The following is a 72,089-nucleotide window of genomic DNA, read 5'->3' as shown; positions in this document are numbered from 1 at the left end:
CATGTTATTAAGTACACTGCGTTTTTAGTTTGACAATTCATGTTGTGACGTAAATTGAATGTCTCCTTTGTAACGTGACTCGTAAATGATGTCCCAGTATTAATACGCGGGCAATGTGAACAACGGTTTCTTTTACAACTTTCAGATGCGCAAATGTTCGTACTTTTAGTCGTAAACGCTGAGGTTTTCAAAAAGTCTTGCAAATTCTTAAGCCGATTATACGCTACAGTAGGTTTGTACGTATTATGCACAAAATTAACACCTTTTTTATTTGTTAACTTTAAAAGATCCCAGTATTTATTAATTGAACGGCCAATATTTGGTAACGACGCATTATATACCACTGTGAATGGGAGTACATTTTTCTTGTCTCTGGTTGAGGAATTTAGTGCGTCACTTTGTGTCATATGTGATACTTTTTCAAAAGCTGGATCTATCACAGATATTTTATTTTTTAAGTTTTTATAGAAATAGAAGGTTCACAATTGCGTATCTTAAATGTATATCCGTATGTTTTATGGGTTTGTCTGCATGAACAGTTTCTTGATAATTATAACTACTGAGTAAGTAGTCGAGCATTATGGGAACATTAAAGGCAGACATACATTTAACATTTGGCTTTGCTGAATTTAACATAAGAATATTTGGATTCTTCATGCCAGATTCTATCTACATTTAGAAAAGTAACGTTCACAAGAAAGCATTTAATTTTGCATCCATATATTTTATGCTGTTTTTCTCATACAGTGTTAATATTTCGTTATCAAATGGAAATTGTCGTTATCCTTTTTTTATGAGCTACTGTAGTTTTCATTATACTTTTAATTTTATGCTGTTACTGATGAATGCGTTGAGCCGAAGCATGTTAACTTTAACAAATAGATATAAATAGGAATATTAGTGTTAGTTTTTTTTTGGATATTTAAATTTTTATATTTTGATTCTAACTCTAAAGAATGTTCGGTTTTACACGCTATACAGTTTTTGTGTTTTGATTTTGTGGTTGTTAAAAGAAGCTGAGAGAGACATGAGTGGCCACCTTATATGCTGTTTAACTATTCCAGATTAGATGAATTCAAGGTATTACATTTTTTTCTTTTTCATTCGGGACATAATGGAAAACCTATTTTTACTGTTTAGATTTTCATGAACATCTGATTGTAATTTTGCCTTAAATTTTAATAGTATGTTTTCATGCTGAGTAGTGTACAAAGATAAAGGTAACCGCATTTATCCCACTTCTACAGGTCGATCATTACCACATCGCACAACATCGTACCAAATGGCATTGTCAAGACAAATATATTCGTATTTTTTGTACACTGGAATGCTGTCAAATACTAAGACCTGTATCCTATATTTCTTGTTCGTTGTTTTTGTAGTTAGGAACATTTTGGCCTCTCATACTGCACGCAAGATTTTGGCTCATTTGATTTACTGATGAGAGAGTTGCATCTGTTTGCAGATAACAATAGACTTTTACATATTTTGTTATCTTAGAATAATCATGATGCATAAAAATGTTATTAAAATAGTACCATGGAATAGTTCAATCTTTCGCCTTTATTTTGGTATGCTACACATCATGTTTTTCCTCAGAAATGTGGAGAAAAATTATGTTTAAGCAGGTTACCCGCCATCTTTTAGAGTGTCCTTAGAATAGGATATTCAGCATAAAATAACTATTAAAACCTGATAGTGTAAATAAAATTGTCGTTAACATACAATGTCTTCGCGTTATACCCAAAAACAACATTTCCCACCTGTTGAATTGCCCCCAAATAATTTTGAAAATATATGTTTATCGACATATGTTTTGTAACGTTCAAGAGTAAATAAGATGGAAGAGCCAAAAGGCACCTTCTGCACAAACAGAACAATCTCGACGACAAATTCCGTACATCGAGCCATTTTACTGAACGGAATATATCGTGTTACGTATATGTTACTTATTATATATAATAATAAGGATTATTACATGTATCTACATGCTTGACGACACCGGCCAAAATATTTGCTTGTTTGGTTTTAAATTAGTATTCTTTTCTAGTGCGCTGCTATGACATTTGATGCTTTGACATAATAATTATGACATACAGATAGTAATTTGGTTGCAATAACACACAGTTTCAATATTCTTGGTTTAGTAGCAACATAAATCGGGCTTTGTTAGAAATAGGGATAATCAAGTTTTATACATTTGAAATTAACCTGGATATACCATGAACGAGTAAACTCCATAATATCATTACCTACTTCAAAGACAGAATTGATAATGATCAAGGTAGTGTTGGCAATGAATACTGACTCGTATAAAAGATAATCTACCAATAAAAGCGTTTTGTATTGCTAGGACACAGGGAAAAGTCAGTCGTCACGGAGAACATACGCCTTGCCACGACCTCGCCGTCTGTAAATCAGCGCTCTCCCTATTCAGTTAAACGTTCAGACATTTGTACTCCACCCTTGATTCACATGGGAAAGTTGGTAGTTACTTACGGAGAACAGATGAGTACTGGAGCTGAATCCAGGAATTACGGTTAGGTTAACTGCCTGCCGTTACATAACTGAAATACTGTTTAAAATGGTGCTTAACCACAAACAAACAAACAAACGTAATAGTGAAGTTTGTAATTCAAACGTATTGGATTTGTGAGGAATAAGTTAACGTAGAATTCATTACATTTTGTACAAATTCTATTTCAAAAGAGATCTTAGACTATCTTCTAACTCCCGTTTTTAGTGAATTCAACATATATTACAGATAAAGAAATGTGAAAAGGCTTCTCGTTCAATAAGACTCATTTAGAACTCTTAAGCAAGTTTTGTTTTTAATTTAAATGTAGAGAGATCATAATACAGGCTTAATATTTCTTCCCATATGATATCGAAACTACCTCATATTTATCTGTTTAACATCGGAATAAGCCATTATAATGACATTTGGTTGGATTTGCCTTTACGTTCGCTATATTAATTATTAACATATATATTCCTTAATATTCTATGCCTATTCTGCCTATTATCATTATCCCGGATACAGTCAGTCTAAATATGAAACATTATATAATGACAGCTATACTCAAAACTCTGGTTGAAATTGCGTATTTGTTATCCAACGGTATTATACTGGGTAGATACAAATGCTTGATATTTCAACTGTTGTTGCCAGAGTTACTAGATAAAAGAATACCGGGGCTAAATATTAACTGCAACACGAGAATTACTCAGATTACAGTTTTAAGCACATTCTGGATGGAAGTTAGAGTTTGATGAAATGATACTTTCAGCAGGAACAAAGAACCTTGTATAAAGGTTTGGTGCAATTAGTACAACTGCATCTGAAGCATAATGAAAATTCAGGACGATGCATGCCTGATACAATGGTATAAATACTACATGAAGGAGCAACTGACAGAGCTGTAGGAGCAGAGAAACATGAGCTCATGTTTCAAGTCCTATACCTGTAATGGGACGAACACAAGCGTCATGTTTTTGTTTTTGTTGTTTTTGTATGACCCTATCCCGTATATCATCAGTACTTTGATAATGTCACAGCGATAAGCTAGACTATAAGGTGTACTTGGATCAACTTGTTCAAAGGAAGTAAGTGTTGCATGTAACACCTCTGTATGAATTACAATGCAATTAGACAACGGATACCATGAACCCTTCCGGAGGTCAAATTTACGGCTTCTTATTGGTGCGCTGCCCCTAACAAATAACGCTCACATTTCATCTGTTCTTTATTGTAAAGCCTTCGAAAACAATTGTGCTTTTTGGTTGGTTTCTACGGCTAATTATTCTATAAATTCAAATAAATTAAATGAGAACTAACAATATTTGTTTTCAAACATATATGACTCTCATGATATCCTGTCGAGGGGTATCTGTATGCGTAATTTTCTGTATTAAGTATACTGTGACCTAACTGACATTGAACCTATGGACACTAGCCACAGGCAATTATCTTTGGAGGTTTGAATGTTTACAAGTTATTGGTCAGAAGCGTTTTCCTTTCTTTTTTCAGTTTATATGTCTATATGACATTTATCTTTCGTCTACTGACCCATGACACAATACCACGAACATCTTGCAATAAGCAATGATCCTATGACATTTGACAACTGTAGACCAAATCATTATTCAATTATTGATTGGAAACATTTTCAGGCTCGTTAAAGCTTTTTAGCCAGAAACACTCATCAGCTGAACATAAAGCATTTATCGCAAATATTTGCAAAACATAGTCCAAATGTTATCCAGTTATTTAAACGGAAACGATTTTTTGTCTAGAGTTCATAGAAACCTTAACCTGTGTGCTAATCCTTTTGTTTTGTCCTCCAAATCTATGACTTCTATTTATTGACTACAATAAACCGTCGTATAAAGTTTGACAGCTGTTCTCCAGTCTCAAGCATAATGCGACCTTGACATTTGACCTGCTGCCCTTAAAATAGTGCGTTATAGCATTCTCTTATCACGCCTGACTGGTATAGACATTGATTGATCTAAAACTGGTTTCAATCTCACGTACCCTATGACATTGGTTACTTATCTACGGAACCAATACACAAAACGGACTGTTTACTGACCAGAAAAAAGGTCCTTAATTCTTAATAGTTATTTGTTTTGGTTTGAATGCTCATGTAACCTTTACTTTTGACCAAATCGACCACAAATGTAATCGTTCTGAAATGTTTAACAGCCATAATTTTAACCGCTCTCCAATTACTTATCTGGAACCGAATTGTCTACAGAAGTACAGACGGAGCGACCGACATTTTTGTGTATGACAATTAAACGTGTATCTCCATTTTCAATGTAGTTGTGGGTTGGGGTATGGGCAAAAGTAAGTTGTTCGTACGATTCTGAGACAATAAAACTGAATTATAATCTTACCATGTAAATAATATGTTTGTTTTACCACTTAATAACTTATTCAGTTTTCAATGGGACACTAACAAAAGTATTTTCAGTTGTGTTCGCATTTCATCATTGAATTTCTAAAATAACTGAAAACCATAAATTTTCACATAACTGTCATAGATTTAAAATCAGCCCAGTCTAGCTTTGTACGGGCTGTATGTTGTCTAAACACGATTTCTTGTACTTGATGTATTGTATTGTTGACAAAATCTTAAATAATTTATGATATAAGTTGGTCTCAAAAATAGAGAGGTTGTCAAATTCATTTTGAAATATAACGTTACGGTGCTTATTAACAAAGATCAGAATTAGGATAATGAAAAAGTAAAAAATAAATTCTTGTTAATTCGAAACAGCAGAAAGACGTCATTTAATTTAGCAGAAGCAGCGAAACTGTTGTTTGTTAATCAACTCGATCTCCTTGTTTGCGATCATTTCCTGCAGAGATGTCTCTTTAATTATGCCTCACCTTCTCATCTACTCACGGAGTCTGTGGCGACAGACAACTTATTAGTAGAAAGTGTTTTTGTTCACCCTGATCGTCAGTTTCAATTTTCTCGAGTAATTATGTGAGTACTTTATCTAAGGGATTGTGTCCTCCAAAATTTATATGTGCATTATGCGTTACGTTTGAAAACGTGACATCAAACATAATATACATTATCTGATTACCCATATGTTCACAAATGTAGTAAATCTCTATTTCAATTGGGATATAATTGATCAAATATAGCTTCTCTCCAATATATATGTATACATGGCGATTACACTGGCATCTCTACAAACACATAAACTGCAACATTTTAATCACATATATTTAAAGCCGGTCTTGAAATGTATGTCATTGTCGAGAGAGGAAGACAACTCTAGCGACCTTGTTTAGTAAAGCTATCAGCAGCGATTATCCCCTGCTGACGTAATGCCTGAAATACGTCACAGCGTTCTCTTTCGAAGATTCCAGCAAGGAATACAGGTCAGAAAAATTTTTGTCGCGCTTATTATTTTTAATTTTGTTAAAGTGGAATTATGCGCATTTTTCAAGTAAAAATTCATCTGAAATAGATGTGTGTGTAAAAAGGGTGGAGGAAATTATAGCTTTTAGCCCAGTTTACCAAACTCTTCCAGTTACCAGTAAGAAATAGTTTCCAAATATGACTTTTCTTATATTGACTAGAACAGTCTTTTTAAGAAAAGTCGAACTGCACGCAGGAGTTGCTTCCCTTCAACTTCAGAAATCTCTACCTATATGTAAGGGAGATCACTGCCTAGAAGATTGAAGAAAAGAATTATTATTTTACTAGTCCAATATCTTCATTTCTAAAGAATCAACTTCAAATACTTATGCGGCATTATCGTTGATTTAACACATTTAAATGCACAGCAACTGAAAATTGCTTTTATAAAATATTCACCAAAACACACTATATGTGCAGTAAGATGCGCATAATGCCACTTTAAACTATAAAGTTTTAAATGAGCTGCGATGTTATACTCTTGATTTATTTAGAAACTCTATATATTTTAGATGTACAGTACAGAGGATCTAGATTCTCTATTTAAATTTTTTATACTGAGTAGGCTAGCAGATTTAGCTCTAGATCGACCGTTAAAGACCCGAGCCCGTGGCAAACACCTACATATTTTCACACCTTTGCTTTATGCTTTTAACATTGCATTCAATTTATTTACATATCTGGAAATGCCGAAGAGACAATCCAGGGGCGGACGCCGTAGGGCGGAGACTTCCACTGTGGCCTCACAAGTTCAAACCAGGAGGACACGTAGGCGCACACCCAGAGCCATTAACAGCCAATTAACAGCACAGAGTCATCCGGTTACGACGGAGTATAACCAAATCATGAACTCTCATTTAAGCAGCTCTAATCTGGGACAATTTCACGCTTCAGACACAATAAATGCTCAAGACTTTGAACAGTGCTGGATCTGCTAATTACCCCACCACTGGTTCCTTTATAACAGGACTGTCTGGACAATACCAGAACACCGACACTCGGGTTTCTCCCGGTATAAGTAGTTCTACATGCACGGCTTTTGGTGTTTTTCCAGCTAATCCGGGACAACGCTATGGTTCAGGACAACTTCAGAACACTAACATTTCTAGTGGTAATATTGGTTCATTTATTCCACAAGGACAATATACATTTCCTCCATTTTCTGGACATGCTCAAGGACAATTACAGACCAGCAGCATTACAAACCCTCTTTCTTCTCCCAGTATAAGTAGTTCTACATGTACGGCTTTTGGTGTTTTTCCAGCTAATCCGGGACAACACTATGGTTCAGGACAACTTCAGAACATTTCTAGTGCTAATATTGGTTCATGTATTCCACAAGGACAATATACATTTCCTCCATTTTCTCGATATGATCAAGGACAATTACAGACCAGCAGCATTACAAACCCTCTTTCTCCTAGTGTTCAGTATAATCCGATTAATCTGCAGGGAAATGAACAATTATGTTGGACACCCTGCTCTGATAAACACGGAGAGCATTCAGGCCAGTACTAGTAACATCCAACAAGATTCTCAACAATACGGTACAGCCTTTCAAGAAGTCGGTGCTTCAAATGCACATGCGCCACAACCGAATGGGCCATTACACATGGATTCGACCCACCTTGTAGTGAACCAAGATGTCTGTCTGCCACAATCGTCAGCTGTCCTACCTCCTGACCCTGTTACAGAAGGTAATGTTTTTTGTTTACAATCTGTGTGTTCTAATATGGTCATGCACGTGCCGCAAAAAATTAAAGAACAAATATGGAATAACGAATTCATTCAATTAGAAAGTTTACTTGATAGAGATAGCAAGAAATCTCAATCTTTAAAAATTATAGAGGGTAAGCTTTCTGTAGCAGATGACCAGAATGTAAAAGAAATTACAACCATTAATTTGTGGACAGATGCTTTCTTGATATTTGTTCAAATAATGATTATGAAAAAACCACATCTTGCCGCTGATCTTATTCAGTATTTACATACAATCAGGTTAGCTGCTAAACGTAATATAACTGGTTGGCTTTCTTATGACAAATTGTTCAGGCTGAAACTGTCTCAGTACCAGCCTTGCAAATGGTCCATGCTAGATGGTGAACTTTGGCTGTTGACTATGACTACTCAGCAATCTCAACCGGTTTTTAAGCCTTGTTTTCATTTTAATGATAAAGGTTTTTGCAGCAAAGTTAATTGCTCATATCAGCATTTGTGTAAAACATGCAAGGGGCCACATTCATTTATTTCGTGTCGGCAAATTATGTCTCAAAATTCAGTAAACAATTTCAGACCCAGAGCCGCTGTTCGTCAAGTCACAAGATTCCCAATTCCACGACCGTTTATTAGACATAGGCCGAACGCCAATTAAGCCAGATCGTCTGGAATACTGGTTAAGAGGTTATGAAAATGATAAGAAAAACAATTTTTACTCTCCGGATTCAAAAATGGCTTTTCGCTCCAGTACTCTGGCCCGCGTGAATTTATTTGTTCAAATAATCTGAAATCGGTCATTCTTCATCCCGATATATTAAGAGCAAAATAGACAAAGAAGTAAGATTAAATCGTATGCTGGGTCCATTTAATGTTTTACCATTTTCAAACTTAAGAATAAACCCAGTCGGTCTTGTTCCTAAAAAATCCGGAGGTTTGCGTCTTATTACAAATTTGTCCCATCCGATTGGGGCAAGTGTAAATGACTTTATTGATCCGAGTTATTGTTCGGTTCAATATTCAAAATTTGATCATATCATTGATATGATTCAAGAGGTAGGAACAGGAACCTTACTAGGAAAATTAGATATTGAATCAGCTTTTAATTCATGTCCCGTTCAACCAGCTGATTTCAATTTATTGGGAATTAAAATTGACGACAATTACTGGATACAAAAAATGTTGCCGCAGGGTGCATCAATAAGTTCTTCTATTTTTGAAAAATTTTCAACATCGTTACAATGGATAGTGTCAAATTATTCAAAGTCGAAATTTCTTGATCATTATTTAGATGATTTTATTTTTCTTGGGAAAAGGGAAACCTCAGAATGTCAAAATCTAATGGATAATTTTAGACACATTTGTGACTATATAGGTATTCCGCTTAGTGAGGATAAAACCGAAGGGCCTACCACGATACTTACATATTTAGGTATTGAACTAGATTCATTGAGGATGGAATTTAGAATTCCCGAGGATAAAATCTCTAAAGCAAAAATAAGTTTACAAGAAATTCTTTCTTCGAAAAAGGTACGATGAAAGACATTTCAGTCGTTGGTAGGTCTCTTAAATTTCTTCACTAAGGCAATACCATCAGGCAGAGCATTCAACTGTGAATTATAAATCGCAATGTCACAAGCTAAAAAACCTCATCATTTTATCCGAATTACAAATTCAATTCGAGAAAATTTAAAAATATGGTTAGAATTTTTACATAACTACAATGGCGTGTCAGTATTTAGTAATTTAGACTGGGTTTTAGACTGCGATATGAATTTATTCACCGATGCAGCCGGGAATAAAAACTTAGGATGCGGAACTTATCTGGATGGAGAATGGACTTGTTTTAGATGGCCATTGTCCTGGTGTGATGACATTTTCAGAGATATAACATTTCTGGAGCTCGTTCCAATACTACTAGCATTCTATTTATGGGCTGAAAAATTGAAAGGCAAAAAAAATATTATTCACACGGATAATCAAAGCCTTGTTCACATTTTAAATAAGAAGTCATCTCGTAATAAACGAGTATTGATTTTGTTAAGGAAATTAGTTTTACGGATTTTGCAACAAAATATGCAAATAAGAGCAGTACATATTCCATCGAAATAAAATGCGATATGTGACGCATTAAGCCGTTTACAGGTCTCTCGTTTGTTAACTTTGTTACCACATTACGCTTCACATGATCCTTTATCAATTCCACAGGATTTCATCAATCTCTGCAGCACAATGTTTTCCAGCTGTTAGAAGGATCTTTGTCAACAAGTACTCGCCGAAGCTATCAGGCGGGATTAAATTCATTTGATAAATTTAGGCGATTAAATTACAACACAGCTAGGTGGCCACCTACATTGCAACACATTATGGAATATATATCATTTATGTCAATGCAGTCGAATGCATACAGAACTGTAAGAAGTCACATATCGGCGATAAGTTTTATTAACAAAATTAACAATTTTTATGACGAAACACAGTTTTTCATAGTTCGAAAAATGCTTGTAGGTCTGAAAAGAATTCAAAGTTGTAAAGATGTTCGCAAACCTATTGACCTTACACTGCTTCATAGAATTATAAGTTGCCTGGGCTGCGTTTGTTCATCTGAATACGAACAATGCCTATTTTCAGCAGGCTTTCTAATAGCTTTTCATGGACTTTTAAGAGTCAGCGAGATTTCATTTCCCTTTAAAGGAGCTCGATTAACAGACACTTCCTTTATATTCTTTCTACCAGTTTCAAAAAGGACCAGTTGGTCTAGGTTCTTTAATTAAAATTCCATTAGATACAGCAATTTCTGCATCTTTAAAGGTAGTTCTACAAAAGTACATTTCCATGAATCCAGGCTGTGACGGTCAATTCCTGTGTCACATTGATGGGTTACCTCTTACTCAATATCAATTTAAATCAATCTTGAAAAAGTCACTGAAATTTCTAGAGGTCCCAATAAAAAGATTTCAGAGTCATTCCTTTAGAATAGGTGGTGCTACATATCTTCACAACAAGGGTTTTTCAGAGGAATATATCAAACAGCTCGGGCGCTGGAAATCGTCGGCATACAAAACCTATATTAGGCCTTATTAATGCGATTTGTAACTGGCACCAAATTGCTGGTATTATGAGTATATGTTCCATAATTTAACTTTTTGAATTTCTTAGATACGTTCCATGTGTGGATAGTTGGTTCTTCCATGGTGAGAGATGCATTTTACCATGCAACAGACAAAAATCTTGGTCTCTCGCAAATTGGAGGGGTAGTAGAGTGGAAATTTAAGCCTGGTTTGCGCGAACATCAACTCTTTCCGCTTATCCAGGAAATGTCAACTAATAAACCACTTCCTTACTTAATTGTTATTCAATGCGGCGGAAATGGTTTAGGACAAGCTCCGTTGGGTCATATTCAGCTTCAATTAAAACAGTCAGTTGAATCCATTCTAAGTATTTTACCATCAACAAGAATTGATTGGTCCTCAATTATACCGAGGCTATATTACCGAAACGAAGTTAATCACGATAAACTGGAAAAAGACAGAAAAAGATTAAATACGGATCTTTCAAAATTCTGTATGCAGTCGGGAGGTGGTTACATCAGATATCTCGAAATCACGCATAACCAAGAATTCTTTTCAGATGGTGTGCACTTGTCACATAAAGGCATAGAAATTATTGTGACGAATATTCAAAATGCACTGTTTACTTTTTGTCAGACTGATATTTTGTGTTACCCTCAGTAGATTCAGTGATACATTTGTATGACTCATTTTTGTCCCGCGCTACTCCGCCTTTCTAATTTTACAAATACGTGAAAGATCTAATATGTTTTTGGCGGAGCTTTGACAGTCTGCATGCTAGATTGGACTGTCACGCTTTGGCATACTAGCGCGGTTTTGTAATGCAACCACAATATACATGGCTGTCAATTTCAAAATTATTCATGAGTATTTCTTAACAGATAAATTACCATTGCAAAATTTAAAACACGATTTCAATTAATTACTTCAGATTTTCCCGAGTAAATTCACAACAAGTTCTATATTCTGATATCATCCGATTGTCCGGTGTGTGAGAAGCTGATATCATCCGATTTTCCGGTGTACATTTAAATTACGTCCGATTGTCCGGCGTATGAGAATCTTATATCGTCCGATATCCGGCGATAAAAAATCATAGTGTCCGATTATCCGGCATGTTATTATTCATTCTATCTTCCGATTATCCGGAGTTATCGGTCTCTGCCATATTGCCCCGGCTTATGCCATCTTAGGGGATCAGCGCAGTACCGGATGCAAATTATTCAGATTGTGAGAAAGTTTTCTCAGTGTTTTAACGCCATGCTCGTTGTGGTTGTAAAGTCAGCCATGACAGAACTATGCCAAACCTTTTTTATCTTTAAACTTAATTGTATCACAAAAGAAATTGCAACATAATAAATGTAGTGTAAGTAGATTGTCTTTGTTTATAGCCTCTCTTGACAATCACATATAGATCTATTTAAAGCCGGTCTTGAAATGTTTGTCATTGTCGAGAGGGGAAGACAACTCTAGCGACCTTGTTTAGTAAAGCTATCAGCAGCGATTATCCCCTGCTGACGTAATGCAAGAAATACGTCACAGCGTTCTCTTTCGAAGATTCCAGCAAGGAATACAGGTCAGAAAATTTTTTGTCTCGGTTATTATTTTTAATTTTGTTACCCTGCCTCCCTTCCTCATATATTTCTTGTGTCTGCTATTTTTTCTGTATATTTTCAGAATTTGACGTCATGTTTCCATTGGTAAACACGTGTTAGATCGATCGTCATGGCTGACGGGTGGAAGATACATGTGCGCAAAAACGTTGCTTTATGTATAGACTCACATATAAACTGTACAAATTAGTGTATTCTGGACAAAGTGTAAAATACTTTATTTGCCAGTTCATGAACGCTTACTTTTCCGATAGATCTAATGTGAATTCTAATCTATGTAACTGTCGTAACTGTATACAAGCAGACATTCTGTGCATGTAACATAAGAACAACTTTTCCTTACAAGTTATAATGATTTCATATATAATTAGTATGTTGTATGCTTTCTTTCACTACTCATAGTACCAGTTTACCACTGTTATATAAGTACACAAGCTTGTTTTACTTCATCTTAAGTTGTATTAACTACACTGTTTTATACTAATAAGTCACATGTTTTTCTTCCACAGATAATGATCAATACTTGATATTTTGTATTATGCATACTAGCGCGGTTTTGTAATGCAACCACAATGTACATGGCTGTCAATTTCAAAATTATTCATGAGTATTTCTTAACAGATAAATTACCATTGCAAAATTTAAAACACGATTTCAATTAATTACTTCAGATTTTCCCGAGTAAATTCACAACAAGTTCTATATTCTGATATCATCCGATTGTCCGGTGTGTGAGAAGCTGATATCATCCGATTTTCCGGTGTACATTTAAATTACGTCCGATTGTCCGGCGTATGAGAATCTTATATCGTCCGATATCCGGCGATAAAAAATCATAGTGTCCGATTATCCGGCATGTTATTATTCATTCTATCTTCCGATTATCCGGAGTTATCGGTCTCTGCCATATTGCCCCGGCTTATGCCATCTTAGGGGATCAGCGCAGTACCGGATGCAAATTATTCAGATTGTGAGAAAGTTTTCTCAGTGTTTTAACGCCATCCTCGTTGTGGTTGTAAAGTCAGCCATGGCAGAACTATGCCAAACCTTTTTTATCTTTAAACTTAATTGTATCACAAAAGAAATAGCAACATAATAAATGTAGTCTAAGTAAATTGTCTTTGTTTATAGCCTCTCTTGACAATTGCAATACCATAATTTTTAGGACATCCAGATGACGCAATTATTAGTTAATTATGCCATATATGATTAATAGTAGTGTTTTTATTCAGCATTGTGTAATTAAAGAACATTCATTTCCTATTTATTTTGCAAATCACCTACATTTGATTTTGCTAACACATAAAATGCTGGTAGTATTCTTTATAGTCTTAATATCTTGACATTTCTATAAACTTCGCTTGGCAATTTATGTGTTATACTACGTATATATTGTATATAAAGGACAGATGGAGTTGATATTTATTTTCTCGCAACGTAATATATATATGACCCTGTAAAACTTCAGATTTGCCGTAATAGGCTTGTAAATATATATATAGTATAGAAAAAGTGGACACTGCACAAGTCGCAGGTAGAACATAGTATTCATAGTTGGCGTAAAAAATGTGGTTTTGTTAAAAAATGAAAATGCTCATAAAATTTTTATTAAACTTGCATCGTCTTCTCGTAATATCCGAAGACAAGTCTCCCACATGTTGAATTGTCCTTAATTCACGTACATTTTGAAAATACAAGTTGGCAGACATAATATTATGTAAGTTACAAGAAAAAATAAGATGGAATAGACAAAAGGCAGCTTCTGTACGAACATAACAATCTCTACCGTGAATTGTATGCATCGAGCCATTTTACGGGACGTAATGTATCGTATGCTGTAGATGTTACTTAAGAAATTATATATCCCAAACAGTAATTTGTCGATGAATAAAATCATTGTTTTGAGTTCAGATGCGGACAAATAATATCATGAGGACGCAGCTCTATTGACATAATAGTATCTGTCTGAATGACAATGACTATATTCATTTGACAAGAGAAAATTACTCTTTCTTTTCTAACACCACATCAAGTGTTTTTATTTACATCGTTGACGACACTTCCAAATATTTGCCTGTTTGGTGCGGTTTTCTTTTCCAGCGCACAGCTATGACGTTCGGCACTGGAGAAACCAATCGTCATAGAGAACAAACGCCTCGCCCAATGATCGAACTCACAACCACACAGACCGTAGTCTGCACTCTCCTATTTAGCTAATTGGGCGGACCTTCGTACTCTACCTCTAATTCATGTGGGGAATTTAGAAAGTTACTTACGGAGAACAGGTTTGTACTGACCCAGAATCCAAGAACACTGGTTAGGTTGACTGCCTGTCATTACAAAACAGAAATACTGTTGAAAAATGGTGCAAAACCACAAACACACAAATACAATGAAATTCTTATTTAATAAACTTTTAAAGAATACGATAACATAGTAATACGCGAACAATAATCGAAATTTTATTTCAAAGAAACCAATCTTCTCGCAGGTGTGTTAGTGAATTCGGTGTATATTTTCCAACAGACTCGTCCAGTGTTAAAAAGTAAGGAGATTATTGTATTATTGGCATAATATTTGATGCCCGATAACTTGAATGCTTTCCACTCCTTGAACACTTAAGCATATTGTGACCCTGGCATTTGGCCTTCTTTCCTTAAAACAATGTATTGTTGGAAGCCGCCAGGAGGCGGTTTCCAGTACGTACGCTTGAACATTTCTCATATGGAGATGACGTTATTAATTTAGGATCAGCTGTTGTATTGCTGTTGTGTTTAGATTACAAAAATTGTATATAAGACGAACTGATTTAATAAAATTTCAAAGTAAAAATTTAAATTGATTTCTTTTTAAATCATTCAATTTCTTTTTAATGCAGGTATATAATCATAATTATAACACTGAATTGTCAGCAACAATCGTAAAAGAACTTTTCCCAATTTTCGTAGACTGATCAAGGGTCCTCTACTTAAACACCTTATTCGGGTTTTTTTGATATTCAGTTCTATGACTTTCGCATATTTTTATATCATAAATTGACTTAAGTGAAAAATGTAAATATATTTTTAAGGTAATAGAATATTCGATCTGATCTTCTTCGCGCAAAATTAGCGACTGAATTTTTTTCTCTCAAAAAAAAATACATGTAGGAATGCAAGTCTATACAGACTGGTTTTTGAATTTATCTGCTCCACTGCTCTACGAACAATTATTACCGGGAACCATGACACTGCAATAAATTTCTCCCGTGGATAGAGATCTTAATCTGCATTTAGTTTACAGGTGGTCAGCACATTTTCATGAGCTGAGATTCAGGTTTGTGTTACAATTTAATCTGTTTACAATTGAATTATAATTATGTAAAAACTATAATACCTAAATGAAAATATATTAAATAGTCTTCTTATTGGTTAGATTAATAAATATGTATAAACTATTTAGAAGTGCATTATGTTACTTTGATACCAGTAAGTCTTATCTAATAGCACAGTGCATAATAAGATAAGAAGTCAATTACCGTTCCTCAGCAGCAAATAGTGGAAAAAATATTTTGTTTTAATAAAAGAATGATATTTAAGGATGATATTCAACAGATATTGAATGATGTTGAACAGATATTCAGTTAAAGTTGGACATAGGCAGAATCAATATTTTAACAATGGATTCAGGTATAGAAAAGGGATTAGATGTTTTACAATATGAAGTATTTATTTATTTATTTATTTATACCAACACAGTATAGGTTATATGGCGCCAAATTTTGGTTTCACATCTCATTTACATCGAAATAAGAACATGAGGTATGGAATCAAAATATGCATACCTGCTGGAATCACAGAGTTACAGCAAAACGAAGTGTGAAGACCCTATTAGTCGCCTCTTACGATCATGCAAGGGTAAGGCAGTGGTTCCAATTCTTTTCATATATAGATCGTCCCAGAACCAAATGGGTTAAGACGTAGTTAAGGCATAATTGGAAGGAAATGATGTTCTTTCTTTTTTTCTTGATTTTTTAAGATAGTTTAGAAACAAAAACTCATTTTCTAATGTTCATAATAAGACCAAACAACAATTTTAAAGATAGATCATTTTTAGCCAAAATCTGGAGATCAATACCTTTACTTTGAAAAACTTGGATTCAAAGTCTTGCACATTTGTTACTGTGATAACTTTGATTTAAATGAAGAATAATTTTCTTTGTGTGGGAATGAAAGGAGTATGTGTGTGTCTTTTGCAAAATAGGCACCAATTTATCAGATTTTAACGGCAATTTTTAACTCCGCACATACAACAAATTATAGAGATGTAAAGCCCTAATATTCCATCGAAGATAATCCCTGAATGACCAGCATATAGCTTTTGGCTGAAACTAGCAGAAGATGGTATTAATGATTTTGATTAATGAATCAAGTTATATTTCACATTTCAAGACGTCTGCTAACTGAAAAAAAGTATTTTTACATATTAACAGTTATGATAGTTACCGTTTCTTTTCAGTGATGCAGCGGTATAAATTTACACTTTGTTACAAATGCTGTTGCTAGTAGCTGCTGCCCCGGTGTGCACATGGGTTCAACACATAACTCGGGTTATAATAAAATAATTTTAGTTAGAAAGAGTTAAATGAAGTAACTTCTTTACAGAAAATAAGTTTACCACAAAATAGAAAAATGTATATGCAATGTACTATACGAGTACGTGCATTTTATGGTGTGTTTTAAATAGTGTATTTCTAGTTTGTAAACTTCTTAATCTCTCAGATTTGGTCAGTTTGTAGGGGCGAAAAACACTGAAAAACATGTTTTTGAATGTTATATCCCTATTACTGATTTAAACTGGTTTGCAGGCACTTTCTGTCACTGAAAAGAAAACTTAGGAAAAAACATTCTCCTTTTTCCCGATGTTCTGTCTAAATATTTGTTTTCCTTTTTATGGGAGTTGTACATGATAAGTCGAGGAAAACCGAGAAAGAGAAATTCAAAGCAGACTATTTACAGATCATGCTTTTTTATTTTAATATTGATTTGCAGGTTTTGAATAATGGCTTTGAAACAGGTCAGTGACAGGCAGACATATTTTTAGTTGTTTCATAAAATACCCAAATCATTCTTTTGGTTGCCGGTTGTCAGTTTTTCCTGTCCCTTGGGAGCTTCTGTTTTGTAGAGGGTGTATGCTTTAGACTGTGCAGCATTTCACTGGTATTTACAGTAATTTATCATTAATACATATCAATTTAAAATTGTGATCAGAGTAAAGTTAGTATATTGTAAATCAAGAAAGTTAAGGGGCGGGGAAACCCTTGTTTGCAGCATCTGGAATCCACTATTTCCCCTTGCTCTCCAAAAAATACAAACATAAAAATAAATAAAAAGATGAGGGTAAAGTTAGGGTTGGGGCAGCCGGCTCGCAGTTTCTTAGCTTTCTTGAATATTTTAAATCATATAATGGAAGGTATTTTTAGGAATGTTAACCTTTTGGTTTTGTCAGCATTATGATACTGTCCTTTACTGTTCCAACTTGAAATGTTAACCTCAGTGAGACGGAGTGTCCTGCGCAAACCCCAGATTCCTATCTCAAAGGTTAAGGTCACAGTTGGAGGTCAAATGTCATATCAGCTCTTGCCCGGGTTGTAACTTTGCCATGCATAATACAATATTTTTTTTTATTTGGCATAAATGTTTGCCTCAATGTGACAGTGTCGCGTGCAACTCCAAGACCCCTACCTCAAAGGTCAAAGTCATACCCGGTGGTCAAAGGTCAAAATATGGTGCTGTTAGTCCTTTTGACACCAGGCGGGCTTGATATGTTGCCTAAGGACATCTAGTTTGAGTGTAAAACAATTTCGAAGATATTGGCATGCAGAAGGATAATTGGCTGATATTTTCACCCGTCATGAATAAATGAAGTATAAATCTGAAGTAATGAAGATATGGAATCTTAACATCATCGTGCGCCAATCATACGTTTGCATGGTGCAATTTTATAATCATTTATTCTACTTAGCATTATACTTCGTAGACACCTTCCATATTTCTATGTCTAAGACATTCTAAGGAACAAAGAAATTGCGGCTTCTTTGATGTCATGCATCAAACATTTGTCTTGTGTACTTTCTAACACTAAACATCCTTTAATACCTTACTGGTATAGACCAATTCTTCATTATTGATCAGAAACTGATTTCAGTCCCAAGTTTTTACGACATTGGCTATCAATAATAACCTACAGACCCAAAACACAAAAGGAAATATTTACTGACGAGAAACGAAAAATGAGGTATAACGTCTTTGGGCCTACATTCCTAATAGTTACTGAAAGGACACTATTTTTGGTTTGAACGTTAAATCAACCTTTACTTTTGACAAACTGCCGCTTAAGACAATTTGGTTCATCAACTAATAAAATGAAATCATTCTGAAAATCATTCGTGTTCTCGTGTTGTCGTTTTGCACCCCACCTGCATAATAGAATTACGACGCGACAGAACTCAAACAACAATTTGTCTTACTTCTTCCGGCTTCGAAACTTATATAATTGCCTTTTGTACTTTTAGCATGTGTAAAATGTTGAGTTCTGCTCAACCCGGGGCTAGAGGGCGTGGACGGTAGCATGCATTTGTTGAGCGACCTGGGAAGTTTCCACTTTTCTCTATTTTATAAAGGGAAAAAATGATGTGTACGCTCTTCATTTTCCAGTGTATTCTGGGTATCTCACAAATTGCACACAAGGCGTTTGTATTGCACCTTGATCGGTTGTAGTGTACCTGTGATATCCCACCAACTAAAATAATATTTTCGGCCCAGTATAATCAAATATAACTTGTACCTGGATATGCTTTAAGATTCTGTATGTATCATTTTGCCGCTTGACATTTCAAATTCACAACTCAGAGGAATAAGCAGATGATGAAGTTGTAAATAATCTATGTATTTCACGCAGCTGCTGAACAGTAAATATAAAAGTATGACACCTATATTGCATCCTATCTCCAGTTTCCAGCAGGAAATGAACAGCTTGATACGAACAACTCCTACATGCTTCATTTTTGGATGGCCTTTTAGTCAGATTTAGAAAATGTACCAATCAGCGTGGCGGAAAAGATTATTTTTGCCTTTCAGTAATAATACAGAAGTCCGTCTTCGAACTGCTATTCATTTGTTTCGTAAATGAAAAAGTATCGTTTGAGAACAAAAAATTGTGTCAAATTTGTCTTGGAGAAAAAATTGTTATTGTCTTATTAGATTTGATTTGCGCCGTATTAACAAATTGCTCATGACATTTTACAAAGAAGAATATTCACATTCCAATGCCTATAACATGTCTGATTTTTTTTATATGATAGAGGTGAATATATTAAGAAAACATATCAAAATATGAAACTCAATACGGTGGACACACAAGACTGAATTAAATGTAGAATTGTATTAATTTCTTTTAAAATGTACATGCTATGTACCAGTCGCCCAACGACATTAAGTGTCTTTATCAACTGTCTGAAAAAAAAATGAAAAGAAAATCTTTCGAGACATGGAATGTAACCAAGTAAATAATAATAACAAGCTAGGTTTGACTGAGTCTGTTCATAAGCTCTTACCATAATAAAATGTGAAATTCCCTAACAACCCTAGAAACAGTCTAAGCGAACCTAAATGATACATGTTTAGTGGATCCTATCGACACAAAACCAGGAAATTATAATGGCATCGGGTACGTGGAATTTTACAGTTGCCATCATGCAGGCACTAAAAGGCTACTTTTATGTGTCACGTTCATCTTTATGTGTCGTATTGTTTCGTACAATTTTATTCACGGGACTGTATAAAGTTACAGATATAATCCCCATACAACGCTAATATGAGACTGTCTAACATGTCTAAGTGATCAATTTGAATTGTTTCCGCTCTCTCACAACAACTATATATACTATGATTCATTCCAAGTCTGAGAAATATAGATACCTATTATTTAAAATTGTCAATATAAAGGCTAACATTATATGTTCGTCTGTCGAACTGATAAAGTATATGTCTGTTTTCTCATCTTAAGTTACGCAATTGGTTCCCAATAGCTTGGAAACAGAGAAACAGATATACCCTTTTACATAATTTACTAATATTTTTTGGCTGGTCTAAATACTAACCAACTTGAAAATTCAGTTATCTGTCTACGTTTTGAAAGGCAAGAGGACGTAGTTTACCAACCATGAATCTCCCAAATATTTTATGTTTGATTATAAGGTCAGGCCTTTCGCAGCAGCCACGGCGACAAAAGTGCCAAACTCTCGGCCATGTGCAATATGTTTCTGAGGAGCATTCTCTTAGTTAAGGAAAGGTGCGCATTTATTCACACCTGTTTGATACATGTCACTATTCCAAGTGCCCTCTATGTGCCCCGATTAAGATAAGCCACTGGCCGGGTCAGTATTTTACTGGACATGCATGCAGCATCGTTATTAATGTAGTTGATAGAATTTAATGTTAGAAACAGCAATTACCCTTGGACAATAATATGTTGCCTCTCTTTTCTTTCTATTCAAAGCAGTATTAATACCTAGTGGTGGAATTATATAGTCTTGTATGTAATAAATGTATATGGAAAAGTCAAATGTAAGGTAAAAGATAAGAGGTGATCGGAATAAGGAAAAGTGGATCAAACGTGTATGTTTATTTTGTTCCTTATTGCAAACAGTATGATTTGAGATGCTAAAGGTTAGTGATTACATATGTAGTATTTGATAGCAATGTGACTGGCGAGAGGTTAAATATTAAATATTTCATTTTTTGTTAGAACAAATGTTTAAATAACTTGGAAATACTAAAAGTGAAATACATATACCCTGATGTGCAGGGTTGATGAGGTTAATTATGCTATTAGCTCGAAGATTATAGTGAATGTAAGTTATATATGTATATGATATATACTCAATTTCATGAACTACCAAATATGACTGCTGGGTCAATGAATTAAAACGTGTCTGTTGCCACGATAAAATAACATCTTGATTTTGTTTTGGTTTGGATTTGTTTGCTTATATTTTCTGTTGTATTTACTGGAAGTGTAACTTGTTCTGTTACAGAAATTTAAATAAATCGAAAAATTATTTTCTATATGTTACGAAATGGTCTGAATATACGCTGTTGCTAATAGAAATTGTTCAAAAGGTACCTCGAGTATGCTGCTACTTGGAATAGGTTTTGAGTTAATGAACGATGATAGTGCTGCTAGCACGGGTAAATGGTTGAGAATAGTTTACAACCAGTTATTTTGTTCTGGAAGTATGTGCTTTAAAATGCTTGTTTTTTGTTTGTTTGTTTGTTTATTTGTTTGTTTGTTTGTTTGTTGTTGTTTTCTAACAATGAAATATAAGAGATGCTATGGAAAACACAATCATACCACGAAGTTTACAGGTGTTGTGTCACGAGAAATTTGATGTTATTGTTAGTGTTAGGATGTATACATATACACAACGAATATTTAATTGAATCTGTGCCTAAATGGCGGTGTTACTGTTGGAGGTGAAGGATCCAAGAAAAGGTGCTGAAGGGACGTATGTATTTGTAAAAAATGCAAATGGTCAGTCTTCTGTTACAAATAATTTGTGCTAGGATGCACGTGACCATATTTCTTGTGCAATGACGCACGAAATCACTTTAATTTGAAAAAAGAAGTATCAGTGACAAATTACTGATAAATGATGCACACGATCATGTATATAAAATAAAACACCGGATTTTCAGATAAAAATGTCTTGTGCAATAGTGCAATATAATACAAAAAGCATTTCTTCACTTAGTTTTTCTTGTGCATTGATGCACGTGGACATATTTGTAAAAGGAAAGGATATATAAGGAAAGGTCAAGGGAAGGTTGTGTTATAGGATGAAAGTTACACTGTCACTATCAAAGAAATTCGCAGTTTTCTTACATCCAGGACTTTAATATGAGGGGAAAGAGAGGACAATACTATTTCAAGTGGCCTCTGTGTGCCTCGTTTATGATAAACCACTAGGTCAGGTATTTACTGGACATGCATGACGAAGTCAGATGTTCATGAGTGTAGCCTAGGTGTCAAGTAGCTATTCAGCCAACGTTGAAGCTTTGAATATTTTGTTTCTAAAACAAAAACAAAAGGAAGAAAAATGAAATGTGCAAGTGTTGAATACACATTCTTATAATGTCTTTCTCCTTTCCCTCTAACATTTTAATAAAGCTCACAGTTTTCTTACATCCAATACTATAATATGAGGGGGAAAGAGAGAACACTTGAAACTATTACTATTAATTTTACTAATTTGTACAGTGGGTATTAGACGCATGAGAATATTGATAATGTGACTTTGCCCTTGTCATTTAGAGATTATACGAATTACTAGTAAATAATAAGTTTTGTTTGTTTGTTTGTTTGTTTGTTTTGGGTTTAACGCCGTTTTTCAACAGTATTTCAGTCATGTAACGGCGGGCAGTTAACCTAATCAGTGTTCCTGGATTCTGTACCAGTACAAACCTGTTCTCCGCAAGTAACTGCCAACTTCCCCACATGAATTATCAGAGGTGGAGGACTAATGATTTCAGACATAATGTCGTTTATCAAATAGTCACGGAGAACATACGCCTCGCCCGAGGATCGAACTCGCGACCCCGCGATCCGTAGACCAACGCTCTTACCTACTGAGCTAAGCGGGCGGGCTTATAAGTTTTGATATTCCCAGGCGATTACAATGATGATATTAGTATCTGTTTTATTTAAAATGTGTGTCATTAATATAAGCTTATAACTTTTGATTGAAATACTTGCGTAGGAATTTGTCAAATATGTTATTGAATCTTTATGAGATAGGTATGTAATTATGAGCAGCTTATGGGGAATCTATACTGGTTAAAATGTCTCGTTTTCGCATCGGTCTTCTTATAGTACTTTAATGGTCGCTTCGTCTAAGACATAAAACAATTAGGCTACGGCTATAACTTTTAAAGACAGTTCTTTTTACTGGTAGACAACGTTGTGACCAAAATACTCTAAATTGGCATTAAAAGAAACATCGTATTTTCTTTCTTGAATTGTAATGTTGAGTTCAGCTGTCTAGAAAGAACATTTATAGCCGACGAGAACAATGGGAGTTACTCATACTATTCATTAAATTTACTCACACTGTTCAAGGGAGTTGCATATACTATTCATGAAAGTTATTTATACTATTCAGAGAGTTACTCATACAACTTACGAGAGTTCGTATACCCTTCATGAGAGTTACTTATACTATTCATGAGAGATACTTATGCCCTTCATGAGATTAACTCATCCCATTCTTGGGAGTTACTCAAACTATCTACGAGAGTTACTCATCCCATTCATGAGATTAACTCATCTTATTCATGGGAGTTACTTTAACTATTCATGTGAGTTACTCATACTATTCTCGACAGCTACTTATATCATTGATGAAAGTTACCTAAGCTACTCTTTACCTAAATACAGTCGATTTGGACCACAGTCTATTTAAACGTTAATGCCCTATTTTAATTTGCATGTCTTATATGTATAAAAGAGCATTGTGTATGACTGGGACTTTAAATTTACTTCGTATTTGCATATGAATTTTTTAATGGAATTTTGTGCAACCATCTTGAAAAGAACGAGTGAATTAAAAACAACCCTGATAGGATGTTTTGTATGGAATACATATCTATAGAAATGATACAACGTTAGCAGAAAATCAGAGTTGAATCAACTAATTATTGCCTGGACTCCGTTTAACATTTGTATGGCTGAAGACACAGGAACCTCTTACATCAAAGATTGCTTGACTTCTTCTAGATAAAAAAAAGGATTTCCATTTAATCTTGTTTGCGTATCAATATCAGAAATAGGCGACGCAATAAAGATATGTGATACATGTATTTCCTTGAATTGGCTGGGATTAAAACAAATGGTAAGTAATAAAAGTATTTGATACACATATTCCTTTGAATCTCTCGGAATTAAGACAGAGTTGAAACAACAAAGTTATTTGATACATTTATTTCCGCGAATAAGTAGACATTAAGACAGACGGGAAACTGTAAAGTTACTGGCACATTTGTTTCCACAATAAATGTATTAAATTTTACAGTAAACATAATTGATACATTTATTTAAATAAAATAAATCAGTTCGGATTAATACTGTATTCGTTTGCAATGGGAGGACATCAGTTTCTAGTTTACTTAATAGGCAGACTTTCTAGCAATGTTAGATGACAATGTACATGCCGTTTGATTTCTGAAATAATTGACGTCAAGAAGTTAAAAGCGATTTTATGTAAAAGAGTTTATTTTCTTGTATTTCATGAAGTTTTCCTTTGATTGCGCAATTGTTTAATGAAAACAAAACTTAAATATTCGAAAACAATTTCTTTGGAATTTCTAGTTGTTACCTGTGTTCCTAAAATGCACCTTAAGTCCAAATTCTGACTAACTAAGAAAAAATATATAATATTCGATAAGCATCAACTTTAAACTTACACTAGTGAACAAAACATGCTTACATTTTGAAAGCATATATTTTCAATGTTTAGTAGTGCATTTGTGACAAATATGGCAATCAAAACGGGGTTGATTTCATGAAACATGCATTTCATTTTAACAAGCACTACACATTTAGACCTGAAGGAAATTGCTTTTTCCTTTAACAACATGCCGTACATGATTTCTCCATCCCTTAATGTTTATAGAGAATCCTTATAAAATGTAGTAATTGTTTACTACAAAACATTCCTTTATATTAAATAAACTTATTTTATCAAGGAAACAAATTTTCTCCTTTTTTTTTTCAAGTAGTAAAAAACGTTATGCAAACAGACGTAAGGCTGACAATTTCCAAAGGATACGATGTATGTTTAATTGCTAATTCCTTTCACTGGCAGATGAAATAAAACAAACTTTTCATTTTAATAGTGTTTTACGTTGGCTCGTGTGAAGGGTAAACAGCCAAACGCTATGTGATAAATCTCTTTCGTAGACTTGTAAATCCATATGAAATATTGTATTTAGCTGATCTAGAAGGAAGGAATGGAGAATTCATACGGAGATGAATGTACTTTTATGTGTAGTTCAAACCTCGACATGAGTGCAATTGCTTGTTGAACAACTTTAAAGAAAGAAATAAACATGATAAATAATTCCTTAGACTATATAAACTAATTATTGTTCAAGAAAACACTTAATTCATTCCTTTGATATCTATAGATCAATTAAATGCATATTTTAAATCTATAGAAATATATTTATAAAGTTTTCTTACAAAAAAGAATGAAATTACCTTTGGAGAATGAGAATATCAGTTTTCGTTGAAATATCCACATCAGTCCACGTGAAAAAAAATACATTTAGCGTAAAAATGACACAATTTAATATAAATTTATCTTGGAAATCAAAAAGGAAGATACTCGTTGGTGTTTTAGACCTAACTAAATTTTCAAAAGTATAGCTGATAATTTCAAATTGATATTTGTAAATCCGCAATTTGTATAATGTTTTTCAATATTTCAGTTTTTGTCAGTGTTTGCTCGAGCTTTTCGCATTCAAAGGTTGCACAAATTTCTATACTTCTTTTGAAGATATCTTAACATAGGAGCGAAAACTAACTGGCCTAGAATGAAATTTGATTAATCCAAAATGATAACAAATTTTCAGGAGAAGTCCTTTGCACGTTAAAAAAGAGATTGGCGGAGTTTAAGCGGATTTCCAAGAAAATTTCTGACTTTATCACATATTTAATAGAATTTGATGGTATTACAGACAAGAAAAACATCACCTGGAACGAATACCACTAATTTTTTACTGTCGCGCAGTTTTTGTTAGTGAATAAACTGTGAATGTAGTAAGACTGTTTTTACTATTCAGAATATGAAATTAACAAAGTTGTATATCAAATCTACTTATTAATATTTATTGAACGCCCTTAATATTCAGGGTTACTTAACAAACACATTCGAATTTTATCAACTCCAGATATAGCTTTTACAGATTTATTGATTCTATATGTAGTTTTCATTAAAGCGTTACAGCTAAACTCATGTACGTCTGATTTTTATTGTTTTATGTGATATTAACAGAAAATACTTTTGTCCAGTTTTCATCTAAATTTGTCAATATCTGGTATAGACAACAACTAAAAGTCAGATATAGAGCAAGAAAAGTGTTAGACGAAGGTACTAATTTTCGGAGGTGCATAGTGCTTGTGTTTTTTAATGGCAGCGATCACTAAAATAACATGTTATAAAACATCCGCCACTTTATTGACCATGTTTTAACTACCGTAAGTCCGTAATAAAAGTAATACATTTTAATATGCAGTGCTTGTTATATGCTTGCTGTATGTTTTGAGGTATTTTAAACATGTTTTTCGTTCAAATGATAAAAAACATGATATGCCACTGAATGCAGACCTTCTATACATACTCGTGGAAATTTTTAAACACTATAATTCGTCTCCACGTAACTAAGCTTCGTGACTAGTTCATTACGTCATATCATGAGCCGTGCATAAAACACTGGTGGCAACAGCATGATCCACACTGCGCATCGCGCAGTCTGCAGCATCGTCGCTAACAGTTTTCAATTCATAGCTTATAACGAACAGATGAGCTGACCAATTCCGTGGCAGTGTCTGATCTTGCTGTCATACCAGTGTTCTCTCACGCTCAATTGTGTACATTATTACACATATAGAATTATAGTATTCTTTATTGTTATGTTTTACTTAGAGAATAATGGAACCAGTGTATCAGGCTACTGCAAAATAGGGAAATTCAATAGTTATATATGCTTCAAACACAGGAAGCATCTAAGAGAGTAGTCGTTACGGCTAAAATCTGTATAGGAAGAGGGGAAAATAGAGTTTGTAATTGTGGCAATAAAAGTCTAGACATAACATTTCAAATTACTCAATAAAATCACAATGAAGACCGTACGAAAAATATAAAGTAGGTATTGTGCCACAACAACCAGACATACACTTTTGCCTAACGCCGGGCACTATGCCAAAAATCCTTAAAATTCCGGAGGGTGTCTTTTCAGGTCACAAAAACGTTATATGTCTTTTGATCCCGTTTTAATACGTGATGTATAAAACTAGATGAGACATACTTAAGTGCCTTTCTTTTCAGCATTTAAACACTCTTAATTAAATTACATTAAACGCAGACCACATCCAGCCTATGAAACTCGATTATAGTTCGTAATTTTGATTTCAGTCATACACTTGTAAAAGCAAAATAGTTATACAATCTGCTATTTAAGTACATATATATAAACAAACTATATGAAAAAGAATCAAGGTGCGGATGGAAATATCTGGCTCGAGGGTAACTGTTTTGCGGTAAAGAGGCTCAACCAATGAAAGATTCATGAAACGCATTTTGAAATCATGTACAAATGTAGTGTTCACCCATATTTTTTCGTGTAACGACATCTGAAGAATTCCGAGGGAGTGCGCTCAAGCCTGTAATGCACATGCTGTTTTGCAGATTTAAGGAATGCACAAATTGGTGGAACCGTGTACTAACAAGGAGGTTCTTGTGAGCGCGCGACGATGGTAACTTTCGGAACTTATGAAATAATTGTATCTGCATTTTTAATATAATTTTCAGTCTTCTTACATTTGCAGTAAATGCTTACTCTCTTGACACCCGCTTACATTGACGTTGCCTGTTATTATGATTATTTCGGTTCAAACGTAAGTTTACACGTCTCGATTGAATCCTTAAAGATGAATAGAAATACAGCATATAGAACAAGAGCTGTCCATAAGGCAGCGGACTTGAATATTCGTGCGACAGCTTTTAAATCGTATAGAGGCACTAACTTGGCAAGACGTATGTGACTTATTACTATACAACAATATGATAATTGCAGCAACCTGCATGCAAAACGTGTTGACAAAAAACATAATTTGAATTAGATTCAGCCAAGAGTTATCTCACTTAGTATTTTCAAAAGGACTGATAACTGGGAAGCATTGATTGAAGTTTCAGTCCAATAATTTAGTTGTTACAGAGGAACATCTTGATAGTTGCAGACAAAACTTAACCAAAGTTTCTGTGTCGAAAAAAAGACACAATTTGAACTAAGTTCAACAAAGAGTTATCTAACTTGGTTATTTCAGAAGTTTAATGACTAGGAAGCCTTGTGTAAAGTTTCAATGCAATAATATATGCAATCGTTACTGAGATATGGACTTGCATCTAAAACTTAAACCAAGGGGTGACACCGACACCGACGCCCAGGTGATTACAACAGTTTTCACTTCTCTTCGAATACAAGTTCGTTATTTTATTAAACATTAATGATGAAAGTCGAAACCCCGATGATGAAAACATGAAATCACGACAATAAAACTCGAAACCAATGGAGAAAGTCGACTCACGATAGTGTTATACGAAGTACATGTTTTAGAACATGAAATCACGAATACCACGTTAAAACGCGTACATTTTCGCGTTTTCACCACGACGTTCGACTTTCTCACGGAGGTTTCGACTTTCCAATTTAAAATCGTGTTTCTGCCTTACATCATCGTAATTCGACTTTACCATCGGATTTCGACTTTCACATTTATGTTCCGAGATTTGAAAAATATGCTTATTATATGTTACTTTTCACGTCTATTTCAGACATATGAATAATGTCATTGCTTGTACTTTCATTGCTCGAACATGAACAAGCGGAATGTACTATTGGAGTTTTGAATTGATCTTAAATCATTAAAGAACCATGTAATTTATCAAAATTTTAGCCCATTTTATAATGTGGAGAATTTCTTATTTGTGTCAAAGCGTTGATTATAATTTTTTTGATAGTGTAAATTAACTAGTTCAACTTGTGCGGATTGCAAATTAACAGTCACAAAAAAAAGCCTAGCTAGAGATTGACAGCTGTGACAAGCTCTCCTGCACCTCTTAGCTCTTATATAAATAAACCTAAATGCCATGTCAATAACAGGGTGGATACCATCTTCACTCAAATTATTGTCGTCATTTCAACGCGTTTCTGTTTATGCAAGAATAAATATCACACTTTTGTTCATTTATATTAAGCCTACCTAGTTATTCACAGCTTCTTTCGCAGATTTAAACAAAACACATTGGATAATAATATAACAGAAATTCAATCTGTCATTTATTGTCTGTAAATAAAGAAAAATCCAACATGTAAGTAATCGTAATGTAACTGGATTTCAAAATTTTCGAAATAATCCTAGTACACTGCATTCTTCATCTCGCGTGTGCCATCACAGGCAGCGCCGTAACATGTCACTGGGTTAGTAAGGTAGAATTGTTCGAGAGCCGAGCATATAAAAGCAAATGCTATACAGCGCTCCACTGGGTCCATTCTGGAATCAATGCTAAAAAGAAACACAATGAAATATACATGTATTAGGATGGTTATAATAGGACAAAACAATCTGAGTGTCAAAGAGCTGTTTACAGGTGCAACATGTTGAAAATTTAATCACTTTTTACAGTCCATTGAGCCTAAATAAAAAAAAACTGTTATTGCAGCTTTGTTTATCAACATAAGAACAAAAATAATAACAAATCGGTCATGTACATATGATAAATGATTAACGAAACCACTGAAACTAATTAATTCGATCTGCTTCCAGACCATTCAGAAGTTGGTAGATTCTGACTCTGCTTTCGCTTGGACATGATGGCAAAAGTTTTTTTAAATATACTTTTCTAAATAAACTGCTGTTCTGTCACTTTCGGATTTAACAGGAGAGAAAACGTTAAAGCAAGATCTCGCTTACTGCTGTTAAACCGAATATTATGCGCGTTCCGTGCAAAGCGTAAACGTCATCGGCCTAAAACGAATAGTTGAAAAGAATGACGTCGCGTAAATACATAACAACTGAATTCAGCGCATTTCATGTGGAAATTTATTTTTGATGAACATTTATCAGATTTTACCGTCTTTATGCTAGATAGCGTATGCATGTTCATTTCGTGTTGTAACATCTTCAGAATCCCTCGGGAGACGTTGGTACCCTTGCCCTACCAGTCTCGGGCACCAACCAATCCCTCGGGATTCTGCAGATGTTATAACACAGAAAAAACATACGTTATCCCTACATTCATTTATAATCTTATTACAACGTCAGTGAACTTTTCAACAAAATCAAGCACAGTATTTTATCATTATACTAAATTTGAATAAATTTTGCCCTCTAATTTATGCAGAGTCATTCATTGGTCTGTTTTATCCAGATCAATACTGAAAACGTCTAATAATTACCACACGGCTCCAAGTTACAGACACGGGAATCCACGTGCTTGTCTGCACATTCCGCTCCCCCATTTGCCGGAAGTGGGCTGTCACAACGCCGTGTTCGAAACTGCACACCCTCTAAAAATCAAATTTATATACAGTTAAGGAATTCTGATAGCAGGAAAACCACATGGCTGTTTTAAAGTTTTAAATACTGGCAAATTAGTCAGCGCATTTATTATCCTTACATATTACATAAACTACATATTTGAGCCTCGCCATGAGAAAACCAACATAGTGGGTTTGCGACCAGCATGGATCCAGACCAGCCTGCGCATCCGCGCAGTCTGGTCAGGATCCGTGCTGTTCGCTAACGGTTTCTCTAATTGCAGTAGGCTTTAAAAACGAACAGCATGGATACTGACCAGACTGCGCGGATGCGCAGGCTGGTCTGGATCCATGCTGGTCGCAGACCCACTTTGTTGGTTTTCTCATGTCGCGGCTCATTTATATTTCCTCTACCTTTGCCAGACAGATACAGAAACTAAGACTCTAATAATGTAGTGTGAGAGGCAAGCATAATTTCTTACTACTGACATTTAAAGTAAATTTGCGTCATTTCTGCTAGGAATAAAGTCAATCCTGTCTCTTCGTCCGTAAGTATATTGCCGAACTCTCGGCATGAAATTTAAGGGAACATTTTTACCGAAGCAGCTCCGACTAGTTCGTTTAAATGGTTTCTTGGCGCCAAGTGTTTTTAATAGTTTCTTAGCGCCAAGTGTTTTTTTTTTTTTTTTTTCATTTTGTGACAAGTCCTAAAGTAGGCTGATATTCAGTCCTAAAGTTTTAAGTACACTTCAGTCAAAGATATCAAGAATAACAGCTACAAACCGTCACAAGTTCTTGAGCACTCGGACCATTCAGTCCATGGACCGTATTGTCCGTTAACCGGGTTATCGCGGTTTGTGAATGGTCGGGTAATACCGGCACCGTAACCCTGTAAAATACAAAATAAGGGACAATATTACTGTGTATATTACTTGTAAAATTAATCGGCTTAAAACTGAGTGAAATGGATGTTACTTAAACACCCAACAGTCATATCAAACGTACACCGACGACACAATAGTACCACAGAACCATTACATCAATTTTATGAGTTATTGTTGAATATATTCATTTTATTACATACTCGTTTCTATTCCCCGTTAAGTTACACTGGTACCGGAAACGTCAATATTTTTCCATACACTGACGCCTGAATTTCATATCGGGTGCGTGACGTAATTCAGTGTGTGTTGTTGCACTATTTTTGTCTATTTAGTTTAGTATTGTCAATCCTATTCAGGCTATTAAACGTATTTATGATATTAACATTATATTTATAAGTGTAGATGCGTATGTAATAAAAAGGTTATTATCTTCGCATCGGGAAATATGCACTCGTTCTTCAGCGGAAGAATATTGCGCTCCTAAAGTCGCGCAACATTTTCGCTGAAGAACTCGTGCATATTTCCCGATACAAAGCTAATAACCTATAAATATACAATAATTCTATATACATACCGTAGGAGGATGTGGAGCACCGTTTGCTGTAATGGGCGTTGTAAATGTTGGAAGTGCAGGCTGAAATTAGAAACAGTTGCTACAATTAAATGATGAGTATCACCTGTCGCTCAAAATAATGGAAATTTAAAGTTCCTTCTAAAAAGACAACATAAAGAGTAGATTTTTAATCCACTAAAACGTAGACGGGGGAAAAACTTAACGCACTTGTCGGGTTATTTTTGTGTGCAGTCTAGATCTTCATGAAAAGTTCTATTCTTGTGGACATGAAGTACAATGTAATTCATGATAATGCATATGATATATATATATATATAAGGTGTATTTGTAATTTTCGGCATTTACGCATATGACTTGACTGTTCGGCCTAAATCGTGTTTAAGCACATCAGTAGGTAACCGACAAGGACGCAGTATGGCAACTTAAAGTGATTTAAAAATAAGTGAAGAAACGTCTTGCGAGCAACATCAAGTAAAACGCATACTTTGGCCATATTGAGCTTGTCTCCATACAGTCTCTGTCGACAGTCTGCGTCATTCATGTTACCATTACTGACAAAAACTGTAAAATCTGGACACCGTCCACCGCCGCAGGTCTCTCCGGTTGCAATATCAAGGTCATCAGTACCGACAAATTTAAAGTACAACATTCTGAAAAGAAAAACATGTATAAAATATGCAATTAATCAATCTACGCATTCCAAGATCCGGTCATAAATTTATAAAGGACAATACCTGTGCACCTAATTCCTAGATAGATATATACCTTCCGTTAATAAGAAACACGGGAAGGAATACATTTTTTCTTACGCGTATTATAACAAAAGAAACAGCACTAGCGTCTCTTAGACCAAGGGATTTGATAATTCAAATAATATTAGTAGATGATTCTGGTAAACAACATTTATCAAAATGTCAATTTATCTGACATATTGTACAAAAGACAACAGTATGTGCTGCGCTATCTCCGTTTTAACCGCCGCTTGTCATCAAATCACTGCAGTTTCCTTAAAATCTGTATAATTATATATAATCTTTGACATTCAAGACTACAAATCTCTCTCCCAGCAAATCATAAACTTTATAAGAAAATATAAAAAACAACAACACTCTAGTTCAATAAGTCTGCTATACAATTGGCCGACCGGAGCAGCACGATATCAGGCACCACTTATACCAGACCGGAGCAGCATGATATCAGGCACCACTTATACCAGACCGGAGCAGCATGATATCAGGCACCACTTATACCAGACCGGAGCAGCATGATATCAGGCACCACTTATACCAGACCGGAGCAGCATGATATCAGGCACCACTTATACCAGACCGGAGCAGCATGATATCAGGCACCAATTATACCAGACCGGAGCAGCATGATATCAGGCACCAATTATACCAGACCGGAGCAGCATGATATCAGGCACCACTTATACCAGACCGGAGCAGCACGATATCAGGCACCACTTATACCAGACCGGAGCAGCACGATATCAGGCACCACTTATACCAGACCAAGTTTGAGCACAGTCTTATTCATAACTTTGAACATTCCAGAGACCCAGCTTAAATCAGTCAATCGGAACAATTAAACAATTAATTAATCTACAATTTCATTCTATACTGATAATCAACTAAATATTTTCACAGCATTTTTTTTTACGTTTATTACAAATATTGTACAGGGAATAGGAAATGCCTTATGCTCTACACTTATATATGTGTGCTATTAAGAAAGAATAATTATGTTTTAAAAATCCTCTTACCCAGTGGTATCGTCAAGGACATATTTCTTCCCGTCTAGCTCTGAATCAGGCACGTCCAGTTCGTCAAGGGAGTTGACTCTGGTAAAACGACTTCTTGTTATAAGTCTTTCACGACCATTTCTTACAGGAACAGAACTCCGTATTTCAACATCAGCACCAGGGGGCGTGCACACACCTATTCTGAGTATGTCGCCTCTGCAAAGTGTGATTTAATTTCTGTAGATCAATGTCATTCACCTTAAAGTCAATTAGGATTGCAATACCAAACAGAGGGCCACTGTCTGGCTGAATTTATAAAATACAATACCTAAAATAATTCAACAAGAGTTGAATCAGCTTTCGCTTAAAGCCGTTTAAATTTGATTTCAGGAATTGTGTTTTTATACCATATATTTCCTCATTATTAAATTTCATTCTTTCCATATATGGCGATAGCAAATTAAAATTAATTGCTTACTTTTCTATTCCATCGGCGGTGAATTTAATCCTACCAGGCATCTCGCCAACGGTATGGAAAGTGTAAGTTCGACTCCCATCCAATACGACCTGCGGACCGGTTCTGGTCTTCAGCTTGAATTCGAGCTGAGCGCTAGGTAAATCGTCTCGTACAAATATACCATGTGACTTGACTTTATCGAAATCTCCTTGAACTCGCATCTGAAAATGGATAAAACTCAGTATTGAAATATTATCTCATCAACTTCATTTAATATTTCATTGCAGTACATACACATGAAAACGGCATATACATGTATGTGAAGCACGACGCTAACTCGTTATCAACAACCGTTAGCTATATCCTCTCACAAGAAAAAAAAGTTCCACGACGATTAACTAGATACCTTAAAGCCTTGCTCCGCGGCTATTCAAATTCTATTGTGTTTACGCAACCCATTATTGTACCCCACGACAACAAAGTTGTAAGTGGGGTGGGGGGTATACTGGTTTCAGGTTGTCTGTCTGTCTGTCCGTCCGTCCGTCTGTCCGTAGACACAATCTTGTGCGCACCATCTCTCCTCATCCCCTTGACACAATTTAATGACACTTCACATAAGTGATCAATAACAACAGTAGTTGTGCATGGGGCATGTTAGGTTCTTTCAGAAAAATAATTTGCAGAGTTACGGGACTTTGTTTTTTGTTACTATATTATATACATAAACACAATCTTGTGCGCACCATCTCTCCTCATCCCCTTGACACAATTTAATGAAAATTCGCACAAGTGATCAGTAACAACAGTAGTTGTGCATGGGGTATGTTAGGTTCTTACAACAAAAATTTCAGAGTTATGGGACTTTGTTTCTTTTTAACATACTATGTACATACTGTCTGCATATGCAATCTTTTGCGCGCCTAATCTTCCGAACCCTTGCACACAATTTAATGAAACTTCGCACAAGTGATCAGTAACAACAGTAGTTGTGCATGGGGTATGTTAGGTTCTTTCAACAACAAAAATTGCAGAGTTATGGGACTTTGTTTCTTTTTAACATACTATGTACATACTGTCTGCATATGCAATCTTTTGCGCGCCTAATCTTCCGAACTCTTGCACACAATTTAATGAGACTTCACACAAGTGATCAGTACCAACCCTAGTTGTGCATGGGGTATGTTACATTCTTTTAGATAAATATTCTGCATAGTTATGGGACTTTGCTTTTTGTTAATATACTGTATACATACAGTCTATATACATACAGTCCACATAATTATGCAATCTTGTGTGCGTCAATTTGCAATGTACTGTGTCAGTGCATGCGGGGGGTACATTCATCACCTTTAGTGGTAGTTCTAGTTACAATAGGTAACAGTTAACGGCCACGCGCCGCACTTTACCACGCCAAACCACAGGTATTTTATATAGCATTGTATATAAAAATAGATCCTATTTTGACAGGCCTCACTGTTCATAGTCAGGATTTTCATGCTTTTTCAGCGACAATTTAAGGTTAAAAGGTAGGACTGGAGTAGGTCTTTACGAAATAGTTACGTCAATAATTTGACATCAACCACTGTGGAGAAACCAACTTTCACAAAAGTAGTAATGAAGCTAAGAAACAACCGAAATTAAAAACTGAAAATCGGAATACAATAGGGTTATAATAATAGTAGCTCGATCTTTGGATGCTGTATTCGGCTCGAGTGGAGTTTTGCCAGATCGGATCTCACGAGGTGCGCAAGCGTCGAGAGTGATCCGACCTTGCAAAATCCACGAGAGCCGAATACAAATTCCCAGATCGAGCTACTGTTGTAATTTTTATTACAGAATTTATATATTTATATGATAAAAGTGAATATATGCAATGACAGAATCGAACTTTCTTACATTTCCGTATTTGGTTGTGCAGATTGCCAATCTCCAGTTAGGCCGGACAGTGCAGTCGTCTGCTGCGGCTGAGAAATGATCTGGTTTGACGATGTAAAACTTCTCCTCTCCCGTGGACGTGGTGTTATAATAAGTGAAACCAGAAATTTGTTCTCCATCCTTCTCAGAATCCCAACCCGCATCAACACCCCTCACTCCCGATATTGCTAGGTTACCTTGACCTGCCTGTATATTATTATATAACAACTAATATGGCAATTGTGGCGATGTATATATTCACTTCATGACATATAAAAAAATATTAATGAATCATACATGTAAAAAATTATATATAGGTATTTAAAGTAGTCAGAACTACAAAAACGTTTTTTAACATTTCACTTTATTCTATTTTTTCATTTATTTATTTTTTGCAGTGTGCATGTAATAACTAAAATATATCCGAAAGCTGCAGACGTTAACGCCATATGATGATTCATGTACTAAAATTGTATACCACCTACTTTCCAGGAATAAGCAATTTTTATTTGATTATGAAAATCTTTCCCTAACATGTTCACGTACAAAAATCTTTCTAATATCACTTACCCCGTCATCAAATGCATACTGTATATTCTTGAATGGTGTCGTAACAGAGAAAAAGTAAGGCGAGTTCCGTTTCTTGGCAATAGCCCCAATGTCGTAGATATGATTTGACTGGAATCCATCAAACCAGATGTCACTGTACTGAGTTGGTCCCTTCCACATTGTTATCCCGGAATGGGGTTTCACTCTCAACTTCCTGTGTTTCGAAATGAGACAGGATTTTGTAAATAAGGTAAACAGTATATGAAGCAATTGGAATGGTCCTCTGTGAAGAAGAGCGGCGCATTAACAAATACGGGCTAACTGGTCTACTCAGGTGATAGTACATATACCGAGTGAATTTGGAGACCAGTTTTGAAATAGAGCCTTGACATTGGTCAGTTTCAAGTTTGCGCTAAGAATCAACTAATCAGATGCTGGAGTATTGAAACAGGTCTGATAACCTTTGACACTGACACGACAGGCATCAAGTTCAGTCTCCGAAAGGTGAACTGTTTTCAGTGGTGTATCAATGGTTCAGAAAACAAATGAGTCTGAAATTACATGTCCCCAATGTGGGAACATTACAAGTTACTGGTGCATGTTATGCACTAGTATGTTCTGTTACGTATCTGAAATATTGTTTAAACACTGTTGTTAACAATAATACAAACAAAGGCTTGGCCATTTTTCAGATAGACAGGCACGACTGACAGAAAGACGGTCACACAGACAGGAAGAGAGCCATATAGACAGATGGCTTCATTTTATTCTAAAGTTATTCACATTATATAAAATGATATAAAAAAAATATAAAAAAATCTCGACTATTTGCAAAAAAAAACAACACCAACATGAAGTGGGTTTTATTAGTATAGTAAATACAAATTAAGCTGGTAGAACAGAAAACAAATGAGAATAGTAGTCGGACAAGGCCCATTTTCGGATATTCTCATGCGTGTTTTTGTTCAGGAAGAAACAATCACCTCAAAATTTTCTTCATTCCTAAAGAAAACTCATGCTTCTTTTTCAGTCAAGTAATCTACTGAAACGTTTAAATTTTAACTGATACATTAATATGATAATACACATATTTGACGGGCTTTTATATTGTTCACTCTATACAAAATCTAAGGAAATCAGGAATTAGATATTTTTGAAGTAACTCACTCATTCCATGGTAGCGGCAAACTTCTGTCAAATCCTTCTATACTGGGCTCGCCAAGATTCTCACTATCGCCAATAACAACTGCATGGCTTAGTCGTCCCCCGCGTTTGTCTTGCTGACCCTCACTTTAAGAAAAACATGAAAAATCTTCTGGTCAAATATCGGAAAATTTTAACTAAAAGAGCAGTGTAGTTTTAGAATGCGTCTATATTATTTCGAAATGTTGTGAGACATGTACATCGCTTTGTTACACTGACTACCACAGTTAAAAAAATCTATTAAGGATCGGGTTGGTTATTTATTACTGCTGACTAACGCTGTCATTGTACTTTTTGAAAATAATATGATGAAATCTGTACGCATGGAGTACTTACAAGACGATACCCATTAGTGTGGCTGGGGCACTATACGGTCCCCACGGAACAAATAGCTCACAGCGACATACAAAGTCAGCTTTGATACTGTTTGCTCGATATTGTAGACTGCAGGCTTTTTTCATCATTTTGGGAATGCCATCAACATAAGTGGAATTGGGAAAATGCTCTTAGAAACAGCTAAAAACCCTAAAAGATTACACTGATTTGGAAATTTTAAATTCAGAATTTGGAAAAAACCCATATTTTTTTTGCTTTTGGATTGCCTCATTTTACCAGAGGTAGATTTTTAGAGGGGAAGGCCCTGGTAGTAAAACATGATTTACTTACTTTGTAACAAATATTCCATTCAAACTGTCTGCAACCCTGTAAAAGAAAGACATACATGTAAGTGTAATGGTTTTCTCAATTCCTGTAGCTTCTTTGGCATTCACTCCTGTATAGGATTATCTAAAATAGGAGGAATTCTGTTCTCATTGTTACGACAGTGAAATGGAACGTAATCGCTGACGATTAATATAAAAATGGTCATTTTGAATTTGTTCTTTACGTCACTACTGGTGTTTTAACATTTTCACAACTGTTGGCTTTGTCAGTCAGACAGCAAAAATCCCAACCAGCCAGAAGATGCCACACATAGGTCCAGTTTTGTGTGGCATTGAAGGCGGCGTTTACACAATGCGCAATAATACCGTCTTCATTTCTTATATATATGATACAAAATCATGTATTGATACTTACGACACACGGGACACGTCAAGATAGCCTCCCTCTATCCAGATGTTCGTGTGTCTGTTTTTGTAACCTGAAACAAACATTAAACAACTTTAATAATCTCTCAATTGTTTAAATGAGGAATATTCAAAATTCATGAAACTATTAAACGGTCATACGTTTGTTCCAAAGTTCTAACTTCCTGTAGATAACCCCTAATTATACGTAGTTTGTTTTACGTTCGAACAGAACTAAAATTCATTTCTGTGAAACGCTTACCCACTTTTATAAATATTAAACGGAAATAGTTGGTGAAACCTCCATATTTGAAATTAATAAGAATAAAGTTTTCTCAAAATTTAGGAAGGTCACAACGAAAATACACAAATTGGTATTTAGACTGAATCTTTTTATTTTCAAATTTTGGTTTTATATATTTTTGATATATGATACATGTAATTCTTTATGTTCAATTATATTTATAGATATACAACACGGACCTGTAATATTTGAAAGGCTAATATTTATGGGGTTAGATTTCGGATTCTTGGGGTCTTCTAATGGTTGCCATTGGTTACAACATTGAACATTTCTGTCATCCTTCTCTCTGTTACCAATCATTACACCGAACTGAAATATGCAAACAACGGTATATATTAACATTCACCTTGCATGTTTTAAGGAAAGAAAACGCGTACATTTTCGTTTTATTTCGTCTTCTTTTTTGTTTTTGTGGGGGAGGGGTGGGGTATGGAGAAACACGGACATAATTTAGGTCATTTTGCGACTTCTCCATCTACTGTCGGTGGAGGAAGACCCCAGGTGTCACTACAGGCAATATTTTACTATGTATCATGGGCGTTCAACTAGGTTAAACCTTCAACCTTCCATAAGACAACTGGATGACTTTTTTACACGATGAACCCAAACCTACACCGGTGAGAGGCATGTGATTCAAAGTCAGCGACTTTAACGTCTCGGTCATAGAGTCCTCTGTATATTTTTGTACTTAAAAACACTGATGCTATGACATCAAGGCAGATTGCACGTATAATCTGACGTTAATCAACAAAATAGTGTCGTCCGTAAAACAATAATATGAAGATCAGCAACCTGAGAACATTCAGTTATAGTAAAACTAATTATAATGTTAAATTTTCTTGCCATTGAAACCCAAAACTGAATCGATATTTTATTTAGTTTAAAGCCCTGCTCCGCGGCTATTCAAATTCTATTGTGTGTATGCAACCCATGATTACAATAGATAACAGTTAACGGCCACGTGCCACACTTTAGCACGCAAAAACCACAGGTATTTTATATAGAATTTTATATAAAATAGACCCTATTTGGCAGGCGTCACTGTTCACAGTCAGGATTTTCATGCTTTTTCAGTGACAATTTAAGGTTAAAAGGTAGGACTGGAGCAGGTCTTTAAGAAACTTTTTTTATTGAAACCAGGAACTGAATGTATATAAGAAGGCAATTAAACAAGAGCTGTTCTGTGTAAACTTTAAAAACATCGATTGTATGATCAGTAGGTATCATGAGTTTCTGATACTCTTTGAAAGAACCCACATAGCTAATGATGACAAGCTACTGTTATTTTATTGTACTGTAACACGGATTTAGCGCAATTTTTTATTCTTGAATGATTTGCACGAATTCTCAGTGTAGTTTATACCGAATCACATTAAGACTAAGCAGTATATCACCAAACCGAAGATGAACAACATCAGTACCAACAATCTACCTGCACAATACATGTTTACCGTACTTTTCCATACAACTGGATACTTAAAATATTCTCAAAAAGTTGTCCCCCTTTAAAAGAGTGCCATTTGTAAAGAAATAAAAATAAACAATCGCCGAAACTATGTTAATCCTAGTTATGTGAAATTTAAACACTGGGACATTATTGCAAATGCATCAAAACGAAGATAACAGTTCCTTGAAAATGGTTAGTTTCGAATGTTTGGCCCATTTATGCAGTCCTTTTTCGGAATCCAATGCGTGTATGAAATGAGTTATATACATGTTTTATATGCTATTCAATTTTCATGTAGAACAACTCTTTTTATGAGTTGGTGTTGTTTGAACTTTTTCTCAAAATATGGGGGTAGTCGTTAAATTCTTACATGATTAAACCAATCATCATACTTCAATGACAAAACTTTAGAAATTTCGGAACTCATGTTTGGTTAACACATGTCGTCATTTAAGAATTTCGTATATATTTATGTTTTGCCTAACCACAGCTTTGCTATATCTTTTTTCATTGTTTCTATGGATACAGCAAAGAACATAAAGATTTGTTTTAACTTTTGTTTTCTGGTAACTGTTAAGCACATTTTAGAGAGTAGATCTTATCAAAAATCTCATCAAAAGTATTCATTTAGATGACTTAGCTATTATATGACCACTAGTTAATTACAGCTTTGGTGTTGAGCGATCTGTGGAGTTTCCACTGTTTTCTATTTTGGTAAAAGAGGTATTTTTACCTGACCCTGGGAATGAGCAACATTATTGTCAAACTCTTGCACCATTGTTTTCTTTGCTTCAAATTTCTCCATCAAACCATATTCCCTAGACGGCGGGAGTGGTTCGTCTGGAAAAACTACCCAGATGCCAGTACCTTCTCCGCCGGCGGCGACGTTATTCTTAAATCGGTTAAGTGGACTGGTGAACCAAAAGCTTGCTGGACGGCTGAAACGGAAATGAATTGCAGAATGCGCCAATGGAGATATAAATACTTGTATATTGTTAGTTTTTGAAACATATTTTACTATCTGGACAATAATGTGACTTGTGCATTTTACGTGATTCAGACTTATTTAAGTACAGTTAATTAAAAATGGCACAGTGCATAATACCGCGTATTTGAAGGACTGACACGTGAACATTGCCGTTTTTACGGGAAGACAACTCTGTATGGGGTATGTAAATAATTGCAAAGGCCTCCATTCTGCTCACGGTCCCTCACTGCCACTGCCTAATTTTTTAAGACTTTGTTTTATATTGCCTGTAGATAGACTTACAATTTATCTACAGGTTCGAGACTTCCGGTAGCTGTTCGTGTTGTCATCGCAAGGTTACCATCGAATACATTGTTCATTTCTCCCCCGTCCTCCAAGAAAAAACCATGACCCATGTGACTGTAACAAAAATTGTCCATCACCTAGAATAAAAGTGTGGGTTTTAGACATCAGTCAAAATTATTATGATAACCTATAGCGTATTTATAAAACGTGTATGTGTCTTAACTGACAAAAAGATTCGTTATACAATAAAACACTAGTGAGCAGTTGATGTTTTTAAAAAGAATATTGATAAAGAAAGACAAACGAATGATTTGAATATAGCCAAGGGAGATAATCTTATTTTTATTCCAATGAGTTGTAATGAATTGTAATTAAGTTCTGGCCTCGGAGAAAAGTGTGTTCGCGTTGAGACTGATTCTCCACTTAACAATAGGTTTCCGCTATATGAAATCAGTTAAAACTAATTTCTTACCTGAACACCATTGCTGCCGTGGATTGTTATACATCTTGCGAATGTATCATGGATCGAGTTTCCTCTTAGATATGGCACTGTTGCCTCTGCTTTCTTGTCAAAGACCATGTGGAAATGTATCGGGTATCGACCGTTATCTGTCTGTTGGCCTACGTTAACAAGTTCGGCATATTCTATATGAACATTTGCATAGTTCCGAAGAATCTGGAAAGGGTAATATATATACTCAAAGGCAACATAAATAAAGGCAATTTGACTGATATTCGAGCAAAATTAAGTTCCAGTACACAGTCTCGTGATTAAATTTTGTGTACTATGATAGAAAAGCAACTGATACTTGAATGAACACAAACAAAAACAAAATAATCTAGTATAATGCCATATCTGTTAAAACTTAGAAGTCCGTACCATGAGTATGCCTTAATTTGTTTTATATTTGCAACATATTATAAATTTAAGATTCCATTAATTATTATACAATTAGAATGCCCCAGTACCTTGATATGAGCACCAAATGTGTCCAGTCCACGGACTTTACTGTCCTTACAGTTCCCGTTATATTCCGGACATACATCTTCCATTTCTCCACGAATAACCACATTTCTGGTCACTAAACCAACTTCAGCACGCATGTCCACAGCGCCGTGAAGAACTTTCCCGAAATGGATAAACTTGACTGGCTCTAGAAATAAACAAGCATTTTGACGCTAACACGAAACACTATTACATACAACGATGGTCAGATCAGCTGAGTTTACAAATCATATCGATTCATCAAAATTAGTAAAATTACATTTTTGTTTCCGTTTTATTGTGATAAGTATAAAAGTCTTATAGTAAAGCAGTTCCATTAACCGGCAAGTGATTTTGCCTTTGCGACCAGTGCAGACCAAGATCAGCCTGCACGTCCGCTATTCGATCAGTAAATTTTCAGTGAACACCCCTTTGAATGATAAGTGGTACTGCCCAGTTGAATGAAGGACCAGTTCATTTTAGAAATTTAGCAGGGTAAATGTTAAAAATGTCATGTTAGGGCGCTACAGCCTCATTCCACCTTGAATAATGCCCAGATCACATAGTCATTATCTTGTCTTCAATTTTTATATCTACTCGTATGTGCCCGCACTTATTTTAACAAGAGTGTCTATTACCTTTAGTTTAAATAATCTATCTATCTATATACGCAAGAAAATTTCTAAATGAATACTTTCTACTTGAAATATGAGCCGTGCCATGGGAAAACCAACATAGTGGGTATGCGACCAGCATGGATCCAGACCAGCCTGCGCATCCGCGCAGTCTGGTCAGGCTCCATGCTGTTCGCTAACAGTTTCTCCAATTCCAATAGGCTTTAAAAGCGAACAGCATGGAGCCTGACCAGTCTGCGCGGATGCGCAGGCTGGTCTGGATCCATGCTGGTCGTAAACCCACTATGTTGGTTTTCTCATGGCGCGGCTCATTTGTATATTTAAGAGGATATACATGTATGATTCATCTGTATTTAACATAAGTATTTTTTCACTTGCTGGCTATGGTGATGATACGATCGCTTATTGCATTAAAACTGTAAAACAGTCCATAAAATCGCTTGTCTTTTGTATTCAAATAAGTAGCAAAAATGTTATTGTGTTGGAAAAAGACATAACATTTACGTCAAAATTACTGAAATATATATTTTTCTACTTTTCTACATTTCTAATTTCCTCCCTTTCATACAAAATAAACGTGAGCTTTCAGTAAGTAAATAACAGTGACTTCTGAAAAAAAAGAAATTGTTTCTATCAACATTAAATATACATAATGACTGTATTAATTAGTTACTAACTGATTATAGTATATAGTTAAAGCTGTCGAAATTTTCAACGGGTTAGTAGCGCAGTAGCACATCTGTCCTTCGGCACTAACCCGGACATCTTTCCGTTTTGGAGAATTTAAATGAAATCGAATAGGGGATGACTACTTTTATTCAACCTGATGTAAAACATTCGTATGTTGCTTACGAATACCAAAAATCATAATTAAAATGCTTATGATTTTATTTTGCGGTTTTTTGTTGTTGTTTTTTTTTTTTTGTTGTTTTGGGCGTGAGTCACTTCTAAAATCGGTGCACAAATCAGCTAATATTATCACTGTTTGTGCGCTACAGCTTTCAATGAATTGACTTTTTATAACAGATTTTTTTTTTTTTGAAATATATTACTAAATAGAAATTTTGCTCAATCCTAACGTAATTTTGGTATTTTCATTTAATACAAGACAGCTGAAGTATATCCGTGACAAAATAAAATAAATTTTGAAATATACCGTTGATACGGAACTGGTTTTTCTGACATTCTGGGCAGAACACAATTGTCCTCTCTTCCGCCTGTTCCCAGTCGTAGTCAGTAGATGCGATAACAACACGGTCACCTGAAATACGATTGATTAATCTGTAGATGGAAAACTTTTAGGTGCTTGGCTAATTTTAACCCTAAACGTTTGTTCACTCATTTGCAATTGAGAATATTTTGGATCAAGCAAAGAAAAGATATTATTTGAATGTAATCTAACAATATCATTAATGAGTGCAGGATAGAAATTAACACCGGATATTCAACTAAAGTTTGTCTTTCTCGAAGGCTTTTTTCACTCAGATCGAAGTTTTCTCCAAAGCTAGCGACACCTAACTTTAAATAAATTGTTTATTTCTATTGTCTATACTCCCATTTCATATCATATGAGGTATCTTTGTTGATAGTTATGATATGCATACAATATGGCCGGTTCCAGACGCCGCAGTGTTCATTAATAGCCTCTGAAAATCCGGAACATTTTAGAAACAAGGGTGCTTAACGGTTGGGTTAATATTTTGTTTTATTTCAGTCATAGTTGTGATATATTTAGCTATCGTATAAACATGGCTAAGAATAGCAGCTATAGCTATGCCTATAGATTTTACCACAATAGTATTTAGAAGTAGAGCATTTTGCCACATTGTGGCACTCTTCCTTTACACGGATCCGAAAAAAAAAAACGACAAAACACCAGTCATAAATACCTGGCAGCCATGTTGTGACTTCATCTAGCGTCTCAACCAATGGGAAAAGACCATTCCTGTTTGATATCATGAAGTTGTCTTGCTGTTGCCATGTTTTAGATCCTCCAACTGTTTGTGCCGTAAAAATCATGTCCTTACTCATACAAAATTTGGCTGTTGATGTGGTACCAAATGGGTTGGTTTCCTCAGAATAACTATCACGATTTCCTGTAATATCCGAAAGAATTTAAGTAAATTATGTTCCTTATATGATCAATGATATCACAGTTATATTGTTATTTCTATTACAGGGTTTATTTCATAATCCCGAGATAGATTATCAATGACCCACAATAGAAGTCTGGTACGTATACCAGAGTCATACAGGCAAATAAGTTGGAAAAGGTATATGGGTCACGTGGCATCTGTGCTCCGAAGATCCCTCCTTCTGCTGGAAAAACAAGGGCCTCCCGAACAGTCTTACTTTGTGTATATAACTGAAAACGTGTGAGCAATTGTTGAATTCTTCTTTACTTTACTTATCAATTAACTACAGTCAGAATGATGGGTGGTGTTCGAATTATCGGAGTGTGAGCGTACAAAATTCGACTGTAATTAATCTATTTCATGTCAGTTGTTACCTTTTTGGTAGACAAAAGCCCAAGTACTTCCGTCTTGCTGCAGTGACCTTAGGATACTGTTTCCGGTTACATTACCATACACTAGTGTCTCGTACGCATCATAAGCCCCTGTGCTTTGTTTGGATGGATCTTTAAGTGTAATCTGTTGTTGTGTAGCCATCATCAATATATCTCCGTCTGAAACTCCTACAAAAAAAAACACAACACATTTTTCATTTCTTATTGTTTATATCATGCAACAATATGCTAAACGACATAATCAAAGATTGTTTATAACGAAGACTAATGTCAATATTAAATGGAATTTGCTATTTATATTGTTTCGACATAATATTGAGAAAACCTCAAATTCAGGCGAGTTTCAGTCTACATGCAATTCTGAACCTACGTATGACGGCATTTTTTTTTATTTTGAGAAGTAGCTACATGTATTTCATTAGGTACACGCATACTAGTAGTAAATGTCCATCTAGTAATTTATAAAGTGTGCCAAAATAATATGTCTTATTTATAAACGCGCAAGTCTGAATTTGCTTATCTTTATTTCGACTCTACCTCCGCTTAAACAATACACTAATTGTGCAAGTCCGAAATCTCAGTCGGCCCTGTTACATATATTGTCAAAGTAAACCATTAGAACATTAAACTTACTATTTATATGGTCAGTGAGTTCCTCGCTGCGCCATTTTACATCGTACACTCCAAAGTCTTTTACAACCGGATGTCCAGTCGAGTTGAAGCCGAATGTGTAAGCGACAATACCCGGCATTCCCGGAGTCTGGCTGTTATATTGATCCTCCCACTGTAAAATGACATGTACACGCATATTATGAGTTTGGTTGTCAACCGTTTTTCAACGAATACTAGTACTCATAATACTGGGCAGTAGAAACGTTGTTCATTGCAAGCTTGTAGCAACCTCTTGGTCCTAAGAGGTTTACAGAAACACGTTTGGACAAAATACGTAAACTCCTTGAAATTGACAGGCTTGTGTTAAAAGTAACTTCTTATATTATATTGTAACTGGTGTTTGTTTGCTTAAGATTTATTAAGCATCTGGTTATGATGTAAAACCAAAGAAATGATAAGATATTTGATAAAACTGAGCATTGAAATCAGTCTTAGATTGCTACGTTATCACTGGTCAATTTCAAAACTGAATCATTCAATCAGATGCTTGAAATTTTACGCTGGTGAAAAAAATTACACCTGCAAAGAAATATCGGTTCCAAAACATATAAACATGCATTGATAAATTGTATCGTTCTGTCAATTCACAATTTATATAACTGGCGATTTCGAAATCATTATAACTTCGACAAAATTAATAATGCACTTCGAGCGTGATCGTTTTATTTTCGTGGGATAACAAATAAGCTACACTGTCACTGCTACGATGACGTTTAAACGTCATAAGGGGACAGGTGCGTAAAACTGTTTCGCCAACAATCGTAAACAAGTCATAACACTGTCAGAAGGAAAAGCCGCCTCATTATTATATATGTTTTGTTTTTATAGTCATACCACGCATTTCAATATATTTTGTTGATGAAAACTGTGCATTATCGATATGGAATCCTACACATAGTTCACTTTTAATATTTGAACACTCTCTGAAGTTTTGTGCTTATGAACATTAGAACTACGATTTACTCTTAACTCTGCACATTGATGCATTCATGTTAAACAAAATGCATGGTGTATATAGTTTACTCTAGGAATTACTCTATTCAATACATGCTTTAAAACTTACACGACTATAAATGCTAGTTACATTGCCGTACAAGGGTTCATGAAAACAGCTACGCTAAGTTAGAACTAGTTTGAGGCATATACCATCTTAGTTTGATGTTAAAGCAGTTTTTCGGCGAATGCCGTTCTAGGAACGAATTCGTGACCTGGACCGACACATGTCACGTAACTTAAGTTTGCAAATCAGACTACTTGATAACGCATTATAGATAATTTATCAAAATGAAAGAGTTATGCAACACTTTGCCTGGCTGGATGAGAGTGTCTATTTTTTCACTCTGCTGATTGTGCAACGCTGAGTGAAATGTCAGACAAAGAATGACGCTGTTTACCTTTTTAAAGCTACGTTTCGCTCAGTATATTAGCAAAAATATTACAAAAAGAGCTGAATACGGTCTGCGTATCACATGAATAACGGTTTGATTAGCCGATCGTATTCAGCTCTTCAAGGTAGAGAAGTGTCTTCCGGACCACTGCTTTAATTTTTTGTCGTAGAACAAACGAAACAAAAATCGCACACCTACGAAACCTTTTTTTTTTTTTTTTTGAAAAATTAAAAGTGAATCATTTAAATTGTTTAAGTGTGGTATTTAGTTTTGCTTTGTGCAAAATGTTAGACTGATGCTAGAATAACACAAATGATATTGAAAACAAACTTTTTGTCTTACTACAATTCGCCGACCATCTTTTTTAAATATGTTTCTTGTAAATACTTCTGTTTGTTTCGACTGAAAAAATACGAAGAAACTTAACCTGATGGTTAAACATGATATTTCCGCTATCATATCCTCTCTCTGGATTAAGTGTCTCCGTTATTTTTGTCCAGGACAATCTTGGCGCCCCGTGAATCTCCAATGTTCCTCCCTCAGATACCAGTATAGCTTTAGGGTGGCTCTCAAACTCATGGGATTCTCGATTCCCTTAAATGAAAAGTATGCTGGTATATTAGGCAAAGCGTAATGAAGTTTAAATGTAGTTAATGAAGCCTCTTGTAGTCAAATATCTCCATTGGTAATTGTCTTACATCTAACAGCTTTAATGGTTATTAATAGCCATAAGAACAACATTTCGTGCAAAAACACTTTGTAATCATCTAAGTGCTGGTTAGTTAATCAAAGAAAATAGGAAACGTTTTTGACATTCATGATTTACAAACTGGTATATAACTTGTTTTATTGCATTTAGAAAACATAATCATTTGCTTAAAATTTAGTCTTATCTAAGAATTTGTTAACCCTTATCAAGCTGGATACGACTGATTCAGCCTTTGCGACCAGTGTAGATCATGTTCCATGCAGTCTGATCATGATCTGCACTGTTTGCCATTCAGTCAGTATCTTTTTGGTAAGCACCCCTTTTAATGGTTACTGACACTGTCCAAATTGAAAGAAGGACAAGTTCATTATAGAAATTTAGCAGGTAATGGTTAAGACTATGTCAAACAGCATCCCGCCAGCAGAATGCATATCTACAGAACGCAAGGTCGTGAGTTTGATCCCCAGGCGAGGCGGTTGTTTACAATCTGATAAAAGACATTATACTGTCTAATGTTAAATGTCTTTATTATGTAGATTGCAAGTTACGTTAAAGATTCCTTATTTCTTGAATTTTAAAATTTTATAATTTAAAAACACATGTAATTTAACATAGTATCAACATTTTAGAATGGCGTTGAACGCATCCTTCAAATCATTTAGATCACAAAGACACTTATGCTTTCCTGTTGGGGTGTAGGTTTTGCGGACGGTTTTAAATTGTAAGTCATGAGAGTTCAATCCTTTTTAACATTGGCATGTGTAAAGTATATTGTGTTAAATACCTTAAATAACTTGCCATTTCGAACATTTGTTTCAGCTCCTTGTATAATTATGTACAACGACGGACGGACGCTCATAATTTCTTAGTGTTCATTTACGAATGTGTCTTTTAGTATTTTGCCTGAAGAATGGTAACTTAAACTGATATATATTACAATATTGTACTGCAGTTGGATTGAACTGCCGATAATTGTTAAGAAAAAGGAAAGTACACTATCCTTGCACTATCTTTTTTATAGTTGGCGGTATCCGTAGGTGGTTTTCACATTTAATTAAAATATTCATACATTAACATCAACATGAACATAGTATTACGTCACGTTTGTACTTTATGTGAAGGATAATCATAAAGTGAATCTAGATTAAATTATACTAAATTAGATAAACAGTGGTTGTTGTTTAAGTTGGATGTACGATTTATCCTCGATTGAAAATGTGTTTTGGTTTGATTATTTTGAGATTATATTCAAACATTTTTCAGACTTATCCAATCATCTGATTACGCCATGTGGTTTAATAGTGGTTTTTTGTTGTTTTTTTACTGTTACTGACAATAAATAAAGTTCAATGCAGGTGATTGACTCGTTAGACAACTAATCCTAGGGCAATCCTTTCAAACTTTTTTTTCAGTTGAATTTTGATATCCTGTTCACTGTAAAACATGGGTCCTGGCTAATAGACTCCGTAACTTTTGCTTGACATGTACTACTGTTAAGGAAAAATAAAAAGACATCATTTCCTTTCTCGCAAATATTCATTCACAAAAATTTTGATATGCATTAATGTAATCAGCAATCTAATATGAAGGTTTCTTTAGTCATACACAAAGTATGACCGTTGTCATATGTGCACGCGCACCCCGTGTTGTATTCATGTAAATATAGAATCCATATCATGTATTTACAAAAATAAGATCTTAACGAATATAAAAATCAATTAAGAACTCGTGAACCACTAACTTTTCTATTATCAAACGCATTTTAATAAAAACCCTTAGTGACCTTTATCTTTGTCCAAAATAGGCGTTTTTCAAAATTCTTTTGAAGCGTTGTTACGCCACAAGACCAGTTAAGATTGAGATATTTCGGCTGAAAATATATCGGGCATGCTGACATATGAAACCTCTTGTAATATCAACAGGTCAACGTTTAAAATCGCGTCAACGTCACATACGAAAGCGTTTTCAACGTGAAAACAACTCAGACTTTTTATCATCCAATAACTTCGACAATTTTTAATTATCAAATGGTTTAACAACATTTACAGATACAAATGTATTCGATACTCCTTACAAATATAGTTCAACTGAATACGAGTGTGACGTGCAGTAGTCAGATTTATTAGAACACGAGATCAACGTGCACATGTGACAAAAGTCATGCATATGGATGTTGCGTTTTTCAGTTTCTTGAGCTTTTTGTAACATTATAATTGTTCGATTCACAAACATTTCCGGAAAAATCTAGATTATACAAAATACATTTTAAAATCTCCATTTTAAATGTTAAAGGTATCTCAAACTGGAAACATGTGTTATTTATCAAAACAATTAGTTTTTAATAGGAAAAAATCTTGTTAATCAATTTTCTGTTTTGAGCAAATGATTAGAAAACAAACAAACAAACAAACAACCAAAAAAAAACCCCCCAATAATCTCGTTTAGAATTGAACAATATTTTCAAATTAACAAAAGCAATAGCATCACATTGTTCGAATGTTTTATGAGAATCCGGTTAAAATTGCATTTTCAAACATTGTAAAGTCTAAAACGAGTAAAAGTACAGACACTTTTGAAATGTAAAAATATTCCTCTTTCTTGTAGCATGATATTCTTGTTGCGTGAAAGTTTACTCGACATTATGTAATATGTTATATAATCTCTGTTCTATATTTATGAATTATATTCATAAACATATTTTTTTAGTATAAAAGGTCAAACAATGGCACATATTTTTAATTGTGTCCATGTTAAGACTATCAAGGATATCTATATCAAAATTCATCATATTTCATATATAATCACATAGTGTTATAGTAGACGGACAACAATGTCATATCATTAAATATTATCTACTATACCTGTAAGGACGACTGTTAGGTCTCCACGGTATGGACAGACCTCACTTCCAATCTCCAAAGCGCCATCTTTGTTTATATAAATGTTTGCGGCTTTCAGGGTAAGATTTTGTTCTGGGGAAAATGTCAAACTTCCGCCATTTTCAATTGTGATGTTATACAAAGGAGGCGGAGAAACGTCCATTATTATTTGGTCTGTTATGATAATACTGTCGCCTGATTTCGGCTGCAAAAATAAAAATACGACAGAAGCTAAAAAGAAATGACAAGATAGTTGTATCTTATACAAAAGTCGACTGGAACTTATTGACAGAAATAGTTTGCCTATAAACAGTGAAGGCTGCTTCAGCTTTGAAAAAAGCTTGTACCAGACATTAATGCAGTCCATTTGATTTTGGCGGGAACAGCTGAACTTTGTCAACATATACATATACATGAGTATTGCATATTTTCCGCTTAATGAAAAATGCGAAAATATGATCAGTTCTCTCATTCTTACATGTACTATATTTTTTTCTATTGTTTAAAATACAATGCTTCACCAAAGAAAATTATACACTTACTATACCAGCGGCGCCCCATGTCGCAGCACTGGACCAGCTCTTTATTCCTTGGCGCTCGTGGGGACAGTCTGCACGTGCGGAAGCTGTTATCAATGCTAGGTAAAACAAAAGTTCAACAGTATGCCGCATTTTTCGACTTTAATATATCGGTTAGATATTTAAACAAATAATTACTGAAGTCCAATTTTTTTTTAAAAAGCACATAAAAATATTTTTTGTTTTGTTACTGATATATCATGTTATTAATACTGCATTCAATGTATTTTTGTCGTCTGGTGCAATTTGTCGATGGGCTCTTTTATAACGGCGCAGCAACAGGATGTTTTGATTATAAACTACCTCCTGAGGTGGAGCATGACGTCAATTGTGTTCATCAAGGATATATATCATTTGTCCTAAAGGTAAATAGATATTAAAAAATGATTATTATGACATCTTTTGTTTGTTTGATACATTGTCCACCTACTACGGTCAACGAAAGGTCAGTTTATACTCAGCAGGCCAGGCCATGAAAATAAATACAAGTTTCTTTCGTTTTTAATGTACAAAATTGTCTTTTAATAATCTCCATTGTACAAGACCTTGGGCATATGTATTTGAACTGTCTGCCCATCTCTGAGTCCGTCTGTCCGTTTCACTAATTTTTTAGCTCCACTCTCAAGTTAAAATTTGCATCCCATTCAAATGAAACTTGGTGAGCGTAGAAAAGCTTATTTTTTGTGCTTAATACTCAGTTATTTAGGTTGAAGTTATGCCCCTTACTGGAATAGTTAATATGCTTCCAGCTGAGTTATAAAAGGGCAATGATTCTGTCCATGTGTCCGCCTTCATGTTCATTTTTATCTATGTCCCTCTTTCCACTTTATATATTACCGGTACATCTTTGCCACTCCTACATCAAGTGGATATGCATGTGTAGGTTTACTGGTAAATGAACAAATACAAAAGGATAGATAGATAGAATTCTTTATTACCTCCACACAGGAAGAGTACTAAATAACAATGATTATATTATTTCAATTTTTCCGTGCAGTAAATGCGCCATAATCGGAGATCTCACGGCCGTCAAACGCGTGATCAACGCCCTGGCAAAAATGACAAATACAGTAATATCGTATGTAAAAGTTTTATTATAATCTGTTTATCTTTCAGATCTGAATCTATCTGCACTGTAATTAGTTTATAACTAGAGGGTAATATACCGTGTATCATACGGGTACTGGATATCATAAAAAAATTACAAATCAACATCATCTAAAAAGTAAAAACCATTTGAAAATTAATAAAAGTAAAAAAAAACAAAACAAAAAAACAACATAACGACTATATCGTCAATAAAGTGTGTATGATTCATTACTAGTAAAATATTCACAATAATTACAAATGTATGTTGTAATTACATACCTGTACTGGGTACGAGTGCGTTTAGAGTTTTATGATTTCGACAAGATATATCGCCAAATTGTTAAGAAAGACAACTAGATATGCAATTTAGTAATCATCATCTTTACTCATATTTCAAATATTTGTTTTCTGAAAGAAAGTATTTACAAAATATACTTCATACAAAAATGCCTGAAGTTTTTTCATACAATATACTGTGGTTTGTAAAACGCGTGAATTTATAATCCTATAGCGTAAAATTTGATAGTAACTGATAGTCATTAAGGATATTGGCATGCTATGCATTCTAAACCTTCTCCGCACTTAGTTTAGATTGTGTGTAATATATAGTGTGTATTGTTTTTCCATATATCATGTATTGAATATCCTAATGGAATGCTGATACTAAACAGTCAACTATCTTTATTCATTTCAACAAGCGCCTTCGGTATCAAAATTGAAGATCATTACAACTTTAAAAATAATAGCTGTGTTCGTTTAAAAAGTTCTCGTTGAATTCAACGTTTTCTTTTAGTCTTACAGTATGAATTAAGTTCAAAGTAATAAACAGTCTTTTTTGGTAAACAAAACGGAGTGGAGAAATATAAACTTTGGGTTTAAACGAGCCGCACTTACCATATTTTCAACTAGTGAGTCAATACAGTGTAAATAATTAGATAAGTTCTAATATAAATGAAAGTATATATAAATATAAATATATAAATTTAAGTATATCGATGTACTCAATAACTTGTCTTAAGGAAGGCCATCAAGATGGTACGCCTACACAAGCTGCAAGACATAATGCGCTCCCTCTGGTTATTTTGTAGAAGATGGAAGAAAAACGTCACATTTTTTTTTCCACAAAGTTTCACATTTGAGCACTGATCGAACCATCAAATATGCGTAGCGCCATTGGAATGCTCATTTTTATGTTATATTTTAGCCTTGAAAAAAAATGTATTAGTCGTTTCATTCTTTTTGTAATAACAAATAACTCGTATGAAGTTAATTCTTATGAGCTTAACATACGTTTGTAATGAGTTAAAATCCTATAAAATCATTTTTCTTTATATACCTATATAAATGCTGTCAAAACGAGTAAATACGAACAGGTAGAAAAGGATCCGTATTGTACCTTTTGTATTTTAATTGAATATACATGACATGACACACAATAATTACACTCACTTAAAATAACATCGATAAACATTGAAGATTTTGTTCAATAACAAAGCAACAATAAAAAAGGTGGAGGTATATAATAAAATGGTGATTATAACAGTAGCTAGATCTGGGATTTTGTAATCGGCTCTCGAGGCTTTTGCTAGGGCGCGCAATCCGTCCTGGCAAAGTCTACACGAGTCCACACAGCAGAATGTTTGTGACCGAACCCGAACGTGTATTGTCGCTATTCTTGCATAAAAAAAAAAAAACGTTACACGACGACTAAACGCATTGTTTTCATATGTGATGACTTTACAATTCCGGTACATTTTTTAATTACCATTCTGTTGTTCACATGTTTTAAATATCAATAACCAGGGCCCAAAAATCAACAACACTTCAAAAATATGCACTGAAGGTTTTTAACCGATTTTTTTCTTCTGTCGTTATTACAAACATGAAATTAACAATATTTTTGCATATCACTTAAAAGTTTTGTAAACAGGAACAGTGACAATTTCAAAAGTAATAACTTTACATTCGAATTATTTTGAGTACGAACACATTTAGAGTACGGGTGAGTACGAACGTAGTGACAATCTTTCAATTTTTTATCCAAATTCTTTACAAAATTAGATAAAAACATTCCGCCTGATACTTACCAAATCATTAAAATGATTCCCCAAAACAAACAATCGCACAAATTACATGCAGTTTTTATACATTCACGGTTATAGACAAAAAAGTAATCGACTCCGACTTCTAAAAGGGGTGTAAACAAGGGGAGAAGCGAGTACGAACATTGTTGGGGGCAGTGCGTTTGGCGTTGGTATAACTGATACAGCAAAACATACTATGGATTAGATTGCATCTTTTATGCTACAAGAAGAGGTTATTATGGAAGAAACAAGACACAGATAGCAGATGTCAATCTGCGCAGAAATACATATACGTCCCTGGGAAAGCATTTCAAAGATAAAAATCATGTATTAACAGCACGTGAATTGCCTTGTTTGCACACGATTTTTCTCTCGTTAATACATGGGCGGATCCATAGAAAAAAGTAGTTTTTATGCAAGAATGCATGATTTTGAATTTATTTACTGACGACTTAAAGTCTAAGAATGACAAGTATTCAGTTTTCTGTTACTTTGCATAAATTATATATATACAGACTGCTGAAAATTTGCTGAGCCACAGAAAATAGAGGAATGACGATTTATGATTTTTTGCAATCTATGCATATTTGACAATGCTACAGGAATGTTGGGGATTTTTTTGCATTTCGACAAAACGTAAATTTCAAACTTTCAGGGTATAATTTACTGGCCCTGAAGAGGAATGAGCTGCTTTAAGTTTTTATTTAAACGTTTGGTTATTCTCTTTATATTCAGAGCGGAGATGAAAAGCTGTTGTTACCGGAGGACAGCAAAGCGCGAGCACTATCAGCGAAATGGAAAGCAGGAGTCGACATAGAAAAATACAGAAAATGCTATCTTTAAGAAATGTACGATGATATTGTACGCCACTTTTGTTTTGTATCAGATATGTTTGTATCCGACAAATCGTTTTGTGTAAATCAGGAGCAGATTGGATTACTCTGGCAAATAAAGTAGCTTATATTTGTATCAAGAAAATTTTATCAACGTTTGTGAAAAGATATCATCTCTTCACTTGAATAAACATTTGTTATTGTATTATCTTTTCTATTTTGGTTTATATCTATTGGTATGATTAAATTAATTTTGTTTGTCTATTGTCAGTTCTTTTTGTTGCTATAAGATTCTGATATAATGTCTTTTAATTTGATTCTTTGCAACTAGCATAAACTATTTTATTTTTTTAAACTGTAGGCCGTTAATGCATCTCGACAGGTCGGTATTACGGTAGGATTGTTGTTTTAAAAATCAACCGAAAAAGACCAAAGCTTTTAAATGCCATTGAGGCGTTTTTACCTTGCTTTCTGTGCGAGCAATCGCAAATACATTGTCCAGCTGAGAACCTGCTAGCCAAGGAGGCTCTTTCTAATTTTTTATAATAACCGTTCCATGGTATGTCAGTATATGTACTTAACAATTCTTTCAATCTCATTTTAAGCATCGGTTGAACATTAACTTTATTAACGGGCACTCACTAGCTTTTACAAACAGCTAACCTTGTTATATTATTTTATTTTTGTCCGAACACACCTCAAAACTATTGAAGAGATGAAGTTGATATTACACGCAGTAGTAAAGACCATTGAGAATATAAGAAATTGTAAGAACCATTATATTTCCATGTGTCTATACAAAAAAACGCCCCCTCCCCCATGTTTTATTTTTCCTTGGCTGGGGCATACATTAAAAAGTTTTGAAGCAAATCGGTTTCTGTCAATATGTTATATATATATACCTTATAATATGCATGTGACTGAATTTCTCCATGACAAAACTACAGGTATTGAATAAATCATGTCTATACCATCGCCTACGAAAACGTCATCACAGACGTCGTGGACTAAGACCTATGTTTATTGTTCCGACCATTCTTTCAGCTGTTGTAAACTTTGCAGTGCCATGTTGACGGTTATATGTATTTTACTGCAAAGTTGCGTTGTTCATTATCACAAGGTGTGAATAGAAGACATAAACTAGCATGTGGTAAAAATAAATGTTCCGTATATCTTTAAACACGAACTATTAAATAGTCGAATATACTTGTGTATTTACGGGAATCGGAGCTCACTACCACGGGACGTAAGGGAAGCTAGGAAACCGTTGTACCCGGCTATGAAAACAGCCAAGGACAGTGGGAAAAGTGTAAAGTTCGTCGGCAAGAAACTTCTTATCGATGGAGTTGAACACCGACCATAACGGGGTCAAGAAGAACAACAATCTTTAAGAATCATTGCATGGAACATTAACGGTCTTAAACGAAAACTTACTGAACAAGATTTTCTTGAATATATGATAACAGTAATTCTGACATACAGGGATTTACTAGTGATCATAATTTTGGGAATAAATCAAGACTTAAGAAAAAAGGACGTGCTAATGGAGGAATATCTGTTTATTTTAAAACTGAACTTAAAAGATACATAAAGATTGTAGAAAAAAAAATCAAAATGGTATATTATGGGTAAGAATTTGCTCTGAATTATTTGATTTTGACGAAGATATATACATTTGCCATGCATATGTGCCCCCCACCAATTCAAATGTTTTAAAAGATTTTGATCATTTTGATCAACTAGAATTAGATGCTGTTAAGTATACAGGTTTAGGAAAAGTACTCATTACTGGCGATTTTAATAGCAGAACTTCAAATTCACTAGATTTTTTTGAATATGATAAGTATTTAGATGATAACTTTCCGTTTGTAAACACACTGGATATCCCTACGCGAGTAAATGAAGACTACGTGACCGATTAGTATGGGCGGCGTTTACTTGATACTTGCCAATCAACTGGCTTATTAATAGCAAATGGTCGCCTGCTTTCGAGGGGAAATGAAGGGAAATTCACTTTTTTCTCACATAATGGCCTTAGTACAGTTGACTATCTATTACTGGATTCTTTAAACTTTGATATCTTATCGGAGTTTGAAGTTGAAGAGTTTAACGAATATTCAGATTATGCGCCTTTATTCTTCTCATTGTATACTAAATTGCCGCGCTCACGGAAATTAAATGAGTCGCAAACAGACGATTCTTATACAAAAATAACGTGGGATCACAATAAAATACCCCAATTCAGGGACCTCCTCATGCGTAATAACAACGCTTTACAACAGCTTACCAGAGACGTGTCCGATCAACCGATTGACCACGTGGTACAAAGTTTTACAAATTTAGTTTCAGAACACGCCCATAGTGTATTTGATAAATCGTACAAAAATAAAATAAACTATCCGCACAATCGGTTAAATAATAAATGGTTTGACACAGATTGCTTTAAAGCGAGAAAAGATTTCAAAACCGCAAGAAATATCTTTAATAGGCATAAAAACGAGCAAACGCGTGCCGCTTTCGTAGGTTCTCGCACAAAATACAATAGAATTAAGAAAAGATCAAAGCAAAAGTTTAAAACAAGGGAAGGAAATCGTATTAATGAAATGGCAAAAAAGCAACCTAGGAAATTTTGGAAGAATATGAAAAATACATATAAAAATAAAAACGAAAAATTTGAAACTTTAACGGTTACTCAGTTACACGATCATTTTAAAGACATGTTTGGCGTAGATTTGCCACTGAATGGAAATGATGATTTTGATCTCGATCAGAATATAGAGGACGAGACTTTAGACATGGAAATTACAGAAACCGTACTCCACAAGGCAGTTTTCACACAAAATAATAATAAATCACCTGGAAAGGACAATTTGCCAGGCGAAATTTTTAAATCAGCTTATGACATCATGTCCCCTTTTTTGCTTAAACTTTATAATAGACTGTTTAATTCCAGTGAATACCCTATTAGCTAGAGTGAAGGTATCATAACGCCAATTTTTAAAAAGGGCCATGATCAACAATTAGGTAAAATTTGTCGTCTTATCGGTAAAATTATCCCCCTTGAAATCACCTGGCAGTGCGATATCGATTTTTATCTGATTGATATTTTCCAATAGAAACAAAGAAGGAAAAAAAGTTTGAACAAATATTGCTTTAATTGGAATGAACACACAATATTTATTATCCTATTGAAGTGTTCGTCATTCTTTTCTCTTTACAAAGATATAAAAATTGTTTATCTAAAATGAAGAATTAATGCTTCCCTTGGCTTAAACTTTATAATAGACTGTTTAATTCCAATGAATACCCTATAAGCTGGGGTGAAGGTATCATAACGCCAATTTTCAAAAAGGGCGGATATAAATGATTCAAAAAATTATCGGGGGATAACTCTCGTTAATATTCTGGCAAAAATTGATTCACAAATTTTGCTTAATCGTTTAACGAAGTGGTGTGACATGTACGAAAAAATAAAACAGAACCAGTTTGGCTTCCAAAAAGGGAAGTCGATTGTAGACTGTATTTTCATTCTCCATGCTGTTGTCTCGAAAGTGTTGAACTCCGGTGAAAAATTTAACTGCATCTTCATCGATTAATACGAAAAATGCTTTGATAAAGTCGATAGGTCTTATCTATGGCAAAAACTTTTATCCGAAAATGTAAGTTGCAAACTTGTAAAAGCAATTAAATCCATGTATACCAACGTAAAATCGTGTGTTAGGTTCAACAGATCCTTGTCAAACTTTTTTCAATTCGGACATCGGTTTAAAACAGGGGGATCCGAGTTCACCGTTACTTTTACGCTATTCGTGAATGGCCTCATGGATAACATAAACACTGATCTTAATGATATTTTCTCCGTCAATGAGTTGAAATTATTTCTAATTTTATTTGCAGATGATCAGGTACTTTTTGCAAAATCGCCTGTAACGTTACAATCAATGTTATGTGATGTTGAAAACTACTGTAACCGATGGGGTTTGAAAATCAACGTCTCAAAGACTAAAACCATGGTCTTTGAAAGGGGTGGGCATACACAATACGCATTTTATATCTATGGTAAAGCAATAGAAATCGTGGAATCGTTTAAGTACCCGGGAATTACTCTCTTCAAAACCGGAAACTGGTATCGTAGTCAAAAACGTATTGCACAACACGCGTCTTTTGCTCTCCATAATCTATTTCTGATATTCGAAAATATAGAGCTACCGATTGCCCAGAAATGCAAATTATTTGATTCATTGGTTGGCTCAATCCTTAATTTCAGCTCAGAGATATGGGGAATGCATGATGCTACCGACATAGAATTAGTGCATACCAAGTTTCTGCGCCGGATACTCGGTGTGAAAAAATCCACAAATCTGTCATCACTCTATGGCGAACTAGGACGCTTACCACTCAATGTTTACAGACAAAATATCCATGATAAAACATTGGATTAAAATTCTAGCACTTAATGATTCATCCCTTACAAAGAAAATTTATTTACTTCTTAAATTTGACGCAGATCAGGAGCAAATTTATAATTGAAAAAACTGGGCTTTCCAAATAAAGACAATATTGTCGGACCTAGGACTGTTATATATTTGGAATGAACAATTTGATATCGAAATCCCCTTTTAAATTAATGCAATTAAACAGCGGATTATTGATACATACTTACAATCATGGTATTCTAATATAAACAACTCTAGTCGTTTGAAAACATACTGCATTTTTAAGCATAATTTTGTACTGGAAAAATATCTAGAAACTGTTGCTGAAATCAAGTACAGAACTGCCTTGTCAAGGTTCAGGGTATCATCACACGACCTGTTTATTGAAACCGGAAGGTAACATAATATCCCGCGCGAAGAAAGAATCTGTAAATCATGTAATATGCAAAAACCGGAAACGGAGTTTCACTTCCTTCTTGTATGTCCTCATTATCGAGAATTAAGAGTTAAATACTTCAAACCATATTATCTCCATTGGCCAACCTTTCAAAAATTTGATGCTCTTATGTCAACTTCTTCCAAAAAGATTATCAACAACCTTGCAAAATTTATTTTCTTTGCAAACAAAAAACGTATTACGTCATGAACGTATTGTATTCTGTTCGCTCTTAACTTTTATTGCTCTCACTGCATATTGTCAGGTTAATTTCATAGCTATAAACATTGTATATGATGTTTAATGCTAATAAAGTATATTGTATTGTATTGTATTGTATTTACATGTTTTTGTACAATCATTTTAATACTCATTTGATTTATTAAGCGGAGATCACATACAACTGATGCGACCTCGGAAATTACCTTGTAAACGCATAGATAACTGGTTGCCACTTTGCTTTGAAACCACTGTTATATATTATAATCTGCTATAGAAACAACACTTGTTAAGTTCAATTCTTGTAACATACCATTCAATCAATAATTGAACTTCGAGGTATATAGATCGTTTTATTAATAAAGTCAAATCCATAGAGGTCCCATACAGGCTACAGTTCGATCGGGCCCCGTGTTCACAAAACATTTTAAGTATTAGCTGCGTTTGATTATGAAACTTGATATGTCATTTCTATCTAAATAGCATGTTTAAAACTGAAGTTCAAGTTAATAAGTATTTTCAAGTGGATATTTAGTATTTATGGTCAGTTTCAGTTGGAATTTAACCTTGAAGATTTCCTAAAATTGATATTACAATTTCAAACTCAAACTCAGCTGAGATCGAAAAATGTTTTGTGAACACGGGGCCTGATCAACGTCATAAAACATTTCGTTCACTGGAAAAAGTAAAAAAAGTTATTGCACTTGTCCTCAACAGCTGAAACTTTGTATGAAATGGAGCTTTGTGGCCGCTACGTGAAGATCCTAGAAATATGCTGTCAAAAATTTCTTTGCAAAAAGTCTAGCTCCAAATGTGCTTCCTCGTTAAATAACTAGACCGGGCAAAATGAAATTTATTTTTAAAGCTCTCCCCCGAATTACCGCGTGATTAAACAGCGCCTTAGATCGGACGTTATAGTGATACAAATTATCATACCTAACCTTGCTTACATACCATGAGCGAACAACAAACTACGCTTATACCATATACAACAGCGCTTATACCATGCGCAACACCAGACTGTGCTTATACCATACATATCTGCGCTAAAACCATGCACAACTGCGCTTATACCGTGCGCAACACCATTCTGTGCTTATACCATGCACATCACCGTACTGCGCTTAAACCATGAGCAACACCATACTGTACCTATACCATGCATAACTGCGCTAAAACCATGCACAACTGCGCTTATAACATGCACAACACTGTACTGTGCTTATACCATGCACAACTGTGCTTATACCGTGCGCAATACCATACTGTGCTTATACATGATGTACCATGCAGAATTGCGCTTATACAACGCGCAACACCACACTGTGCTTATACCATGCACATCACCATACTGCGCTTAAACCATGAGCAACACCATACTGTGCTTATACTATGCAAACCTGCGCTTATACCATGCGCAACACAATGAAATAGTAAAATTTCGGTTTTGCTGTGCAGTAATAACGTGGCAGGCTTTAGAGTATATTCAAAATGAAAAGAAAGTAAGGTTTAGATTTGATAAAAGCACATGTGAAGCTAGAACTTCCGCCATAAAAAAACAAGAAAGAAAAATATAGAAATATATTTTTATTATTTTTACGCCAAATTCTAGCCAACGAACTGTGTTAGAAAGCCCTGTAATGCCTCTAAAGTTAATTCAAGACCAGTGACTGAAAGGTGTACACCATCCGACTTATACAAAGCGCTGGTTTTATAGTCAATATTTATTGTGAAATGTCTTTTTCAACTGCCTTCGCAAGGTGTAGTTTATGCGTTTTCGCTTGTTCTCGATACTTTTAACAGATTCAGCACCAGACCATACAATCCTTTGAAAAATATCTAGCCTAACAACTATAGTGTTAGGAAATTTCTGGAACATATACCGGATACTTTCGGACACTTTTCTAATTAAGCTTTAATACTGATCGATGTGAGATAGTTGCCACCGAGATGAATTAATATTACCCTCGGGCTCCTGTTTTGTAACATTCTTCGTTGCAGCTGCCTATGAAAATCTTTACACTTGAGGCCCCTGACCCCAAACCATCCGATAGAAGTATTGTTTGGTAAGCTCAAGTTCGGCTGCCATGCATGCATAAGACCTCCAGCGCCTCAGCAATTTTTACACCACCGACAGCTAGTTGAGTTGATCTGCCTATGCGAAGAGATTGTGATGACAGATAAACAAGAATGTGCAAAGCGACAGCTGTTAAGTGCAATGTCCTCAGTTATATGCGTTGCATGTGTTTACCTTTTAAGATGGTCCAGTGCTAGTTACATATCCAGACATTGAAATACAACGTAACTCTTGATTTATTCAAGCCCAAGACGCTGGACAATGCGCCTGTCGCAGTCAAAACTGCTCGTATGTTACCCACGCGAAGCCCTGTAATTTTACTGAAGCTTCCTTAATAATTGGCACATATATAATCAGGTCTGGGGTTAGTCTGAGTGACTTTTTTCAAAAGGATACCCATATAGATTTAAAAGGCATCCGTTCACTTTTCGATGGATGTTATTTTTCCTTTGAGCTCTTTAGGTCTAGATTCAACTAGACCACTTGGTGACATATACAAACTGTGACCGCTCGAGGGTTCAGACAATTCTAAAGCGCCTTTCAGCAAAAGTGCCATGTTAACGTACTCACTCCGCCAGATTTTGTCTTTTATATACTGTGGAATGTGCATCGCAATAACATCTGAGTTAGACTTCATAAGTTCGAGTCCCGGCTGCAGGAGCCGGCTTAAATTAGCAACATCCGGTCCCTAGTTGGGGCTAGAATCACAACCACACCCAGCACTTTCAATATTCTTATTTGGATTGTGCAGAAGGGCGATAAAGATAACAATAGTATCTATACCATTACCCGGATTTTCTGAGTCTTCGGCATTAAATAGCCTAACATGTTCTACTTCGTTTTAGGTCTGAATGCCTTCATCCACCTTTTCCGTTTCGTTATGGACTGCTGTGTTGATGATTTTTGGTTTTGCAATCTTCTTTTGCTTCCTTTACACCTCATTTCATTGAATAATTTTGATATTTTGCTCGTGTTTGATTTTCCTGTTCGTCCATTTATGACCTTGTGGAAAGAGGCAATTGTGAAGTCCTTCCGTGTGCTTGTCATGAAAAACAAAAATCGGCACTTTCCGTAAGCACCGATAATATCCGACCTGTTGTGTGGAGTCGTAACATTACTTTGCTAAAATAAAAGTGTTTTCTTACGAGAAATAACCATATTTATATCAGTACAATTAAATCTGTCAATGTTATACTGTCAATAGTATAATATTTCATACGTTATTGATGTTACGGTTTAAATGACAAGTTGCCGTGCATACTTAGTAAGGATCGTTTAACATTCAGCGTTATTAAAAAAGATAAAAGGTAAAAGTAGATTTCCCGAAGTACAGAGCACCCCAAACACAGCAATAGAGCTATGCATCGCCAAGCAGGCCCACAACAAAAATATGCTGAAATGGAAAAATATTGTAGACGGATAGACATATCCAACAAGTACATTTTAATTATATGCAAAATACAGACAAAACCGGGCGGGAAGGGGTAAGGAGTAGATAAAAGGGACGGATGTTGGGGAAAAGTGGAGCAAGAATGAATATTCAAAAGGGAAAGCTGATCCGCATACATGTCGTGTTTTAAAACATATTTATCAGTTCGTTAAATACATCTCAATTTGCTTAATAGTTAATGTTTACATTGTGTATGAAAATACATATTTTGTGTTGGTAATGGCGGATTTTTCCTCATAGAAACTTATAGAGAGCTATTTTGTTTTCATAGGCAAGTAGAATAATTGATTATTTTTTTTATTTATTTCAACATTTAAACTTGAATATTGTTCATACATAAAAAATATTTTTGAAACGCTTGTAGCAGCTCAACAGTGCTTCTAATTTACATGTGATTTGAACTAGAGGCATTCAGTATCTAAAATGGGTCTGTTTTCTAGTAATCTGGTATGGTATATGCAAAACAATCACTCTGTACAAAGATTAACTTGGTAACACGACACGCTAGGCTCTAGTTGTTACTAGTGGTATTTCCAATTTAAACAGTTGCCGTGTATATCAACATGTAAACTTGTATCGTCTTTTTAACCAGGTTTTTGAAGAAAACCGGTTATTATATTGGGGTATGTCGTTGGATTGGCGGGCGGGCGTCAAACTTGGTTTCTGCACAATAACTTTAGTGTGGAACAAGCACCAATCTTAGCATTTAGATAGGTGGTAAGGAGATGAAGGTTGGGATTGTAGTTGGGTCAAGGTCAAGGTCGCTGTTGCTAAAAATAAAAAAAAATGGTTTCCGTTCAATAACTTTAGTTTGCATTGATGTATTGAAGTTAAACTTGGCCTACAGGTAGCTAATAGAAAAACAAAGATTGGGATTGTAAATGAGGTCATCGGGGTCAAGTTCAAGGTCAGGATAACTTTTCAGAAAATTACATGGTGGAGCAGTGGTCTAGAGCGTTTGGCCAAAAGCCACTTTTTAGTCAGTGGGACGGACGGGCGTCGGTTCAAATCCTACTGAGATAAAAAAACAAATCTTCATTATTTCTTTTATCTGTGACAAAAACTTCATTTTAATTTGGTCAAGGCTAAGGTCTCATTTACTAAAAATTGATTTTTCTCTAAAAATAGATTTTTTTTCTCAATGTGATCATCAAAAAGGTGGTTTCTCCTTTATAATTTTAGTTTGGATTTACTTACTGCCACCAAAATTTGTGTACAGCAAGCTTATCTGATAAAAAAGCTTTGAATGGTATATGGGGTTACTGTTACTAAAAATAGAAAAATGGCTTCCACTAAGTATCTTTAGTTTGGGTACACTTATTGTCAGTATACTTGGTATGTAGTAAGCTTTTATCAAACACGAAAGGTTAGAAATGTATTTGAGGTTACTTGGATCAGGGCAAAGGTCAATGTAGCTAAAAATAGAAAAATGGGGTCATATTTGAAATAAAAATAGATTTTTGTGCCGTGGAATTGAAGGATGTGCGGTCCAAATCTCACTGAGATCCGATTGTTTTTTGGTGTTTTTTTTTTTTTTTTTTTTCGTTTTTCTTTGTGACAAAAAGGTCATTTTATGCTGGCTTTGGATTGTATTTTTGGTCACTGTTACTAACAACAGAAACATAGTTTATGCTCAATATCTTTAGTCTGGAGGCACCTATTGTCCGCAAATTTGTGTTTAGGTAGCTGTTATCAAAGAATCATAAAGAACATAGGGAAATGACACAGTCGTGCACTTTTCTTATACCTGTACTTCTGAGTGGCATAGTTGGATGCAGTCAGATATGTATCATAGAATATGACTATTTTTTAAAGAACCCGCTTGCGTGATGCAAAGTTTGAAAACCTGGTTTTCGTGGAATTTCAACGTTTCTTGTTATTATATTGAATCATTCATTTACATCATTTTATCTGTATTTGTTTGAAGTTTAAAGACATAATAATTATTGTGTTTCTTCACAAGGCATGACGAACCACAAGTCAGAGTTGTTGTAGTTCCAGTCCGTGACTCTAGTTACCTCCCCTGACGTTCCGTCCACAGTTATATCAAACTTAAATGAAATTAAAGTGATAATTGCTTCACGAGTTGGACTACAATTATTGCAACTGTTATTCTTAATTTTTGTACGGATAATGCCTTTCAAATTTTTAAAGTATTTGCTTTCGGTAGTATTCTAGCTTGTCATCAAATAGTATTAAGAATAAATTTTACTATTAATAAAAGAAATTATTAACAAGTACGCACATATTTTAATTGATGAAATTGTTTTTTCTCTTTGTTTGGGAAGCAAATTAATCCTTCGTCATTACAGAAATATATTCTTATTATTTCAGAACATAGAGAAATTTCTGCATAGGCAAAACAAGCTGTCATACCGGTAGTGCTATTTATTGCTTTAGTAAAGTTCTGTCTTTTCTCAATCGGCAACGCCTTTAAATCATCTCCACAACGGTCAAGGACGAACATGATTAAATAATGGTCGTTGGTAGGTCGGCCCGGTCTGTGCTGGCAGCAAGCCTTTCTGAGGAAATCAAGCATTCTTCTACTTGAGGCATGTGAATTTTACGATGAGGATCCATTATTCATTGTTCATATTCCATTTCTATCAATGGCCACGACTTCAGAATACCAAACATGACAGGGGGTACTACAAAGAATCTCAGAAAGAATCATGTCTTAGATTTAAGGAACATAAGTCATTTTGGCCTAGTGGAAAAGTTTCAGCAGGAACAAGTATGATAAACACAATGTATTATGTCCGTGGTAGCCGCTACAGTTATGATACTTTGACAGCTGACGGATGCACAGGCTGGAGTTATCTTACCGTACTTTTTTAAGTCTTAGGACATTCAGACCGATCAGCTGAAATCCTCACCGTATCACCGTTCTGATGGATTTATGATAGTTTCTTCTTGTGAGGTTACCCCACTATTAGTTTTATTTTCAAGCTGGACATGAACTAGGTTATAACAGAACTGATTACATTGGTTAACACGGTACAAATAACCGCCAAAAAAGGTGTAAGAGGTCCCATAGGGATTCTTTACTTGGGTCAGCCTGGAAAGAGAGTGAACCTCGACATAGGTATTGAAACAATGGCTACCAAAATGTACGTAAGGGACAAAAATTTCATGTCGAAGCAAGAAAAGAAGGAGCAGTTAATTCACCTCAGCAGCTCATGTTGCCTGGAATAGGATGGAAAGAACATCTACAGTCTCTAGATATTCCTGTGGTAGCCAATTTACCTGTTGGAGACATTTGCAAGATCATTTGTCAGTTGTGCTATTTAGTAAATTAAATAAAACCCTGAGTTATACAGATAGTTCTCTCGACGGTTTATGGTCCAGATATTTATACAACCTTTTGGTAAGGACTTTATACTTCTTCCGGAGTAGAAGCTTCGGCATGTTTCTACACGGGAAAAGAAAAGCAAGAGAAAGTATCGCCTAGCTTACAAGCCATTAAAGATGGCATTGAAATATTAAAGATAACATTGCTGAAGAATACCTCGCGAAAAATAGAAATACTTGAAGAATTATTTTCTGTTGAATCTGATACAACCTCGAAGTGTAGGCACTCTGTGTCTGCGCAGCTGAGATCCGTTTGGTTTCCTTTAAATTGAACCAAAGTATCTTACTAATAAAAAGGATATCTATGACTTGATAGAAGGAGTTAGAATTTAGGATAAATTTACGAAAACTATGGAGGGGCTTGGTACCAGTATTAACGAAATGAGAAAGTCGTTTTCTTCGCAGCATGATTTCCGGTCTGATTCATACTTTGAATGATTTATCCGCCATCTTGAAGTGATTATAATTGTCATTCTTCAGGAGCGTGTAAATAGGGTGTTGATGATGACCCGATATAGCTGTTGCTGACTCAAAGCTTCGCGTGAAAGGAGTAAATGATTTAAGAACAGTAGACGCTTCAGTACTGCCTAAAATAAATGAGGAAGTACGTACCCTCCTGTAATAATGATTTCTGAAAACGCTTTTGATATAATTAACAATGTAGATTCGGTTAAACATTTAAGGGAAAGGACGGGATAGGTTAGGTTAAGTGCGCAGCTTTAACCGGTTTGAACTCCCAAGTCATGTTTTTTTCCACTGGCCATTCTTAGGCAGTGTCCCAAATTGTTCCTTCACTCGTTTGTTTCGCCCTGCTTGTCTGTATTTCTTAATTTGTCTGTATATATGTGTGGGAATGATGAAGCAGCATGATTTCAGAACTGAAGAAAAATAAGTCAGTTCAAACAAAACTACACCAGTCCTCCAGATGCAGGCTAAATGTTACGAATTTTACAATATGCGTTCATTTATTGGTAACTGACAAATTGATAACATTAACTGTCATTTCAATCATATATCATTTGACACAAATTTTTGCCGACTCCTGTGGCTTACTATGCCCAATAAAAGTTACCCACACGTGTCGGATCCTTTTCACCGACTTGCAACTTTAAAACTGTAAACAGTGTCGCTTTGTAATTTCACTCAGCGTTGCACAAGACACAGAGTGAAAAAAATGAACATTTTAATCTGATAAGACTATTGCATAAATCTTTCATATAGCTTAAAAAACCTATGACACATTATCAAACAATCTGATTTGTAAACTGAGTAACGTGAACATAATTGTAGTGAAAGATAACTAACTTAACCATGTCTTTTTTTTCAGGAATCTTTTATCTATAAATCTCTCTATAATATGGTAGACTTTGATTTGACATAAATAACCGCATTAAAATAAATATGTACACTATTTCCTAGTTAGTGTATGACTACAAAACCCAACCATTCCAGTATTTGACACTAGTTAATATGCAATACTTATATCATGTCATTAATACAGGTCTTCTCGTAGAATGGCCCATATGTAAAATATTGTTGACATTTACGGTAGGTTTTGTCCTAACGGCTTTCTCCAGTGGTGCCCCATGTGGTTCTGGGACGATCTGTGTATGAAAAGAATTGGAACCACTGCCTTACCCTTGCATGGTCATAAGAGGCGACTAATAGGGTCTTAACACTTGGTTTTGCAGTATCTCTGTAATTCCAGCAGGTATGCAAATTTTGATTCCATACCTCATGTTTTTATTTCGATGTAAATGAGATGTGGAACCAAAATTTGTAGTCCTGTTTGGCGTCCATTTAACCTATACTGTGTTGGTGCGCCGTAAAACCTAAATAAATAAATAAATAAATTCTCCAGTGGTATTTATAACATTATTAAAAAACACGGGAAAAGACATTCTCACGTAGGATGTCGTTTAGCACTGCAAATGTTTACAACTGTTGGTGTGTTATTCCATTGTATGTAGGTCATATGCCCTAAAAGTGTTTTTCATTCGCAGGTTTTCTTTTGTGTTTCGTTACATAGCGTCAGCGTGGAGTATTTCTAGCCAAGCATGCGGAAGTGCTCTGCATTGTGCCCGTCGTGCACAAATAACAAGATGCTGAGTTGACCATACTTATTCAAAGAGGTTAAATGTTATGGCAAATAAAACATATAACAGTTCGTTGGCTTTAAAGAAAGTGTACTTTTGCGTCAGACATTATGAAACGACGTCCTACTTTCGCAGTTAGTGTCAACCTTTTTTCTCATTTGCTTCCACTTTTCCTGGGAAACAGATAAAAATCAAATTGATTATCCTTATAGGACACTGCAGCTAGTCTGTAAGACTGAGAAGTATTGTCATTGAATAGTGATTATAATTATTCTGGTTAAAGTTAAAAATACTGATATCGCTACATTATAGTGATTATAATTATTCTGGTTATTTTAGGGGTTTTCTTTTTTGTTACACCATTATTTGTCGGTCACTTTAGATAAGTGAACTTCAAATGTCATTTGAGTGTACTTTTCGTGCAATCTTAGAAGAACAGATCTCAAATGCTTTAGTCCAGTTTGGAAATATTTCATTTAGAGTCTGAAATAAAGGCAGTAAAGTCATACAAAGGCCCAATGTCTTACCGTTTTAAATACTTAGTGATATTTCATTGTGTGTGTAAAAGCGAATGATTAATTGCCTCACATCACTGTCCGTGCTTTCTTTAAAGTATTAAAGGAACAATTGTCCAACATCGACATACGTTGTTGACATCGGTCCAGCTTGATTCCTATGCATCCGATATACAGATGTACTTTTCGTGTAATCTTAGAAGAACAGATCTCAAATGTTGTATTCCAGTTTGGAAAGATTTCATTGTGTGGCTGAAATAAAGGCAGTAAAGTCATACAAAGGCCTGATGTCTTACCGTTATAAATAATTGTCCAACATCGACATACGTTGTTGACATCGGTCCAGCTTGATTCCTATGGGCAAAACAATATGCATCCGATATACAAAAAAAATGACATCGGTCCAATTAAAAATAATTAGTATGTCATATAAATTTAAGGAAAGTCTTCTTCATATCTTTTCTCGATTGGGATTATGCAAATAAAAGTGTGTGATGTGTTTTTCACGAACACCCTCTGCAATAAACCAAAAATAATCCCAATCGAGAAACGACATGAAGAAGACATTCATTAAACTTATATGACATACTAATTTGTTTTTTTTTATTGGACCGATGTCATCTGTATATCGGATGCATAGGAATCAAGCTGGGCAGATGTCAACAACGTATGTCGATGTTGGACAATTATTTATAACGGTAAGACATCAGGCCTTTGTATGACTTTACTGCCTTTATTTCAGCCACACAATGAAATCTTTCCAAACTGGAATACAACATTTGAGATCTGTTCTTCTAAGATTACACGAAAAGTACACTCAGAATAACTATAATCTTTATAATGAAGGCATATCAGTAATATTGACTTTAATAAAGTACACATTCAACCTAAACAAAAAGGTAACGGCGGATATATATATATATATATGACAATACTTTTCAGCCTTACAGACTACATTGATGTAGCTGCAGTGTCATATAGGGATGATCAATTTGATTTTTACTGTTGTTTTTTTTTTT

At 34.9% G+C, this 72,089-nt stretch overlaps 2 protein-coding genes across 2 annotated transcripts; one reads left to right on the top strand and one right to left on the bottom strand.

The window, feature by feature from the left end:
• Positions 1–5,907: 5,907 nt before the first annotated feature.
• Positions 5,908–13,402, top strand: LOC123530869 (uncharacterized). The gene is made up of 2 exons (XM_053517107.1): positions 5,908–7,639; positions 10,815–13,402. Exons 1-2 carry the CDS (start codon positions 7,225–7,227, stop codon positions 11,387–11,389), a joined length of 990 nt encoding a protein of 329 aa, XP_053373082.1. The 5' UTR covers positions 5,908–7,224; the 3' UTR covers positions 11,390–13,402.
• Positions 13,403–30,371: 16,969 nt separating this feature from the next.
• On the bottom strand, positions 30,372–52,730 carry LOC123530868 (cell migration-inducing and hyaluronan-binding protein-like). Its single transcript, XM_053517106.1, has 23 exons — positions 52,449–52,730; positions 51,889–52,111; positions 48,746–48,912; positions 46,892–47,042; positions 46,241–46,426; positions 45,621–45,827; positions 44,888–44,992; positions 43,081–43,265; positions 42,584–42,787; positions 42,109–42,248; positions 41,572–41,776; positions 39,571–39,700; positions 39,098–39,161; positions 38,687–38,722; positions 37,985–38,107; positions 36,839–37,031; positions 36,251–36,475; positions 34,376–34,575; positions 33,919–34,113; positions 32,638–32,803; positions 32,154–32,213; positions 31,479–31,584; positions 30,372–30,725 (listed from the first exon to the last, which is right to left on the bottom strand). Exons 1-23 carry the CDS (start codon positions 52,575–52,577, stop codon positions 30,604–30,606), a joined length of 3,522 nt encoding a protein of 1,173 aa, XP_053373081.1. The 5' UTR covers positions 52,578–52,730; the 3' UTR covers positions 30,372–30,603.
• Between the last annotated feature and the right edge of the window lie 19,359 nt (positions 52,731–72,089).

The sequence above is a fragment of the Mercenaria mercenaria genome, chromosome 11 (genome assembly GCF_021730395.1).
Source record: "Mercenaria mercenaria strain notata chromosome 11, MADL_Memer_1, whole genome shotgun sequence".
NCBI lineage: Eukaryota > Metazoa > Mollusca > Bivalvia > Venerida > Veneridae > Mercenaria > Mercenaria mercenaria.
Note: the sequence above shows the minus strand (reverse complement) of the source record. Positions and strands in the feature narration are given on the sequence as shown.

What these genes read in the sequence shown, in the direction of transcription:
- LOC123530868 (XM_053517106.1), bottom strand. Translation starts at nt 52,577, where the DNA reads ATGCGGCATACTGTTGAACTTTTGTTTTACCTAGCATTGATAACAGCT. An exon ending in CCTAACAGTCGTCCTTACAG is followed by an intron (nt 48,913 to 51,888) that starts GTATAGTAGATA and finishes TTTTCATTTAAG; the next exon opens with GGAATCGAGAATCCCATGAG. An exon ending in GTCCTTGACGATACCACTGG is followed by an intron (nt 32,804 to 33,918) that starts GTAAGAGGATTT and finishes TTTTCTTTTCAG; the next exon opens with AATGTTGTACTTTAAATTTG.
- LOC123530869 (XM_053517107.1), top strand. Translation starts at nt 7,225, where the DNA reads ATGGTTCAGGACAACTTCAGAACATTTCTAGTGCTAATATTGGTTCAT. An exon ending in TCCTGACCCTGTTACAGAAG is followed by an intron (nt 7,640 to 10,814) that starts GTAATGTTTTTT and finishes TGAATTTCTTAG; the next exon opens with ATACGTTCCATGTGTGGATA.